At 33.7% G+C, this 72,089-nt stretch overlaps 3 protein-coding genes across 4 annotated transcripts; 2 read left to right on the top strand and 1 right to left on the bottom strand.

The window, feature by feature from the left end:
• Positions 1-19,911: 19,911 nt before the first annotated feature.
• Positions 19,912-22,692, top strand: LOC120138538 (alpha-dioxygenase 1-like). Its single transcript, XM_039154000.1, has 10 exons — positions 19,912-20,019; positions 20,197-20,460; positions 20,545-20,697; positions 20,775-20,908; positions 20,988-21,201; positions 21,273-21,418; positions 21,493-21,720; positions 21,807-22,009; positions 22,104-22,347; positions 22,426-22,692. Exons 1-10 carry the CDS (start codon positions 19,912-19,914, stop codon positions 22,655-22,657), a joined length of 1,926 nt encoding a protein of 641 aa, XP_039009931.1. The 3' UTR covers positions 22,658-22,692.
• A 19,048-nt stretch (positions 22,693-41,740) lies between these two features.
• Positions 41,741-44,605, top strand: LOC120138600. 2 transcript variants are annotated; one of them, XM_039154042.1, is made up of 2 exons: positions 41,741-42,558; positions 44,223-44,605. In XM_039154042.1, the coding sequence occupies exon 1, from the start codon at positions 41,998-42,000 to the stop codon at positions 42,547-42,549; it is 552 nt and encodes a 183-aa protein (XP_039009973.1). In that variant the 5' UTR covers positions 41,741-41,997; the 3' UTR covers positions 42,550-42,558; positions 44,223-44,605. The 2 variants fall into 2 exon arrangements, with proteins under 2 accessions (XP_039009973.1, XP_039009974.1); XM_039154043.1 differs by having other exon boundaries at positions 41,741-42,573.
• A 21-nt stretch (positions 44,606-44,626) lies between these two features.
• On the bottom strand, positions 44,627-46,661 carry LOC120138599 (protein ALTERED XYLOGLUCAN 4-like). Its single transcript, XM_039154041.1, has 3 exons — positions 46,316-46,661; positions 45,931-46,229; positions 44,627-45,471 (listed from the first exon to the last, which is right to left on the bottom strand). Exons 1-3 carry the CDS (start codon positions 46,539-46,541, stop codon positions 44,707-44,709), a joined length of 1,290 nt encoding a protein of 429 aa, XP_039009972.1. The 5' UTR covers positions 46,542-46,661; the 3' UTR covers positions 44,627-44,706.
• Between the last annotated feature and the right edge of the window lie 25,428 nt (positions 46,662-72,089).

Raw genomic sequence — 72,089 nt, 5'->3', positions numbered from 1 at the left:
ACCCATACTGCTTGGAAACCAGTAAATGAGCATATCCTAGAGAAATGTTCCACGAAGCACGCCATAATATACCACTGTCTCAGATATCATTGAAAATGACCATCCATTTCTCTTTACTGAAACCCTAGCCATTTTCAAGAAAGAAAATCCTTCAAAGGTGAAACCCCTAATAAGAAGACTCAACTGAGTGCCCTCTCGATGTGTTTGAAGTGACTAAGGATCCAGACTAGCAATAGTGGTGTACACCCTATGAAGCATCCTTCTCCTTTTCTTATTCAAGAATTCAAGGAATGGAACGTTTCTGCCAAAATAGTCGAAACATGATCCACATGTCTTTCCAATCTCTCGAACAAGTCAACCCCTAATATAAAACATTCCCCAAAACCTTCGGGAATATTACTAGCCCATAAATGTCGAAAGTAAACAAGTCAATCTTCTTTCTCCTATCTGGATGATAGTCAATTATTTCTCTTAGAGTGGTCCAGGTAATGTACTCGCTATCTCCTTTCTTCTTGATGCTTCTTACAACTAACTATTCACTCATTTCGGTCATCAAAAGTAATTTCTTCTTAAAAGAATGAGTATTTCGTGGCTTCGTGTACACCTTGTCTACTTGAAACCTCACCCACCGATTTAAGGAATAATACTCCTATATAGTAGGTGTTATGTCCACTCGACCAAAAGTAAAGCAACTGTAAGCGGGATTCTAGAACTGCACAAGAGCCCTAAATAAATTTCGATCAATCAGAACATATAATAGATACAAGATGTCACCAGAGTTGATAAAACAACTGCTTATCAGATTTTTCTCATTTCCCCTAAATTTCATTTAGCTCACTCAGGTCGTTTTGAGGACATTGTTAAACGTGTACCCAATCAGATTTGACACGTACCCATTCTGTAAGTTATCTTCATTTGTTAGCTGGGACTACTCAGACCATCTCAAAACATTTGCATTGTCTTCTACCTCTTTTAGAATCATTCGTTCCATATTACTAGCCTTCTATATGGACACCGAAAACGGATCAACACCATGGAATGAATAGTGCAATATAAAAATGAAAACAAAATAAATTAAAAGGAAAAGAGAAAATTAGTCAGTGATCATAAAGAAATTAATCGAATAATTTATAATTTATCGATAAAACCTACCCCACATGCTGGCTACCCAATCATGATTTAGTATATCCTACCCGAACATGATTTTTACCCATATGCTTTGTTTATAGAAAATCCTAACCTCATGACATCTAGTTCGCATGCTTATTCGAAAAATAAACCTAACCGCATGATCTCTAGTTCCCATACATTTTACACTACAAAAATTAAAAGGCTCAAAAAGGTTTTTCCTTGTATACTCTCCTCACGGGATTCTTAAGATATAGGTAAGGCTCTACCTGGGTTCTAAGTTCACTATATGTTGGGTTTGGCTCTAAAATAAGAGGTTCCTGAATTGTCCTTGTCGGTTCCCCCTTGGGCTACCAAACCCTCAATCCTAGCCCATCATAAACTTTTAGATCAAGTTCAATTCAAGGGGACACACCTCCTTATGTCCATACGAAGGTGAAAACCATCACAAGTACCATAAGGTGTGAGCTCCATGAGTGATTCACTATCATGTAATGTCAGGATTTGGGGAAGCTCAAATCGATAACCGAAAGGGTTTGCAAAGAGGGCAGAACGATTTTTGTGTTTATGGAATAAGGAGATTGAAAGATAAAGAATTGCACAGTGATTTATAGTGGTTCGACTTCTCAACCAAGTCTACATCCACTACCTTAGCTCCTCACCAAGGATTTTCCAATAAATTCACTGATTTGTTCTTTCTTTTTCAAGGACAAAGAGATAACCTTTACAACTCCCTAGTTTTTCAATGGCTAAACTAGAACTTTTCCCTAGCTTTTACAAGGGCTTAGATAGAACCTTTCCCCTTTACAAAATGATAAAAGTAAACAAACAAACCTCTCTAAGGTAGGTTTTTACAAGAATTAAGATCACTAGAACAATATTTACAAGAGACAATGAAAATAAGAGTGAAAAACTTCTTCTCTTGTGTTTGAATGCTTGGATAGTTGTTCTCTTATTTATTTAAGTGTACTCGGCTTGTATTTGTAGCTTGGAATGTGTTTAAAGTCATATATAGCCGTTAGGGATGTTTTAGAGCCGTTTGAGGATGAATTTTCTACAAAACAAGGTTGTCCATAATAGGGGGTGTCGGTACCCCTTCAAGGGGTACCGATACTACCTTTGTTAAATTCAAATTAAACTAGCCGTTGTAGCTAGGGGGTATGGATACCCCTGCAGGGGTATCAGTACCCAGGGTATGGATACCTATAGGGGTATCGGTGCCCTTTTTGCATTCGATGTTTGAGCAGTCATAGGGGTATTGATACCCAAGCAGGGGTATCGGTACCTAGAGTATGGATACCCTTTGAAGGGGAATCGGCACCCTTTTGCATTTTTGCTCAAATTCAAATTTAATAAACTTTGAATTATTTTTGAAACCTTTTGAAAACTTTGAATAAATTCAGTTCAAGTCCAAAACTATTTTTCCATAATTGTTATATCAAAACTTAATTCAACAATCTCCCCCTTTTTGATATAACAAAACATTTGAAAAATTATTTTTGGCAAAACTCCCCCTTAATAAAATGTTTAATGAAAAAGATATACATTGTTTACAAAAGTATACCAATTGTTAAAAAGATGTCAATTGTTACCAATTGTTGGAAAATATATGAAAAAGTTAAGCTCCCCCCTTTTTTTTTATTAAGAAACTGAATTTTTCAAACCAAACTTCTCCCCCTTTTTGTTATATCAAAAATAATTCAATCTTTGAAGTTCTAAAATAACATTGGAGAGTAAGTGATAAATTTGACATTTAAAATTTATTTGAAAAATCAAAGCCCCCCCTCAATAAGTGTATTCCAAACAAAAGTTAGCTCTAAAAACTTGACACTTGAACAAAATTGAATTTCAACAAAGAATAATAAACATGCTAGTAGCATATGAAATTCAATATATCCAAGTCTAAAATTCTTTATGCAATATCAATTGTTGAAAATAAGTGCATATCCATAAAGTTTTCTAAAAATGTTATGCATTTGAAAAAAAATTGATATCAATTGTTAGAGAAATATCATTTACTTTTTAAATCATATGCATAAACATTTAAATTTAGGTCAAAAATTTAAAATTTGTAAAATCAAAGTATTTAAAAAGTTGATATCAATTGTTAGAGAGATATCATTTGCATTTAAAACCAATTTTAACCAAAATTTCTTATGATGAACTAAAAATTATGAAAAATCATTTAAACTTTAAAATGTTCATTATAGCAATTGTTTTCAACATACATGAGATTAAAAACAATACATAATTATTTAAAATCAAAACTCATGCATGCTTAAACCAAAATGAGCAACCAAATAATCAAAATCAAAAGCATTAAGCTTAGAGGTTACACATTCCTTTTTCATGTGTGGCTAGAGCATCTTGATTTTCGTCATCTTCATCACCATTTCTCCCACACACCTACAAGAGACATTTAAGTAGATTTTGGTATCCAAATTTCTTTGGATCCTTGAACGTTAGTTTTAATGTCCCTTGTTCCCTTAGGAACCCATACTTGTCTAATTTTAAAACGTTTTCCTTTCTTCAAAGGACTAGTAAGTTTCTTGTGACCATGAAAATGACAATGTGAGGATTTTTTCATTTCTAAACATAATAGGTTGTTTTTAGAAATTAATTCTTTTTCTTTTGTTAAGCTTTCAAGCTTGACTTTTAAATCAAACTTTACTTTTTCTAAATCATTTATTTTGATTTTTGAAAGTTCTAAATCATTTTGCAAAATTTCATTTTTATTTTCAAAATCAACTCTAGCTTTCAAAATCGATTTATTTTCAATTTTGAGTTTTGAAATTAATTTCGTATATTTTGAATTCATGGTCTCAAATCCCAAATACAACCTATTATAAGCATCTTGTAACTCGACAAAAGTAAATGAATTAAATTCATTTGAGTTAGAAGATACCTCGAATTCTTCATGAGTGGCCATGAGGCATAGGTTGACTACTTCATCTTCATCATTGGAATAATCTTCATCACTCCAAGATGCAACAAATGCCTTCTTCTTGCTTGACCGCTTTTTCTTTAGAAGAGGACATTCATATTTGACATGTCCCTTTATTTGACAATTGAAGCACACCGGATGACTCTTCTTCTTCTTCTTCTTCGTTGATTCATGTTTCACTTCCTTGGAAATCATGAATCTCTTGAGTTCCTTCAAGAGCTTGACCATATCATCTTGTTGTTCATCATCGTCTTCATCCACCTCATCACTTGAATCTTGATAGCTTTCATTGGTGAACTTGAAGACAATGCTTACCTCCTTTTTTTCTTGTTTTTCTTCTCTTCACCTTCTTCCTTTTCCTTCAACATCATCTCATGAGTGAGAAGGGAACCAATTAGCTCGCCGAGAGTGAGAGACTTTAAGTCTCTAGCTTCGATAATGGTTGTCTTCTTCGATTGCCAATACTTTGAAAGAGAGTATATCATCTTCCTCACAAGCATCTCATTAGGGATTACTTCTCCAAATCCCCTAAGACAGTTGACGATCACGAAAAATCTATCCGTCATAGCTTTGATGTCTTCATCGGGTTTCATCTTGAAGTTCTCGTAGCTATGGTTGAGAAGACTTTTCTTTGATTCCCTCACTTCGTTGGTTCCTTCATGAGTGACTTGGAGCTTATCCCAAATCTCTTTGGCACTTGAACAAGATGAAATTCTTCCATATTTATTTGGGCCTAAAGCATAAAAGAGAATATGCATAGTCGTTGCAATATGCTGGAACTTTTTCTTTTCTTAATTACTGCAATCATTTCAATCATCTATCTCACCGGGTGGAGTGGAGTAACCATTCATGATTGAGTTCCAAGCTCCTAGATTGTAGGCTCGAATAAAGAATATCATTTTATTCTTCCAATGTGCATAATTTTGCTCCATTGAAGAAGGGTGGCTTGTTGACCGGTTATGAATCCATAATAGGTGAATCTTCATTGTAGTAATCACCGGAGGTTGAAGCCATCTTTTTGTCGATTACGTTGGAAATCGGTAGAGCTTCTTCAAGGATCGTCTCAATGTGGTTAAGCCTTCTAACGAGTTAAACTCTGATACCAATTGTTAGGATTTACAGAAGCTCGAATCGACAACTGAAAGAGCTTGTAAAAAGGGGTCGGAATGGTTTTTGTGTTTAGGGAGTAAGGAGATTGAAAGATAAAGAATTGCACATCGATTTATAGTGGTTTGACTTCTCAACCAAGTCTACATCCACTACCTTAGCTCCTCACCAAGGATTTTCCAACAAATTCACTAATTTGTTCTTTCTTTTTCAAGGACAAAGAGATAACCTTTACAAATCCCTAGTTTTTCAATAGCTAAACTATAACCTTTCCTAAGCTTTTACATGGGCTTAGCAAGAACCTTTCCCCTTTACAAAAGGATAAAAGAAGTAAAAAAATAAACCTTTCTAAGGTAGGTGTTTACAAGAATTAAGCTCACTAGAACAATATTTATAAGAGAAAATGAAAATAAGAATGAAAAACTTCTTCTCTTGTGTTTGAATGCTTGGATAGTTGTTCTCTTACCTCTTTAAGTGTCCTCAGCTTGTATTTATAGCTTGGAATGGGTTTGAAGTCATATCTAGCCATTGGGGATGTTTTGGAGCTATTTGGGGATAATTTGTTCTGCAAAACAAGGTTATCCATAACAGGGGGTATCGATACCCTTTCAAGGGGTATCGATACCCTTTCAAGGGGTATCGGTACTACCTTTGTTAAATTCAAATTAAACTAGCCGTTGATAGTCGTTGCAGCCAGGGGGTATCGGTACCCGGGGTATGGATACCCATAGGGGTATCGGTACCCTTTTTGTATTCGATGTTTGGGCAGTTATAGGGGTATTGATACCCAGGCAGGGGTATCGGTACCTAGTGTATGGATACCCTTTGAAAGGGTATCGGTACCCTTTTGCATTTTTGCTCAAATTCGAATTTAATGGACTTTGAATTATTTTTTAAAACTTTGAATAAATTTAATTCAAGTCCAAAAATATTTTTCCATAATTGTTATATCAAAACTTAGTTCAACATGTAAGAAGGTGAAAACCAAACGAAGGAGTAGTTTCTCACTCCCAGTTAAATAGGATGGAGCGGGGTTTTACCTCATGTTATGTAGATGCAGTTGTGCAGTGTGTGAGGAAAAGCGAAAACAAATCAAGCAAAACCAAATAGAAATCTTAAAATCTTGAACATTTATTTACTCTGAAAATACCAACAAACAAATCAGTACAACTATTTAGTGGTTGATCAAAACATAAAATTTATTTAACCCAAACAAGGGATAAAAAATTAAATTAAAACGAATTCAGAATTCTCATTACAAAGACAATTAATTAATCGACTAATGGCATTACTATCTAAAAAAGTCTCCATCGGAGTCGGTAAGTTGTCAAAACGATTTTTAAAAGTCTCATTTCAAATAATTTGATGATCGGTTAACAATAAAACGTGATTTGAGGAGTCGCCACCAAACTTTGATTAGGGTGTGATTGGGAACCCAAAAGTATTTTTCATTTTAATAAAAATATTAATTTTAATTAAAACAACAAATGTGCGGTCTGCATTGCCAAAAATTTGAGTTCGGAAGTTGGTTACGTGTGGGGAAGGATTAGCACCCCCACAACACCCTAAATTGGTACCTAGTTGATTAATTAGTTGTCTTTGCAATAAAACTTAAGAATTCAAGTCTAATTTAATTTAAGATCACATACTCATAATATTATATGAACTTTAGGACGAAACACGATAATATTTAATTATTTCTTATCGAGAAGAATCGATCTCTCATGCCTTAAAGCATTCGATTCTTACTCCAATCGAAATAAGGAAATATTATAATTACATCCTAAAGTTCATTATTAATTCAAAATAACAACACAAAATAATTTTAAGAAAGAAATCGATAATATCTAATTATTTCCAATCGAGAATAAATGACCTTTCATGCCTTAAAGAAGTCATTTATTACTACGATCGAAATGAAGAGATATCATTATTTCATCTTAAAATTCAATATTTATTCGAGAGAAAATGATAATATCTAATTATTTCCAATCGAAAATAAATGACCTCTCATGCCTTAAAGCAATCATTTATTACTCCAATCGAAATGAAGAGATGTCACTATTTCGTCTTAAAATTCAATATTGATTCGAGAGAAAACCATAATATTTAATTATTTCTAATCGAGAATAAATGATCTCTCATGCCTTTAACCAGTCGTTTATTACTCCAACCGAAATGAAAATATATTACTATTTTCAACATTAATTCGAGTGTTATTTATTTTGAAATCTCATTGAAAAATACATGCAAAAATAAAACAAATTAAAAGCATACATCAAGCAAGTACAATTAATTATTTATTTTACCAACATTTAATGAGAATAAGGATGTTAAATTATTTAACTACATCGAGACGATACCTTAGATTTGATCTAACAATATTTTCTCGGTGGACTTAATTAAAAGAACATGACCTTTTTATCAATTCCCAAATTTTAAAATAGATTCAATTTAATTTGTGTCAGTTAATGGGATAGACTTTCATTTTAAAACCATCGAAAGTAACTCTCTTATACATTAAGATAGTCACTTTAAGACAATATTAAAATGAACGAATATTACCCCTAGTCAAATTATTTTGATTCGAGTCATGAAATGCTTATGAGAGTATCATGCAAATTAATATAGAACAAAACTAATTAGTGACTAAAATAAAATAACATAAAAGCAACATGCAAAAATTAAAATAAAACAACATGTAAATAGGACTAAAATATAAACTAATAAATCATCATGTCAAAAATTAAAAGAAAATAAAATGCAAAAGTGACTAAAATGAACATTTTTAATAGTAAGAGCTAAAATTACAAAGGATAAAAATAAATAAAACATGGGGACCAAATTAGAATAAAATAAAATTGCATGGTTAAATTAAATTAAGTAAAAAAAACAAATCATAGGTCGAAATATAAAACATGTTGAAACTATAGGGACCATTTCATAATTATTCCTTTTTAAGAGCCTAAAACATGCTTTTAAAGAAAAATGGGTAAATTACTAAATCAGTCCAGAAGCATTTAAAAAAATTAAATCATCACTACACATAACCAAAATGTAAAAACACACCTAAATAAGGGGGACTAAAAGCAAATAACCCAAAAATACGTAGTATGCATAAGAAACGAGTAAATAGAAATTCCAATATTTACAGGTGACCAACATGAAAAAACATGCTAAACTATGGGGGACTAAACAACTAATAATCCAAAAAATACAAATCATGCTAAAAAATGGACAAATATCAAGTTTGATCATTAGAGATGACTAACATGCAAAAATACGGCTAAACTTGGAGGACCTAAGCATTATTTCCCCCTAAATTTTTCCTATATAACTCATTTTGTCTCTTTTTTTTCATTTCAAACTGAAAAATTAAAAAAAAACTCAAAAAACCTCTCCCCTCTATTCTTCCCTTTGATCGGTCCTTCTCCGGCCACCTTACCACGACTCTGGGCGTTGCCTGACCGTCGTCCTGGATGCCACACACGACGTTCAAAACACCTAAACCGATCCTAAAGTCTCTAAACTCTCCGATATATCTTCCTAGGCCTAGATCCAAGGTTAAAACCACCTAAAAGGACCCCTAAAGACCCCAAAAAATCTTAACCCTTCGATTTTCGTACTCTCCGACCTCCTCAAAGACGAACCGGCTCTCCGATTCGACTCCCCTATCTATGGTAATCGTGGATCTACCCTTCCTCTTCTCATTTGTGTTTCATGCGAGCCTTTCTATTTTATTTTATTACTTTGTGTTTCAAAACTGAAGAATACAAGAAAAAAATACCTTGAAGTTTCTGTTTTTTATTACTTCTGAAAACCAAAGGGAGAGAGCCCTTTTCTTTAAAACAATGTTTGTGTTTTATAACCCTTGATGATCTTTTTACATATTTCTCTTTCTTTCTTTTTAATAAAATGAAATCGTTATTGTTTACGTGTCTGGGGTTGCTTGTTGTAGAGCTTGGAGTGGCGTGTTGGAGCAGCAGGGATACTAGCACGTGGTTGGTGGAAATGATGGTTGCAGGGGACTGGTGTAGCAAGGTGATGGAAGATCTTATTTACTTGATATGGACCGTTGGATGGGTTCTAGATCGGATGATCCATGATGAATAGCGGCTGGAGCTAAGGGTAAAACCCTAACTGGTGATTAATTTGGGCAGTTGGATCTCTCCTAAATCCAACGGCTGTGATCGTGCGGTGTCAGGGGAAGAAAAGAGAGTTAGGGTTTTTTCTGGGCTTGGTTTTATTGGGCTCCAAGTTTGGGCCAGATGGCCCTTTGTAATTGAGCCCAATTTTGGTGCCCGTTGTATTTGTAATTTGAGCCTCCAATAATAATAAAATATAATAATTAATAATAATAGTAATAATAACGGTGCCGAAAACGAGTGTCGACACACCCAATGTAAATCAATATACATACACATAAGCATCATGATGTAATTCGATGTCACAAAGTCTCGGGAGCACACATCCCTCTAGCCTACTAACATCGATACTTTTGATGAGATCTGGGTCATTCTAGCATCAGAAACGTGTATATATTCCCCATCCCCACAAATGCCAAGTATCTTGGGAGAGGCCTAGGTCACCATAACAACAAGTATGCACACCCTACTAGCCTACTCCACTAGAGTATCTCCGATGAAGTCCAGGTCACACATCATTAGAACATACATCTAGCTAGCATACCTTATGTTCCACAACAGAACTCTTGAAAAATTTAGATAACCCACCAAACAAGATAGATGATCATCGTACACAACTAACTCGGGTGTCCTTATTGTTTTCTCGAGTATCAAACAAAGGCATAATTTTTATGGAAACTCTCGTCATAACAATTAGGCATAATAAGAAAATTATCTCAGCATTTGCACAAATGGTCACTTTGGCCCATATTATTTTTTAGAGCATTTTAGCCCCCAATGTTTTAATATTTGGTCAAAATACCCTTTGACGGAAGGAAACAGTTAGTTGACTAATGACTAACACATGTTGTTGATATGTCATTTCCACATGTGCTTTAATTGTTTATGTGGTACATGCCATGTCATCACTTTGGGTGATGCGGCACATGCCTGTCAGCTATTAAGCTCATTTGAAAATTCCACATAAGCAACATGGGTTGACCGTTAGTCAACTAACGGTTTCCTTCCAATAGGAGATATTTTGACCAAAAATTGAAATGTTATGGGCTAAAATGCTCAAAAAAGAATATGGGCTAAAGTGACCATTTGTACAAATATTAGAGGTAATTTTATCATTATGCTTAATAATTATTATGCTTATAAATAATATATTAATAAGTTCTCATTATTAAACCTTATTATACACTCAGAAGTGCTATAAAAGCCCTTTTTACTTGAGCCTTGCTCATTTGAGAAGTTCAGAATCTAACCCTCATTGTTGGTATTGATACTCAAACATGAGTATCAATATCAATACAAAACATAGGAGTATTGATACTCAGACATGAGTTTTGGTACGTGTTTTTGAACTATATTTTGATATAACAATTAAGGCAAATTGTTTTGGGCTTGAATTGAATTTATTCAAAGCTTTCAAAAATTTTCAAAAATAATTCAAAGTCCTTAAAGTTTGGAATTGAGCACAAAATATGTTTTTGTACAAGTAGTATCGATACTGTTCTTAATATCATGTATGAGTTCAACATGCAAGAGTTTTGATTTTAAATGATTATGCATTTTTTTAATCTCATGTATGTTGAAAAGTTCTTTATGATGAACATTTTAAATTTTTTAATGATTTTTCATAATTTTTAGTTCATCATAATGAATTTTGGTCAAAATTGATTTTCAATGCAAATGATAATATCTCTCTAACAATTGATATCAACTTTTCAAATGCTTTAATTTTACAAATTTTAAACTTTTGACCTTGATTTTTTCAAATGTTTATGCATATGATTTAAAATGTAAATGATATCTCTCTAACAATTGATATCAAAATTTTCAAATGCATAACATTCTTGGAAAGAAGCTTTATGCATATGCACTTAATTTCAACAATTGGTATTGCATAAAATATTTTAGACTTTGATATATTGAATTTCATGTGCTACTAACATTTTTTTACTCTTTGTTGAAATTCAATTTTGTTTAAGTGCCAAGTTTTTAAAGTCAATTTTTTTTTTGGAATGCACTTTTTGAGGGGGAGCTTTGATTTTTCAAATGATTTTAATGTAAAAATTACCACTTACTCTCCAAAGTTATTTTTAAACTTTAAAGTTGAATTCTTTTTTATCTAATAAAAAGGGGGAGAAGTATGGTTTGAAAAATTCAATCTCTTAATGAAAAAGGGGAGTTTTGCCAAAAACAAATTTTCAAATGTTTTGTAATATCAAAAAGGGGGAAATTGTTGAACTATATTTTGATATAACAATTAAGGAAAAATGTTTTTGGACTTGAATTGAATTTATTCAAAGCTTTCAAAGTTTTTCAAAAATAATTCAAAGTCCTTAAAGCTTAGAATTGAGCACAAAATACGTTTTTGTACAAGTAGTACCGATATTGTTCTTACAGTATCGATATGAACAAGTACCGATATTGTTCATATGGTACTGATACCAAAGGTAAGGGAAATATCGATACTCACTAGGTAGTATTGATACTACCAGCTTTGCTCAAATTCCAGAATGCAAAAATGGTATTGATACCCAAAGGGGTACCGATACTACTTTGTATAGTAGTATTGATACCATAGGCATAGTATCGATACCATCAGGCCCCAATGACTAGTAAAAACTAGTTGATTTAAATATAAACAAAGGTAGTACTGATACTCCCTTTACGAGTACCGATACCCCTTGGTCTGGGCAGTTTTATTTTATACAAAAATTGATCCCCCAACGGCTCCAAACCACTTCCAACGGCTAGAAACAGCCACAACAACATTCCAACACATAAATACAAGTTGAGGACACTTGAATAAGGTTAGAACACCTATCCAAGCAAACAAACACAAGAGAAGAGCTTTTCACTCTTTATTTCAATTCTCTTGTAAATATTTTGTTCTTGTGAGATAAATTCTTGTAAGCACCTTCCTTTTTAGAGGTTTTATTTGTTTACATTCTTTTTCCATGTAAAGGGTTTTTAGTTCTATCTTAGCCAATTTAAAAGATAGGGAGTTGTAAAGGTTATCTCTTTGTCCTTGAAAAAAAAAAGAAAAAATTAGTGAATTTGTTAGAAAATCCTTAGCGAGGAGCTAAGGTAGTGGATGTAGACTTTGTTGATAAGTCGAACCACTTTAAATCATTGTTCCATATTTTTCTATCTTTTTCTCTCCTTACTCCCAAATCAAATTATTGTCAATTAACTCCTTTTCACTTTTTCGGTTGTTCAATTGAGCCTCTTCGATCCTAACACGTATATATGTGTATCAATACACATACATGTGTATAAATATTAAGTCTAGGAGTATCGCTACTATCATTGAGTATCAGTATTAATCCTAGCTTCAATTATTCCAAAAATCATATAGGTATTGATACTCCCATTTGAGTATCAGTACCTACCTCTTGGTTATCAATACTCATGAAGTATCGATACCATAATTAGCTTCATTGTTATTTTAACAACTGTCAGTATCGATACTCCCACTCAAGTATTGGTACTCACATATTCAGTATCGATACCCACTTTGAGTATCACTAATCTTAGCCTCGATGTTTGAATAAAATATATCAATTTTGATACCACTTAATTGGTATCAAAATTTGATGAATAATATCGATACTCCTTGAACGTGGTATCGTCACTACCCTTTCGAACTACCAAGAATTTACCTAACATTCAACTAGTATTGATACTAGTTCATATGATATCGATACTCAACCCTAAAAATGCTTTGTTTTCCTAAAAATCACTTCCAAACTCGTCCTAAACACTTGTTTGAAGGTCTAAGATAATTATCAAAGCTTATTGAAGTAGTTTATGATCTTATACATTATTTTTTGCATATTTATAACGTCTAAATATTCCTATTTAATCCATAAGAACCAATACCACAAAAGATGCTTCAAACACCATAAAAGCATACAAACTACATTTCTATAGAACACGAGTAAGGAAGAGTTAGAAATGTGTTACCTTCAGCTCACAAACAACAAGAACTTATTTGTTAAACCTTCCACTACTTTATCCCTTGTTCTTTCTCTTTAAAGACTCTCCTACCTCTTTCATTAATTAAATACCATAAAAATGTTTCCAACATTAATATGGTGATTATTACTTGTAAAGCTACAAGATTTATATATAAAAATCAAAAGAAAACACCTAGAGGAAGATCTTGGAGCTTAAATCCTCTCAAACCTTCAACAATCTCAAGACCATCATTGAAGAAGTGGTGAGATTTTCTTGAAGTTCATGATCATGGATAATGAATCTTACCTTCTAACATCCTCAACCCGATCTGAAAGTTAAACTAGAATCGAAGATGTCATATTGGATCACCAAAGTGATCCATCAAATCATAAAACACGACGTACACAAGAAAATTTTAAAAAAACATACAAGATTTGAAATATAAAAACTACAAAAGAGGATCTCCTTATTTAAAAACTAAATAAATAAGCAAAATAATTTATTCATAACTGACTCGAATAAAATCTCAACCTCTACATGACCATCTGAGTCCTCATCATTGTACTCCACTACTCTCACTAAGACTCATTCAATAATATCAGTGTCTCATTACGATCCACGAAACTTGTAATCAACAAATGTAATTAATTCGAAGGATGAGCTAACAAGCTCAGTGAGTAGACATCTACTCTATTATATAATCTTGAGTTTCATAAAAATAAGCATGATATCCAATTATGAACTCACAGCCAATTATGAACTCATCTTTTTCCAATTACATAATATGAGTGTCTATTTATAGGCTTTCAGAAAAATCTAAAAGAAAACCCTAGTATCTTTTATATTAATATTAGATACATAAAACAGAAAATAAATCTTAAAATAATAATTTTTAATTACCCTAAATAAATAAAGGAAAGTCTAAAGTTGAATTTAATTATAAATAATAAATAAAATAATTAAAAATTTATAATAAATTAAAATTCTCGTGTTAGACCCTTATTCAATTTTTTAAACGTGTTGTCTTCTTTAAAATAAGTATATCTTGAGTTCTCGATGTCCCGTTGAAGTGTTTCAAAATATTTTGAAAAAGCTAACTAAAAGCCAATCTAGTTTCAAGAAGATATCATGCCTTGGAAATTCTAGGATCTCGTCCAAAAATTTGTTGCAAGTCAACTGATGTATCAAGCTTCCAAATCAGCGTCAATAAAAATGTTATGACCTTGAAAAGGGCATGCCAGATGAAAATTGGGTATAACAATATCAATGGCACCAATACTCAAAGATTATTCCATATTTCAAGCCTTGCTTAACCCTAATGGAGTATCAATATATTTTTGTAGTATTAATTCCCAATTTAAAGTATTGATACCAAGAATCTATAATTAGTTTTTTAAAAAATTCGAAGGTTATTTTGATATCATTATCTTATGTATGGTATCAATACCATAGCGCAATCTTTGATAAGTTAATGTTTAGATATCAGCGGACATGTATTGTCATTAGTATTAATCAGTTAATTTTCAAAAAGGTACTAAATTGTGTAATGTAAGAATGTATGTTTATCTGATTTAGTTTTGTTTTGACTCCTATTGAATTCTAATTAGTCAATGTGATATTGTTGGCTCAGTTTTTGTCTAGATCATATTAAGGGTGTTTCAATCATTTTATTTGAATCAAGACTCGATCAATACTAAATCTATTAATCTATTTGATCCATCAATTGACCCGACCTATTGATCAGTCAAACTCATTGACTAACCCTAGATAATTTTTATTCTATTAATTTTTATCCATACACACTTCCTTTAATTCTATTCTAACCCTAAATAATTTCTATTTTTTTGTCATTTAATCTCAAATTATCGGCCACGGGTGACAACTTTCTTAAAGTAGTCACTACATATGGTGACAACTTTCTAATACAAAAGAAATCTTCTACTTTAATACACTAAAAGATAACTTTAGATAAAATCTTAATTAGATATTGTCAACTTTGTAAAGTATTACATGTAGTTCGTTAAATATTTTTAAGGGTAAATTACATTATTGCTCACTAAGCTTTACTTTATCTCCTATTTCGCTCACTATACTTTTAATTTTTCCAATTTACTCATTGAACTTTTGAATTGCTCTCGTTTTGGTCACTACACATTATTTTATTATTATTTTGGTATGACATGACATTTTTATTATTATTAAAATATAAAAATAATTTAAAATAAATAATAAAATAATATTTTGACTTCTCCACCATTTACAACATCACCACCACCCCCGTCACCGTCGACCTTCGGAACTGACAACAGTTTGATCTCAAATTGTATTGAGAGACTTCCTTTGACACACTAAATATGAATATGGTGGTTGTTTCACCGAAAATTATCCCAAAACCTGTGAATCTCTACTGAAACATTTCGGTTTCCTCACTTTCGATCTCCTATTCATGGAATTCATAGCATGTTCAGACAAAATGAAGACCGGATTCAAACTCAGGAGGTTGAGACGAAGTGACCCATGAAATCTGGGATCGAACGACCACCATCTACGATGGTCAACGACAGTCGATATTTCAATTTTCTCACTTTTTATTAGATTCAGAGCATGTACCAACAAAATGTAAGTCAGATTAAGACTTAGGGGGTCAAGACAAAGCATCTGATGTAATCTAGGATCGAAGAACCACCATTACGACTGTCGACGAATAATGAATGTCTACCTTTTGTTTTTATTTTATATTTTAAATTATTTTTATATTAGATAATAATAATAAACGCTATTTTATGCCATAATAATAATAAAATAATTTAGAGTGACAAAAATAAGAGCAATTCGAAAGTTCAATGAGTAAATTAGAAAAATTAAAAATACAGTGAAAGAAATATGGGAGAGAGTAAAGTTGTGTAGTTTACCCTTTTTTAAAATCGAGCATGAGGGCTGTTGTAAGGAGGCTGGCGACTCCTAGGTACTGTGTTTAAATTCAAATAATATATATTGTTAATATCAAAAACAATAATACATATGGTTAATATATACTAAAAATGAATAAAAATATAATAATTTTAAAGGAAAATGTATAGTAACTTTTTTGGCTCTTCAACTATATTAGTTTAATCATCTTAATCCTCAAATTTTTAAAAATTTATTTTAATTTTGGAACTTTTATTTCCTTTATTAAATTAACCTGAATATAATAAAATAAAAATAACATCATCGTTCAATCAAAATAATAATAACATCATCAAAAAGATAATTGGTGTTTGTATTTTGATATAGACGAAATTATTATATTTTAACTTTTAATTTTTTATGATAAGATAAAAATGACAAAATAGCTAACATGGGTAGAAAATGACAAAAAAGATCTTATACCAAACAAAAAAAGAGTTAATTGTATCATACGTCTTCAAAGTATAACTCTCATTTTAAATTGGTCTTTAAACTTTTGAATATTATAATTTCATCCCTAAACTATGATTATCATTTTAAATTAGTCCTTAAACTTTTGAATATTCTAATTTCATCCCAAAAATATGACTCATTGTAAATTGGTCCCCAAAATTTTGAATCTTCCAATTTCATCCCCAAATTCATCCAAATATATAAACAATTTCAACCATATTTCACCCTAAATTTTATTTTTTTTCAAACATAAAATAATATAACTTGGCCTAACAATTTTATTAACAAAAGATGTGATTAGTATATACATATAATTAGGGATAAAATTAAAATGTTTAAAAGGTTTAGGGACAAAGTTAGTATGAAGATCATAGTTTGGGATAAAACTAAAATATTTAAAAATTTAAGAACTAATTTAAAATGATAACCATAATTTAAACATGAAATTGAAATATTTAAAAGTTTAGGGATTAATTTACACTATATGTCATAATTTAAAGACGTAGGATCCTTTAACTCAAAGAAAAATTATAGCGCCGGCGGTGAAAGGTTTGGATAAGAATTGTTAATTGTGGTGGTGTAATTTTGTAGATAACCTACCAAATACTATGACTTAGATGCGATAGCAATGAATGACGCGTTAATTATTTTTCCTTTTTTTTTCCAGAGGAAAACATATAAACCAAATTATAATATGTATACACAGTTGTACTATTTTGAATTTTATTTTCTAAAATGTCCTTCTTCTTTTTCTTTTTAAAAATTAATAAGTTTCCATAAAATTGTGTGGATTGAGTTTGACCAAAGAATCTTCCTTCAATGCTTTTCACATGTACTATTTTGAATATTATTTTCTAAAATGTCTTTTTTTTTACAATTTGCAAATTAATAAGTTTCCATAAAATTGTGTGCATTGAGCTTGGAATCTTCCTTCAATGCTTTTCACGTGTACTATTTTGAATATTATTTTCTAAAATATCTTCTTTTTTTTTGCAATTTGCAAATTAATAAATTTCCATAAAATTGTGTGTATTGAGTATCTGCTGTGGCGGTTAAAATACAGTTAAAAATTAGCGTGACTGATTAAATAGGTGATCAATTAAAAGTGCTACCGTAAATGTTATATATTTTCACTGAAAATGTTATTTGTGCTGATAATAATAATGGTAATAACCGGGAATATTATCGTCATATGTAAAATGCATCAAAAAATATTGACTTTAACATAACCGATTAATTACTGGAAACATTGTCAACCATAATAACATAACAAGTAGAGCTTATTTAATGTAATAGGTAGCGTCTGTTTAAAGTTGATAGGGCCTTAGAAATCTGACGATAAAAAAATAGGTTAATAACTTAATTTGTTATCAATATTATCAACATATTAAGTAGCGCCTAAAATATTACCAAAGTTTAAGTTGATGGTACCTTAGAAATCCGACGATAACAAAAAAAAAAGTTAATTACTTATTTTGTTATTAATACTATTAACATATTAGGTAGCGCCTAAAATATTAAAGTTGTGTTTAATGATATCGGTATGATTTAATATATTATGTATCTTTGGATGACAATTATTTTTAAAATAAATATCGATACTACTATATTTTGATGGTCGATACTTTAGCAAATATCAATATCATCTATGATGTTCGATATTTTATCATTTTAGAAACTTGTTAATTTGAAGAAGAAAAAAATTGAAATGTTAAGATTGAAAGTGACTTATTTACAAAATTTCATTAAAACATCTTTGTAAAAATATCGATACTTAGTGTATATGTAGTAGTACGTATTCAAAAATGTTATTAATACCATATATCGATACTTTAGAATTTAGATTTTTTATGACTGTTATCTAGACTTTAGCATTTGAAAAAAGTGATGAATGTTATAATATCGATAATTAATATATGATGTATCAATATTTTTAAAAAAGTTGATGAATTACACCCCTACATCAACCTACAAGTATCAATAATTTTGAATTTAAAAAAAAATTCAAACGGTTAAGTTGTATATATTTTACCATTTATATTATTAACTTTTAAACAAACTGGTAGATAGTTTAACGTAATAGATAATGCTTATTTAACGCAATAGGTAACACCTATTTTACATAATAGGTAGCGCCTATTTTATTTTATTGTTTACATTATTACTAACCTTTAAACAAACCGGTACCTAGTTTAATGTAATAGGTAGCGCTTATTCAACATAATAGGTAGCACCTATTTAAGATAATAGGTGTCGTCTGTTTTATTTTACCATTTATATTATTAGTAACCTTCAAATAAACCGGTATGTAGTTTAACATAATAAGCAACACCTATTTTATTTTAATCAATTATGTTTTAAATATAAGTATCGATACATACAGTATAGGTATAGATATTTTTTCAGTACAATAGTTGGACATAGCTTACTATCGAAACAATATCTATACTTTTAGAGTAAGTATGGATATAGAAGCTATGCAATTTATGTTTCAAATTTTTTTAATAATTTTTGATGTTTTCCACCTACAACATTAATTTAATAATTTCATTTACAAAAAAATTATTTGATTATTTAGATTTTTTTATAAAATATTATTTAAAATTTAAATTTAACAATTTTAACTAAAGATAATAATACATATATAATATCTATGTTTATTATTTTTAATTTAATAATAATATATACCATAACATAAAAATAAGTCATTAGACTCTTATAATTACTAAATTAATATCTTAAAACTCACTCAAAAGGTAATCCTAAATTAATATTTTCCATGGTGAAGTAAGTATGGATACTTATATATATATATATCGATACCTATCGATAATAATAGTTTACCGGTTACCAATTTTTTTAATATTTCTTCATGTTTTTTACCTACAATATTATGAGTCTATCAACATTTCCGGTAATGATTTACTGAATTTGTTAATTATCTTATTAAATTTCCGGTCACACAATTTCTTAGCTTTATATTACTCCGCCTTTCCTTAGACATTCCCTCTAAAATGTCTTTTTTTTCCCATTTGCAAATTAATAAGTTTCCATAAAATTGTGTGAACTGAGTTTGACCAAAGAATTTTCCTTCAATTCTTTTCACTTGTTATTCTCAAATTATACTTTTTCTTCTCAATTTCATCTATAAATATAGGCATATGCATGACCATTGTTCTTACAAAAAAATATATTTTCAAAAAAAAAAGCCTAGATTCTCTCAAAAAAATAATGGCATTCATGAAAACATTTTTCAATAACATATTACATCGTTTCATCCATAGAGATTTTCATGAAGTTGTCTCCTCCATGACGATAACTGATGCTTTTTTCTTCCTTGTAAATATATTATATTACAACCCTTATTGTTTCTTTCATATATATTTTGCTTAGATATTCAAATTATGATCATACGTGTATTTTTATTGCATCGTTTTTTATGTAAGTACGATTGATTATTTAGTTGTTTGATTTTAAATTTGAAATTACTGAACTTGTTCTTTTTTTGTTAATCAGATTGTGCATTCAGTGGATAAACTAGGGATATGGTCACGATTACCGGTTATTTTAGGATTATTGTATCTGGCTATTCGTCGACATCTTCACCAGCAGTACAATCTTATTAATGTTGGAAAATCACCGTCTGGAGTTCGGTTTAGTTCAGGGGATTATCCCTACAGAACAAGTGATGGAAGTTACAATGATCCCTTCAATGAGGGAGCTGGAAGCCAAGGAAGTTTCTTTGGCAGGAACATTATGCCTGTTGATCAAACAGATAAGGTATACACGTTAACTTTAAGCTCACAACTATATATATATATATATTGATTAAGATTTGAAAATTTAAATAATACTATTTTGTAGTTAATGAAGCCAGATCCAATGGTTGTGGCTACAAAACTGTTGGCACGAACACAGTACAAAGACACGGGAAAGCAGTTCAACATGATTGCAGCTTCTTGGATCCAGTTTATGATCCACGATTGGATCGATCACATGGAGAACACCAACCAGCAGGTTCAACCATAATTATACTTGGATTTGAACGTATATATATATATATAATTAACTTTGATTTTTGGACAAAGTTGCAGGTTGAGTTGATTGCACCTAAAGAAGTAGCAAACAAATGTCCTCTCAGTTCCTTCAAGTTTTATCCGACAAAGCAGTTTCCAACTGGTTTCTACGATATCCAAACCGGCACCAAGAACATCCGTACACCTTGGTGGTAAGAACATTTTCGATATCCTTAGCGGTAATAATTATTATGCATGCATGATTTCATAATTAAAGGGTGATTTTTGTAGGGATGGAAGTGTAATTTATGGCAGCAATAAGGAAAGATTACAAAAGGTGAGAACTTTTACAGATGGAAAGTTAAAGATTTCAGAAGATGGTTTACTGCAACACGATGAAGATGGGATCCCCATATCTGGAGATATTCGAAATAGCTGGGCTGGCGTCTCTGCATTGCAGGCTTTATTCATTAAAGAACACAATGCTGTTTGTGATGCTCTCAAGGTATTTTTTTAAATTCCATCTTTACATGATGAGAATTTTACTAAACATTATTATTTGAAATATAATTTTAGAAGGAACATCCGGATTTGAATGATGAAGAGTTGTTCCGACACGCGAGGCTTGTAACTTCTGCTGTGATTGCTAAGATCCATACCATTGATTGGACAGTGGAGCTTCTCAAAACTGATATGTTGCTTGCTGGAATGCGAGCTAACTGGTAATTCCTTTTTCATTCTAGTGACCTGTATTGTTGGGATTTGGCCTCTATATATAACTTTAACGCTGCCACAGGTATGGGTTATTGGGAAAGAAATTCAAGGACTCATTTGGGCACGTTGGGGATGCCTCATTGGGAGGTTTAGTTGGTCTAAGAAAGCCTGTTAATCATGGCGTTCCTTACTCTTTGACTGAGGAATTTACCAGCGTCTATCGGATGCACCAGCTTTTACCAGACTCCCTTCACCTAAGGAACACCAATGTCGCTCCAGGACCAAACAAAACTCCACCATTGCTTAAGGAGTAAGCTTTATAAGACATTGTTGTCTTCTAGAAAACAATGGCTCCATACTAAATATTTATCTCAAATCTCTATTCTGCAAATGCAGGGTTCCTATGCCTGATCTGATTGGTCATAAAGGAGAAAAAACTTTATCACAAATTGGTTTCACCAGGCAATTTGTTTCAATGGGCCATCAAGCTTGTGGTGGATTGGAGCTTTGGAACTATCCTGCATGGCTTCGAGACCTTATAACACATGATGTGGATGGCAAAGACAGGCCTGACCATGTGGATTTGGCAGCTCTTGAAAGTAAAAGACTTGTCTTGAACCGGAAATCTATGATCCATGAATTCACTAAACAAACACATGAAAATTTAATCAAATTTTGAAATCAATGATGCAGTTTACAGGGACAGGGAGAGGAAAGTTGCAAGGTACAATCAATTCCGTAGGGCTTTGCTATTGATACCAATCTCTAAATGGGAAGATTTGACTGAAGACAAGGAAGTCATTGAAGTTCTCAAGGAAGTTTATGGTGATGATGTTGAACAATTGGACATAATGGTGGGTCTCATGGCAGAGAAGAAGATCAAAGGTTTTGCCATAAGTGAGACAGCTTTCATCATCTTCCTACTGATGGCATCTAGGTATTTAAATTGTACTTATATCCCAATATTTTCTGGGAAAAGTTGAATATGATGAATTGGATGATATAAATATTGCAGGAGGCTGGAAGCAGATAGGTTCTTCACAAGCGAATTCAATGAGGAAATATACACAAAGAGGGGATTTGAATGGGTGAATACAACTGAAAGCTTGAAAGATGTGTTGAAACGTCATTACCCAGAAATTCCAAAGAAATGGATGAACTCAACCAGTGCTTTCTCGGTTTGGGACTCTCCTCCAAATGCTCCCAATCCTATCCCTCTATACCTTCGCCTTCCATCCTCGAATTAACTCGTCATCAGCACATGAGTTCAATTACTAATCGCAACCCGACTGATGTTTTACAGTCATGAATAATTGTTTTCTTTTCTACCTTATGTACTGGTAAACTATTCATCAATAAAAGTTTATTGGTTCAGCTAAACATTGACTATATTTCATCGTCTCTTAAATTTTGATTTTATTAATATTTGGTCATAAATGAGCCAATCTCAAATAAAAAAAGCTTTTTTATTCGCATTCCTTCACTATTTTTTTTATGATAAAGGAAAGCTCAAACGCCTAAACTATTCCTCTTTCAAAATCTCATGTAATTTCACAGGAGGTGTGTATATCTTGCGGCATCCAGCAACCTCGCCTTAAGCCAGTTTCGCCAATCTCTGCTTGTTGTTGGTATTTGGGTTTCTTTACCTTCATCCATTAATCTTTTATCATTTGTATTTAGTTTTCTCTTTTTTGCACATGAAGGTTGCTCTCCTCGATAGCTCGAGGTGGATAAGATGACGAGCACGAGATTTAAAGCTTATTTCACTTATGGTCTTTACTCAATGAGTATGGAGTTAAGAGTCTATGATATCCTCACGGTTAAGGATTATTTTTACGTGTTTTTGAAAGATTTACCAAGTTTGTCAACTGATCACGATGTGGAGTTTAACAACGAAGTGTATCATGATATTTATCTGGTGTTCATCATACCATACCACATGGAACCTAAAGAGCTCCGCATGAAACTTGAGTTTAAGGAGTTGAAGGTACAATCGCAAGAGTGTCAAGATAAAGGATTTATTTGCCCTAATATTTCGACTTAGGGAGCTTAAATGTTTTTTTATAAAAAAGAAAGATGGTATGATATGTCTATGTATCAGTTGTTGTCAACCGAATAAATTGATCTAGATTGCTTAAAATTGATGATCTATTTAATCAATTTTGTGGAGCAACTGTATTTTCTAAGATTGATTTGAGATCATGTTATTACTAGTTGAATGTGAAAGAGTTGAATGTTCTTAAGAGAATGTTCAAAACAGTATTATAAGTTTCTGGTAATTCCATTTGGGTTGACAAATGTTCCTACTATTTTTATGGATTTGATGAATAGAGTATTTCACCCGTATTTAGATTAGATGGTGGTTTTCATCGATGATATCCTTGTTTATTCTCGTTTCGAGGAAGATCATGACTCACACATTCGAGTCATTTCCGTTTATTTTACCGGAGAAGTATCTTTATACAAAATTTAACAAGTCTGAATATATCATTTGCAAGAAGTAATGTTTTTGAGATATATAATACTAGCGAACGGGATATGTGTCGATTCAAAGAAGATTTAAGTCATTTTTGGAGTGTAAGACTTCAAAAAGTGTTGTTGAGGTTCTTAGTATCCTTGTTTTAGCCAGATATTACCATAAATTTAAGGGCATTTCTAAAATTTTATCTACTCCGGGGTATTTTAATGATTTATCCATCCCAAGGGTACTTTAGTCATTTAAACATTTAAGAGTGGAACGAAGCAAATGTAGCAATTTATGGTATAGTTAATATGGTAAATAAAGTCCTTGGTGACTATGGTGCTTGTAAAATATAGATTGTTTGTTTTAGGCATTTACTTAATGATTCTATATTGCTTCGAACCTTGGACATGGAACATTTTCTAAATTTTGGATGGATTTTATGATGAGTTATTATGATTGTTGATTAGCATGAAGGTAGGTGAAGTATGTTGAGCATGTTAATTGAATAATTTAAGTGATTTCACGGATGATGCCATGATTAATTGAGTGTTGTCATGAAGTAATATTATTTTTTAACTTGTCAGTTGCAGCATGATTATGACAATTGCATGTTGGTATGCCTAGATTGGGTAAATTGATCATATATGTCAAATTCCGTCTTAGTATATACCATTATGTCCAAAATGACCAATAATGCAAAATCTTGAATTACAAGCATGTTAAGGTACATTTTTTATTGATGCAATGTACATATTGTTGGATAAATTATTAAATGAATTGATGCTATTTATAGTTAATTAATAATAAGTCATGTCACTAGATGAATGGACTTAATTGTTGGTTTAAAGTTGCATCTATTCAATCATATCTATTCAACAATTCTCTTCATGAAAAGATTAAATCCTTTCATGAAAAGGTTAAGCACTTTTCATCAAAAGAATAAGTCCTTTAATTGAAAGATTAGGTCCTTTCATCGAAAGGTCTTAACCCTTCAATTCATCTCATCCTCTATATATAGGCTACTTAAGGCACAATTCTAAGACACAACACAACATAAGTTACTAAGACAACTTTGAGACACATATCACAAAGTTGAATTATGATAACACTTAGAAAGTTCCTTCCAAATTCGTTCTTTCCGGTGATAAAGAAATGCAAGATTGTGTTCGACTGATCACTACGGCTGTGCTTACTGTTGTGATCATTTGTTGTTGTATCCTGGGAGACCGACGTCCAACGTTACTCAAAGCACCGAGGTGAGGACAAATCTGTCTTAAGGAAACTGTTCATACAGGCCTCAACAAAAATACTTCTTCGGTTTATCATACTCTACTCATCCGATTCCGTGTCTACATACGAGTAAACAAATCATGTTCCTTTATTTTAATTTTTAATTTATTTTTGCTTCGTTCGATTATGTAATAATATTTATTTATTATTATTATTTTATCTCAGATTAACCTTTTTTCTAACAATCTTAAGACATATTCTTTCATAATTTTTTTTAATCCAAGGGGAAATCGATTCTTTGAGTTTAATCCTAACTATGTACTAATGAAGCATCATTGGAAAACCACCAAATTGAGAAACCTGTGCCAAAGTAAAGTTCTCAATTGATTCCAAAAGTTGTTTGACGTGTTCAAAGCAAGTTGGACACAATATTGGGTTCTCACTAACCTTTATGTGTGATGAGACATTTCTATGTTGATTTGTCTGCAAGTTTTTGAAGTAGAATTACCATGTGATAAGCGTGATAAGGAAGACACAACGTTAATAAAGGAATTCAAATATGTAGCTTATGGAATCTTGACTTACGGGGCGCACTTTGAACCCACATGTTGGTTCAAATGACTACGATTAAGAAATTAATTGTTTTATTAAATTTCCACCATTCAACAGAAATTAGTTCTGTTTCGATAATTAATTTATTAAATTCTCGTCGTTCAATAGAAAGTGGTTTTATTTTGGGTTTTAATCCCATTGTCCAACAGAAATTGGTTTTGTTTCGGATTTTAGTTTTACTAAATCCTAACGTTTAACGAATTCAACAAAAATATTGTTGATTGTGAATTTATGTTTCGGGATTTTAATTTTACTAAATTCCCTCCGTCTAATAGAAATTACTCAATTGTTGGGTTTTAGTTTCGACTAAAATTCGTTGCGATAAATAAGGTACCGAACGAAATTATGATATGTCTGTGAACAAAAATCGGGCCTATAATTCTGTTTCAGGATTTTAATCCTGTTGTTCAACAAAATTTATTTGATTTACTGTTGATAACAGAAATCGTTTGGAGGTAACAACATTGTTACAAATTTTGTTTTAGAATTTTAATTTCTAATTAAAATTTGTTGTTTAACAGAAACAAATGGTAAAATAAATTGAATTAATTTTCAATTTATTGTTGGAATATTTATAAATTTTGGTTACGTGTTTTAAACGAAACAATGGTAACCCCACTGATTCACCTAACTCGTGATTTGAAATGTTGATTTATATTCAGACTTTTAATAAAATTCAACGATGTCAGTGGTTGTGAGCCACAACGAGAAACATGTGAAATTCATATATAAAATTTCAAGACATGGCTGAATATGGTCAAATATAGGATGATCATCCTATTCATAGAGAGGATGAGATAGACATTGTTGTCATTAAATCTTGAAAGCATTCTAAGTTTCAATGTCGGAATTACTTCTTGAATGGATTGTCAGATACACTATATGAAGTGTATAGTGTCCATAAGATTGCTAAAGAATTATGAATGACATTTGACCATGTTCTAAGTTGTCATATAACTGTGGAGGAAGTTATTTTATCAACAAATTACCCTTAAATAAGGTAACTTACAAGAAAATAGGAGACACCATATGAGTTATGGAAATGTAAAAAACTTTCCTACAACTACATCTACATCAAAGTGTGGGGGTGCCTTGTATAAGTATAATGGTAAGTCGAGACACATACGTCGTCGACATAATATCATTAAACAATTGATCTCAACTAGAGTTATCTATATTGAGTTTTTAAGATCGAAAGATAACATTGTGGATCCGCTAAACAATGAGTTGAATCGAGATCAAGTTGATAAACATCGAAAGGAATGTGACTAAAGGCCATTAATATTTAAGGCGCCATGTGAAGGAAAACCCAACTTAGTTGACTGGAGATCCCAAGATCTAAGTTCAATGGGACAACCTACTTGCATAGACATTGTGAGGTCACTGTGGGGGTTCTTATCCCCAAGTCTATTCCTATGATGAAAACAATGACTAAAAAGTGGAAAAGGTTAAGCAATGCTTTTAATGACACTATGTGTTTTGGTGAGCCGAACAACATAAGTCACCTATGTGAGAGTGAAGTGGAGCCGCTTCAAAGAGACTATTGAGGCATAGTTCTCTAAACTCTTGCAAAACCAGGAGATGTCCACGGCTATATGGACATAAACATGAGAACCAAATTATTGTCAGTGAAATATTTGTGTGAGGTATGTAATCGCTTACACAAACAGTAGGACAGTTCAAGGACATCACGTCTACTGGACAGCCAGTAAGGTAAACATATTTTCACAAGGGAAGGTTCAAAGGGAGACGCCTACCTATCCTATGCAAATATCGAACGTATAATCTATCACCATATCGAGCCAGTGTTTGAACCATCAAGTTCATTCATGTGGGGGATTGTTGGAAAAATTATTAAATGAATTGATGTTATTTACAGCTAATTAATAATAAGTCATGTCACTTGATGAATGGACTTAATTTTTGGTTTAAAGTTGCATCCATTCAATCATATCTATTCAACAATTCTCTTCATGAAAAGATGAAATCCTTTCATGAAAAGGTTAAGCACTTTTCATCAAAAGGATAAGTAATTTAATTGAAAGATTAAGTCCTTTCATCGAAAGGTCTTAACCCTTCAATTCATCTCATCCTCTATATATAGGCTACTTAAGGCACAATTCTAAGACACAACACAACACAAGTTACTAAGACAACTTTGAGACACAATTCACAAAGTTGAATTATGATAACACTTAGAAAGTTCCTTCCAAATTTGTTCTTTCTGGTGATAGAGAAAGGCAAGATTGTGTTCGACTGATCACTACGGTCGTGCTTACTGTTGTGATCATTTGTTGTTGTATCCTGGGAGACCGACGTCCAATGTTACTCAAAGCACCGAGGAGAGGACGAATCTGTCTTAAGGAAACTGTTCATACATGCCTCAACAAAAATCTTTCTTCGGTTTATCATACTCTACTCATCTGATTCTGTGTCTACATATGAGTAAACAAATCATGTTCCTCTATTTTAATTCTTTATTTATTTTGTTTCGTTCGATTATATAATAATATTTATTTATTATTATTATTTTATCTCAGATTAACCTTTTTTTTAACACATATTGTATGATAAAATGTTGTTCTTGATGTCTAAAGTATGCTCTTAAATGGTCATTGGAACAAGGTACCATTAAGAGTTGATTAAATGTCCTATGATGCATTTTTAAGTCTTAAAATGAAAGATCATATGTAAAGAATCGATCTCTAGTTTGAGGGGACCAGTCCAATGGCTACTATCAGAAAAAGATTCAATCCATTTGCATGAAGGATCGATCCCTTTATAAAAAAGATTGATCCCTTTTGTAAAATGATTGATTCTATATGAAAAAGGATTGATCCATTAGATTGGGCTCGCATGAAACTCTTCTAAAATTGCAATTTTAAGTCCTTGGATGATATTTTGGAACATGGCTTTATAAAATAAATTGTTTACAAAATTTTTACCTGATATTTGGACTTGAAATTGAGTATCAACACGATTTCAATTTGAGTTGAGTTTTCAAAAGTAATTTTATTAGTAGTTTTATTTCATTTTTAAACTGAAAAATTAGGAAAATCAAGTAAATCCTAAAATTTAACAACAAAATTCAATTTAGTCCCTAAAACTGGTTATGTGCTTAATTAAGGGTCTATTTGATGTACGATTATTCTGAAATTTGCACTGTTTTGAAATGATTTGAATTTTAGTTCAATTTTTTAGCATTTTTACATGTAATGTTTTAAAAAGACGAAAATACCCTTAAAGCATGTAACCCATTTTAAATGAAATTTTGTATAAATGAACTTTCGATCAGCATACTACGTTGGTGCATACTTTCTCTATGTGATATATGTTTTATTTGGTTGTACGCATGTATAAAATGAAAATTTTTAATAGTGTTCGTGTACTAGGTCACTTTAACAACTAATGTAACATTCTATATTTGGGTCAGATAATCTCGATCGAATATTGAGTGTTACACACTTAAAGAAATGGAAACTTAATCAATCTAATTTAATTCAAGTGGTAAATTTTTTTAATTTCATGCAATTTCACTCTATCATGTTGTTTTTGTGTGATTCTATGACTTTTAAACATGACTAAGTTTCATCATAACGATTTGATGCAACTAATATGGGGAAGTTGATATTGTACGAGTTGCATATTTATATTCTAATATGTTTGTATTTATGATTTTAATCTTAAATTTATAATTTTTTTTGATTTCGTGAAATCATGTTCTTTATGCTTTAATTGCCCAAATATGATTTTTTTAGAATAAGATGTTTTGTGTAGCATAAAAGTGTAATGATGCATGTTTAGGACTTCTAGAGCCTTTTGTGTTATAGACCTTCAATATGCGAATCAATGGACTAATTTGACCAATATTGAAAATTTACATAATTTGATGTTACAAGTCGAAGCATATCATATTTCTTTAAGTCATTAAAATTCATTTCATACAATTCAAATGACTTTGATTGTATTAAATTCGAATCAAATGTCTCATAAAAAGAAAATGTAACCTTAAGAAAAAGATCAATCTCTTACATTTTAAAAAAAAAGACCGATCCTTTGGTAAAAGATATCATTGTCTTTTCATGAATGGTCGACACCTTTCGGCTATTATTGACCGAGTGGGCTATTTTAAGGCTAAATCACGCGTATATCACTCTCCGATCTCCTTTTGTTGAAATAAAACTCTTAAAATCATGAAAAAAAAACATATCCTATTTGAAATTCATCCAAAATACTTCAATTAAAGATAATATTTAGGGTTTTTTAGCAGAATTCATCTACGTTTATTCCTAAAGTTGATTCAATCATTGTTTTTGGAGAATTAAGAACTTTTGGGTACGTATTCAAAAACTCTAAAATTTTCAATTCATGTTTTCTTTCAAAAATTGGTTTAATTAGATGGATATAAAGACTTATAAATTGTTAAATTGTTTATTTTTATGTATGGAGTACTACCCATCATCCAATTTTGTAAGAATCCTTTATTTTTATTGTACACCTACTAGGTGTTTGATAAAATTCATCAACCAAAATTTTCCCACATCGTTCAATCTGGCCATATCTTATTTTTAAGCTAAAATTTCATTTTTAATTCTTCTAAAAATCAACTTCAGTATCCCTAAACATCAATTTTCATCCTAAGCAAGTTTTATCCATCAAAAAATTCTTTTTTTCAAAAATGCTTGAACAAAAATCAATGGCCAGTAAGGGTAAAGGAGTTTTCGATGATCCCCTTCTTCCTTCCAATTCCTTGGACATGTATTTCGAAATTCCAATGCATCTGAATATTTTAGAACATATTTTGCTTCATGTTTAATCAAAGAACCAAGATTAATAGATTTTACATTTTTGTTAAAATTAGGATTTCCATACATTCCTAAACTTGAAGATATTTAATTAATGGATTTTCTAAAATTTAAAGGTCCTACTTTTCCCACTTTGGTTCAATTATTTTATTCAAATGTCCACATGTCTTCCTTTAAATCTTTGGATGACACAATTTATCGGGCCATTAAATCTTTTGCTATGGGTAGATCCTTAAATATCATCGAGGACCTTATCCATGATTCAAACAAAAATGATCATTTTTAGATGGAGATGCATGTAATAAAAAACCAAGCTACCTGGTTGAGTCTTTTCGATAAGTTCTATCACTTGATTATGTCTCACGTTCTTTGCCCGTGAGACATGAAGTACTCTATTGTTTGTGATCTTGACTATTGGTGGATGATTACATCATGATGGGTCCAAGCTATATTTGCCAAATACAATCTTCAATGACATTGTGAGTATCATCAAGGCAAAATTGCATCTGGATTTGGTATACGGTACAAACCTTAGTCACATTTTTAGGAATCTTGATGTTGATATCTCATATGAGCCCAGGGTTGACCCTATTATTAAGGCAATCATTAAATGCGCTTCCATGGAGAAATTGGAATACAGCGAACCACCTGAATTTTCCATGAATTGGGTTCGAGTTCGAGCAAAAGAAATAGAGCTAGAGCATGATGATGGTGACGATCATGGAGAGGACAAGTATATGGACGAGGCTCTATGTGGCCATGAGGATGAATGTGATCAACCTTAACATCTACAGCTTGATTCTTGCAATGCAACGATCTATCTTTACACCCACGTTGACACATATTTTGATGAGATCGAAGCTCGTCGGGCTTCCCTTATTGATGAGGTTTAAGTGATCCAACGTCAGCTTGACAGACTTAGCTTTCCATTTTTACCTTCATCATCATCTTAGTTCATGCATTATCATATCTGTGTTTAGACTTTTTTACATTTTATTTTGAACTCTTGGTTTATGTGTTTGGGATGATTCTTTATTTATTATTTAACGTTGGTACTTTGGATATAATATGAATATAATTTTAAGTACCTTTGATTATTATGACGTTTTTATGTTTATCTTATATTCTACACTTTAATTTATTTACTTTATTCTTTATTGTTATATTACACCAATAAATTGTTGAGTTATTTTTTATATAACGAAAGGAAAAGAAGTATAGATAAAAAATTATTTTTTAAAGTAAAGTTGGAAACTTAAATAATTGTCTTAAATTTGATATATGCACGACACTTCATAGGACAAAAGAAGATGGACAGAATCTTACACTTGGTCCAATCACACGGGTCAAGTCTAAACTTCTGAAAGAAAAGCTTCAAGTTGTGGTTCTAGCCTTCGTTAGCAAGGGACTTCATGCTTATATGAAGATTGAAGAATTCAATGAAGGAAATTTATTACTCATTCCTGCTACATCTACTTGGATCTCAACAACTCAAGTTGAAACAACTTCAGGATCAATTAATGACACAACCTGAGATAATCCTAAAAATATCTTTAAAATCCCTTAAAGGATAAATTTCTAAATATTACAAAATTTTAATATTTTATTGATTATTTGTAATATAATTTAAATGCATCATCTTTTAGAATTAGATTGATTATTTTATTAGGAATTAAGATTAAGTTAAAACATTATTCCTAGCTTATTATTATTTTATTAGGAATTAGGATATACTCGAAACATTATCTTTTATTCATTAGTCATGTTACAACAAGGACTTATCACTCTATATAAAGGAGGCTTCTCCCACCATTATAATCACATCTTTTCTTGAATATAATACAACAAGAGTTTGTTTTTGCAAGTGTTGATTTCCTTGTGCCTTCGAAGCATTCTTTATCATTAAGTTCTTTCAAATTCTTCGTGAAAGAGATCTTCACACTCCGGTTTGCCTTCTCATTGCGATTAGGAGGGCTGGTTAGAGCCGATTATCGAGTTTGCCTAGTCAAATGCGGTTAGGAGGGTTTGTGGGATATCTATCTATCAATCATCATCATCATTATCATCATCGAATCACCATTCTTGCCCATCACCAACAAAACCCTAACTTGGCTAAGTTATTCCTATCATCATCATCATATTATTATTATTATTATTATTATTATTATTATTATTATTATTCCTTATCTTTATTTTATCTTATTGTTTTAATTTTATTCTTCTTATTCAATTTCTAATAAACCCTAAAAACCTTAATTACCATTACCCCTCCATCATATCTTTCCCCTTCAATATTTGATCGAGTCTAAATCTTTCTAGGTTTGATTCTTTAAGAAAAGCAACGTTCATAACTCCGCTGCCATTACAAGTGGATTCACATAATGATGGCTTTGATGTAAATTGCTTGGTAATTAGGCAAAACCTAAGCATACAAGCAGTGGATGACTCGGATGTACAAAAAACAAACATCTTTCACACAAGATGTTAGATAAAAGATGAGACATACTCTTTGATCATCGATAATGGAAATTGTGTTAAAGTGATAAGTAGTTATGTGGTGGACACACTTAATTTGCCTTGTCAACGACATCCAAAGCCATATTGTTTACAATATCTCAAAGTGAATGATAAACTAAAAGTCACTAAGCAATGTCTTGTTAATTTGAAGATGGGCAAGTATTGTGATGATGTGTGGTCTGATGTTCTTCCGATGCAAGCATCTCACACTCTTCTAGGAAGACCATGGCTATGCAACAATGATGTTATCTACTATGGTAAAACGAACAAGTATTCTTTAAACATACATGGCAAACCTTACAGTCTTAGGCTGATGTTACCAAAAGATATTCTATTAGATCAAAATAGAATTTGTGAGGAGGTTGAGAATTTCAAAAAAGAGGCAAAAAAAAAAGAGGTCATAACTCATAAAAGCCAAAAAAATGACCTAAGGGACGTGAGAAGGTGAGTAAACATAGTTGTGAGAAAAAAAGAGTGTCATGAAACATTTATGTGAGAACAAAAGAATTGAGAGAGACCTTTTGTCAAAACAAGTTGTGTATCCTCATCCATTTCAAAAACTCAGTTTTTTCGATTTCTAATAATCTCACAAGTTTGCCTAGTGTATTTTTTTCGCTTTTGCAGGATTTTGTTGATGTTTTGATTGACCCTCCAGATTGTTTACCACCTACAAGAGGAATTGAACATCAAATTGACTTCATTTAGAGCTCATCGATTCCTAATCGTCCTGTTTATCATTGTAATCCTGAGGAAACAAAGGAGTTGGAATGACAAGTAGAGACATTGTTACAAAAAGGCTACATCCATGAAAGCCTTAGTCCTTGTGCAGTTCCAGTCATCTTAGTTCCAAAGAAAGATGGCACATTTCAAATGTGTGTAGATTGTTGTCCTATCAACAGAATAATAATCAAGTATAGGCACCCTATTCCATGCCTAGATGATATGTTAGATAAACTTCATGGAGCATGTATCTTCACAAAGATAGACTTGAAAAGCGGTTACCATCAAATATGAATGAAAGAAGGTGACGAATGGAAGACAACTTTCAAGATCAAGTTCGGATTATACGAATGACTCGTTATGCCTTTTGGATTCATAAACATCCCAAGCACATTCATGAGACTAACGAACCACATCTTAAAAAAGTTTATAGGTAAGTATGTTGTCATTTACTTTGATGATATTATTATCTACACATCCTCTCTCAATTCTTATGTCATTCATGTTTGATCAGTTCTTCGAAGAGAACTCTTATATGCTAACATAGACAAGTGCGTGTTTTTAGTGATAAGCTTATGTTTTTAGGCTTTATAATAAGTGCACAGGGAATCCATGTCGATGAAAAAAAGGTGAAAGCAATAAAAGAATGGCCCACGCCATCTTCTATAACTGATGTAAGATTATTTCATGGTTAGCAAGCTTCTATCATTGCTTTATCAAAGATTTTTTTACCATTACTTCACCTTTAACTCAAATCATAAAAAACGGTTAAATTCAAATGAGATTCACCACAAAAAGAAGCCTTTAAACTTTTAAAAGGTAAGTTATGTTCTGCATCTATCCTTCGTCCTCCCGATTTTTCTAACACCTTTGAACTAGAACGTGATGCTTCAGGTATAGATATAGGCGCAGTTCTCATGTAAGAAAAACAACCTATTGCTTACTTTAGTGAAAAGTTAAATGTTGCATAATTGAATTACTCCACCTATGAAAAAGAAATTCTAGCATTAGTTCATGCACTCGAAGTGTGGCAACACTATCTTCTTCCTAAAAAGTTTTTCATACATATGGATCATGAATCATTGAAGTGGTTAAACAGACAAGTTAAGTTAAACAAACGGAACATGCTCGATGCATTATCTCGAATGTACACATTCATTACTTAAATGCATGCTACTATTATAGGTTTTGAACATGTTAAAGAACTTTACTTTACCGACCCTGACTTTTCTGAGATTTACACCCACTATTTAACAGATGATTTTAACAAGTTTTATCTTGTTGATGGATTCATTTTTCAACTAAACAGGTTGTGTATCCCATAAGGCTCACTGAGAGAGTTCTTAGTTCATGAATCGCATTCAAGAGGATTAATGGGTCACTTCAGTGTTAACAAGACACTCGACATGGTCATAGAACATTTCTTTTGGCCTCACATGAGGAAAACCATGGAAAATGTATGTGTTTCATGCATCACGTGCAGACAAGCCAAATCTAAAGTAAATCCTAACGGTTTCTACACTCATTTTCCAATTTTCTCCTCGCCTTGGATTGATTTTTCGATGGACTTTATTCTTAGCTTACCTCGCACCACGAAAGGGCGAGATAGTTTTTTTGTAGTTGTGAAAAGGTTTTCAAAAATGGCATACTTCATTCCATATCATAAAACAGATGGGCCACACACATTGCTGATCTATTCTTCCGAGAGGTAGTATGACTTCATGGCATCCCTCGCACTATCTGATCGAGATACAAAATTCATAAGTCACTTTTGGAATGTATTATGAGGTAAGATAGGTACGGAACTTCTGTACTCCACCACTTGTCATCCTCAAACCTATGAACAAACCGAGGTAATAAACCATATTCTAGGTTCTTTACTTAGAGCTGTTATAGGTAAGAACACTTGTAACTGGGAATTTGTTGAATTTGCTTACAACATATCATTTCATTCCACTAAAGGTTATTCTTCATTTGAGATAGTTTATGGTTTTAATCCACTAACTACTTTGGATCTCATTTCTTTTCCTTTAGATCACATTACAAGCATCGATGGAGAAAAGAAAGTAGAGATGGTCAAGGATATTCGTGCCAAAGCTTAACAAAGGATGGAGAAAAAATAAGAAATAGTTGAAAACAGAGTTAACAAAGGTCAGCGCCATGTTGTATTTGAACCAGGTGACTAGGTTTGGATCCACATGAGAAAGGAAATGTTTTCAAAGCAAAGGAAATCTAATCTTGATCTGAGTGGTGATGGACCATTCAAAGTCCTTGAGTGAATCAATGACAATGCTTACCACATTGATCTTCCATGTGAGTATGACGTAAGTGCATCCTTTAATGTTTCTGATCTATCTCCTTTTGATATTTTAGATTCGTGGACAAATCCTTTTAAGGAGGGGAGATGAAACATGCATGACACTTCAGAGGACAAAATAAGATGAACTAACTCTTCCACTTGGTCCAATCACACGGTCCAAGTCTAAATTTTTGAAAGCAAGCTTCAAGTTATGGTTAAAGTCTTCGTTTGCAAGGGATTTCATGCTCACATGGAGATTGAAGAATTCAATGAAGGAAATTAATTACTCATTCCTACTACATTTACTTGGATCTCAACAACTCATATTGAAACAACTTCAAGATCAATTAATGATACAATCAGAGATAATCCTGAAAATATCTTTAAAATCCCTTAAAGGATCAATTTCTAAATATTACAATTTTTTAATATTTTATTGATTATTTGTAATATGATTTAAATGCATTATCTTTTAGAATTAGATTGATTATTTTATTAGGAATTAAGATTAAGTTAAAACATTATTCCTACTTTATTATTATTTTATTAGGAATTAGGATAGACTCAAAACATTATCTTTTATTCATTAGTCATGTTACAACAAGGACTTCTCACCCTATATAAAGGAGGTTTCTCCCACCATTGTAATCACATCTTTTCTTGAATATAATATAACAAGAGTTCGTTTTTGCAAGTGTTGATTGCCTTGTGCCTTCGAAGTATTCTTCATCTTTAAGTTCTTTCAAGTTCTTTGTGAGGGAGATATTCACACTCTGGTTTGCCTTCTCATTACGATTAGAAGGGCTGGTTAGAGCCGATTATCAAGTTTTCCTAGTCAATTACGGCTAGGAGGGTTTGTAGGATAATTATCTATCAATCATCATCATCATCGAATTACCATTCTTGTCCATCACCAACAAAACCCTAACTTGGCCAAGTTATTCCTATCATATTATTATTATTATTATTATTATTATTATTATTATTATTTTCTTTATCTTTATTTTATCTTTATTTTTTTTATTTTATTCTTCTTATTCAATTTCCAGCAAACCCTAAAAACCTTAATTACCACTACCCCTCCATCTCTTTCCCCTTCATTCTTTGATCCAGTCTAGATCTTTCTAGGTTTGATTCTTCAACGAAGAGCAATGTTCATAACTCCATTGCCATTCTTTATCAAAAAAATTTCAAATCATTTCACTAATTAAAAATTTATTTACTAAGGGGGTCATTTATCAAAAATAATTTTTTAAAAGAGTTTTGTTATATAAAAATGAGAGATTTTTAAATTTATATTTTGATATAATAAATAATTATAAAAATGATATTAAATTTAATCAAATTTGTCAAATACTTAAAAGTAATTCAAAGTCCAAACAAAAAATTAAAAATAAGTTTTAAATATGTTTCAAACTTAGCCAAATCTTTTTAAATTCATTCACGATCATTTTTAAATATCTTTCCTCGAAAGATAGATCTTTTAGATAGAATCGAGCAAAAATTGAAAGAAGGATCTCTCGTGACAAAAATGCTCTGTATCTTTATAGATAATGACTCTATCTTATCCCTAATGACTTAACGACTAGCACTCATATAGAAGATATGAAAATAAGCTCAAAGAATCTTTATAACATGAAGAAAGATTATTGAAAGCATATATCAAGATTAAGAAGTTTAGTTGATTATTTTTCATTGTATAACACTTGCGAACTTTATTGTCAATGTTGTTCAAATAATTTTTGGGTGAGTGTTTAATTTGTGTAAGTATACTTGCCTAATATTTTCTTTTGTTTACTAAAATTATAATTACTATGTACAAGATAATGTATACAAGATTTTGAGTATAAATCTTGAGAGAAATTACTAGGTTACATCTTATCTTTAAAGGTAAGTAAATCTAGTGGATTTGAGAAACCTTTAGTGTGAGTAGTTAAAGTGGTTGATGTATATATGGTTTAGAAGTTGAACCACTATAAATTATTTTGTAAATTTTTTTATCTTTTGAGTGCTTCCACCAAAAAACTTTAAAGAGTCAATTCACCCATTCACCCTACATCTTGATATATTTTGATTGATTAATCGAGCTAAAATATATAAATTTTAAATTATTTATTTATTTGATAAATGCATATTTATTTATTTTTTGGATATTTTTATGGGCTTAAGTGGATTCGAGAAACCTTTAGTATGAGTAGCTAAAGTGGTGGATGTAGATATGGTTTAGAAGTCAAACCAATATAAATTATTTTGAAATTTTTTTTATCTTTTGAGTGCTTCCAAAAACACTTTAAAGAGTCAATTTACCCATTCACCCTACATCTTGATATATTTTGATTGATCAATCGAGCTAACATATATAAATTTTAAGTTATTTATATATTTGATCCATACATATTTATTTATCTTTCGAATATTTTTATGGGCTTAATGGATAATTTTACTCTTGTAATCGGTCAAAATTAATAATATTATTCTATCCTTTTTAATTTTATTAATTTAGCCTTCAAACTTTGTAGTTTACATCAATGTTATCTATAATACCCCAAAATTTAATTAAAAGAGAATTGAGGATCAAATTATAATTTTTAAAAGTTTACAGCTCAGTTTTGGAACATGTGGAAGTTCAGGAACTTAACTCTGAATTTTACCATTTATTCTGGTCAGTGAAAAATAAACCCACGATCGAGCAAGCAAAACCCCAATTATCCCCAAATTATATACCAGTTCGTCTCCCACCCAATCGGCCTTATAATCTTCACCGTACGGCCACCGTTCGATCCTCTACTACCTTGTTCCACTCGTCATCGACCGGAGACTAAGATCCAAGCCCCGTTGAATCACGAATCAATGTCAATCGGTGCGAATCAGCGCTTAAAGCTCCGTTGAATCCCTAGTCTCGTCGCTCTATTTTTTCGCGAAATTCGGCTGCCTCACTTATCCCCTCACCGCCGCATCGTCGTAGTTTTCTCGGCAGACTGTCATTGGGTAAGTTCGATTCTATTTCCAGTTATTTGGTATGATTGATGGTTGTTTGTGGTGAAATTTTTGGTTGCAAATGATGTGTAGATCCTCTCGAAAGAATCGACCATCACCCCGAGGCCGTCGTTACTGCCACTCGCCTCTGCGTGCACGTGGGCTTCTTCCCTTGCCCTGGAAACCTTCTAGAACCGATCCAGTCGGTCTGGACCGGCCTGAATCTGCCAACCCGGTCTCAACATGGTCTATTTAACCCGACCAAGTCAACTCGAACTGAGTCAACTCGTCCAAGTCAACCCGTTGACTTTGACTTGTTGCCTTTAACTCGTTGACTTTGACCATGAATTTGACCAAAAAGTAAAAAATTTTGAAAAGTTATTTTTTATGTTTTTCAACATCTTGAGTCTAAATGCAAAGTCTGTTTTGCCAAATTCACACTTGGTAAGCCATTTTTCAATGTTTTATCTTCGGATTCAAATTGGTTTTTTTGATTAAGTTCATTTTCTAACGTAAATTCATTTGATATGTATCCGAAAAATTATTAGACGTTGGATTCAAGTTCGAGAGTGATCGAATAGAGTTTAAATGTTCAATTGGTAGAGCACAAAAATCAAGGTAATATTTTATTACCTCTTTGCATGTTTTATGAAACATGTTGATAATGGATAAATGCATGGATGTATATGATTGGTCTATTATGCATGTTTGGTTATGGATGGACTCAAACCAAATACGGTTTAATTGATAAATTGGTTAAGAATCGATTGAATTACATAAAAGAATTGAAAGACTGATAAGAAATGATTTCAAGTAAAGTGATTAGTCTGAAGAGAAAATAACCTCATAATCTCTAAATTCTATTTATCATCGCTAAAAGCTTTAAAACTGAAATTACCTGAGTATAAAATTACAAAATTGCCCTTATGAGGTAAAAATGGCTCGGACTGACCTGAGAGTGAAAGTACCTTAAGAATTTGTATTTTAATTCGATAAATCATTGTTTCATCTGTTAAATTCTCGATTTACTCGTATAGTCACTGATAAGCATATCCTAACATTTGAGAAGGTACAAGACCTATAATTGTTGATTTATCAACAAGCACTTAATGACTAAAATATTGGAAGTGCTATTCATGTTTGAATTATTCAGAAAAAATGAATTAAATGGAAACGTTGGATGGAAGGAAATGATTGGAATACTCTTGAATTGTAATTTGACCAAAATGCCCTTGCACTGCTAAAAGACCAAGATTACCCCTAAAAGCGAAAAAATAACGCTGAAACGGATATATCTGAACCAAATTACCAGAAAAAGGTACATATGTTTGGATTGATCATAATTACTGAAATATCCAGAGCTATGAAATAACAAAAATAACCTCCAATGTTCAAATGACAAAAATACCCTAAACTCTAAATGAACCAGAATACCTTGAAGTCTAAGATGATTGAATTAACCTCGATTGTTGAAGCGACCCATTTTTCTGACGATTTAAAATAAGTGGATATTGTTACAATCCATGAATAAATTAAACACCACCGAAATATTTGTTCAACGATGATTCAGAAGATGATAAGTTCGGCTAGTGATATCAGTATTAAAGTGTGAATATTCTTGAAGTGCATCGGTCACTGAAGTTATTTTCTCATTTTAAAAAGATATGTATCTTTTCACTTATTTTGGTTGTAATACACTAGACATCCTATTTCGATCTCATGAACTTGGTCCTCTGAATATTTCCTCTGAACTGAAATCTTCATGTCTTTTACTCGAAGAAATATCAGTGGAACCTCAGCTCATCCTGAAAACCTGTAGACGTCTGAATCAATAAGTAAAATTTGTATGCTTGTTTATTATCTGGATGTCCTTCACCATCACTTGGTAGTTCTGTATTACTAAGCTTCCCAAAGCTCACTCTTTTACTCTTCATTTCAGGTTAAAAAAATTGATCCAGTACCGCTATTGATTTCTGTAATGGGAGTTCCATTGGCTTGGGTTGAAAAGTACAGTACAAGTTTAATTAGGGGGCATGCATGCCACATTTTATTTTTATAATGAGTATGAACTTATATGATTTTAATTACGTTTGTAATATATGAATGATTTTCTGAACTAGTATTTTATTTATAACTTATTTATGATTTTACACGTTTTAACATGAATTTTAAATTGTCATTGGATTTTTATTGTGGGTCGCTCCGGTGGCACTAATGTGACACCTCAGATAGAATTGTGTCACCCGCATCGGCATGTGGGTGTTACACCGTTGGATCAACGAAACTTGTCATTGATTGTTACAGTACTCACATAGTGATCTACATGAGTGATGACATGATAAAAGAAATTAATTAATATTTTAACAAGTTCGATCACTTAATTGATTTTTAAACAAAAAATTATAATCAATAAATTATTAAAATATTAAAATATAAAAGAAATATTAAAATATTTATTCTATAATGTTAAGGGTAAAATACAAGTATATTAACTAAATTATAGGAGTTATTTTATTTTGGTCACTTAATTAAAAAGTTATAAATCACATCATTTAAATAATATTAATTAAATTATTAATTAATTTTTTAACTGTAATTAAATAATCTAATTAACATCATTTTTAGTTTGCTGATGAAATTTTTTGATCACCCTTATAATTTAGTGATTTTCAACAAAATCCCCCTTAATAGCTTTTTCTATATTAAATTTTAACTTTGAAATTGCCAAAGGAAATTATACTTCTCTCTTATTGTCTGGTTGTTTGAGAAAACCACAAAAATCCCCCATTTTTTCCTCCTTTGGCTTTCAGAGCACCAAAACCTGGGTATCTTTCATTTCCCGTGTTCTTTCGGGGGTTTTGAATCCTTTTCCCTTTCTTGATCATAAAGTTCAATTTTTCATCACCTGGGTACTCTTAGATCTCCATTCAAAATTTGGGTTTCTTTTTCCCCCCCAAATTTTCAATGTCACAAGGCTTTTCGATTGCGCTTTACTTCGACCCAGCACTTGAAAACCAATTGTTGAAAGCTTGGAATATTTTGGCTCGTCGGCAAATCAGCACTCAGTTAATTGAAATTGAGTCCAGACCTCACATTACCCTTTTCTCAAGCCCTTTTCTTGACCCTGCCAGGCTTGAATCTGTCGTAAAGTCATTTGTTTCAAAGCAAGAACCTTTAGCTCTATCTTTATCCTCCATTGGGACTTTCCCAAATGGAAAAAATCTTCTTTTTCTTGCACCAGCTCCAACAATACCCCTTCTACTGTTCCAGGCTCAGTTATGTGAGGCTATTAAAAAGGAAGGGATTGAAATTGGAGAAAAGTTCAAAGCTGACGCTTGGATTCCCTATTGTGCTGTAGCTCAAGAGGTGTCAAAAACAAGAATGGCGGAGGCATTCTGTGTATTGAGAGAGCTGAAATTACCTGTTTCTGGGTATGCAATGGATATTGGATTGGTGGAGTTTTCACCTGTTCGTGAACATTTCTCGTTTGGATTTGGAAATACAGTAGAGGCATGAAATCTGAAGGTCGTTAATGACAACGTTAGTTCTTGCTTTTTTGTTGCAATTTCAGAATCTGCTTACATATGTCGTTAATGTAGGTTTTATAATTTAATTATGAATGATTGATGCTCGATTGAAACCTTTTTTTTTCTTGTTCAGAGTATGTTATAGCATTAAATAATCAAGGTTCTCCATTGACTTAGGATAAAAAGGGATTGCCTTTAACTTCTTGTCAATCTTATATCCATTTCTTTATGTTTAGATGACTTGTGACTATTGTAAGGAATCTCGTCACTTTAATGAGTTTTTAGTTGTCTCTATTGCATAATCTCTTCTATATGAGTATCGCTTCTGACATTAATGAGTATATATTTAACCTTGATGTAACTATATTATGTACTGGATTTGGCGAAAATTTATTTGTATCTTGGCTTTTATTGGCGTGCTATCTTGGTTTAGATGTCTGAAAACATGTGGTTATATACATATATTCACCGCCAAACATTATAATTTGGATTTCAGAAGTTATAAAGAGCAGCATGGAATTTGATTGTGTTATTTACCATTTGATAATTGTGACAAAATGATGGTTTTACTGCTGCATGTGAATGCTAAAGTATCTAATCAGTCTTTAAAACAATCTTGTGTTCTACTTAGCATGTGTTCTTTATTTGTACTAGAATCATTATATGAGATTTTTGTTTATCGACATCTATGCTTTTTGCCTGGATCTATTGGTCTTTTGATTCTATATATTGGAAATGCTTAGTTAGATAATCGTATGTTGCATGATCTTTGCTTTTTGATGTGAAATCAAAACAAAAGACCATCTTAATTGGCTTTGGGTGCTTAAGAGTTTTCAGTTTTGATGTTTAACATTATGAATTGAGGATTTAACAAGATTGCATCTAATATATTGCTTTTAGCGTCTTAGGTTAGAATTTTAACCATTCATACATGTTAGGAGTTCATTTGTCTATGTCATCACTATGTCGTTTGTCCGCTATAGTGTACATATTGATAAATCCTTTTATTTGGCCAAGCAAAGAAGATAAACCCGAGCCAAAGATACACCTTTTCTTACAAGATTTATTGAATGATTTTGTAATCTTGTTCAGTATTAATTAGAAGTTTAGAGCTGAGTTTAACTTCTGATGTATAGCCATGATGATATGTCTCGTTGGCTACATACACGTTGTGGGATCCTGAACTTATGCATATCTCACCCAACAACTGCAGCTAACACGCTTTTAATGGAAATGTATTCGAATAGCGTGGAGTGACTTGCAGTGTGATACAATTTGCTATGGATAGATTGTCTGACTCTTAGATATTTTAGTTCCTTTCCTTCTTGAAAGTGTTCATGGATTAGAGAATCAAGTCTTTCACATTTTCTCTTAACCTGTCTCTCATTGCAAGATTTTGATGTTATTTTGTTTATGTTTTTGCATTCCATGATTTGAAGAAACTAATAATTGCGTGTTGTGTTTTTTTCTCATCGTTTCCCTTAATGTTTTTGTTAAATCGATTCTTTTCTGACATTGTCTTGGACCTGGACCATCTTGATAATCATTTTCAAGTTCCTTGGGAGTTTTGCATTGTTTTCTTACTTGGATTAATGCCCCACCCATACCATGTTTACACCCAAGTTGCAAGAGTTTTGTCATTATTGCTGTTATATTTTCCAGGTTCCGACTAGTAGGAGATATAACTACAAATCGGTTCGATTTGAGACTATATATTGGCGATACGGGAGCGAGATGTTGGGACTCGAATTTCAGACCTATTAAATGTCACCTTTCAAGGATGACTACATGAAGCAAGTGAAATAAGTTTTGGGTTCATAGTTGATGATGATACAATTTCTTGGTCAGTATTACAAATATTTTGGTCTCTAGACAATGGAGAAGCAGGGAAAAGCTCTTCGAATTTGGAATGTCTGGAATTGTCAAACTTCATGAAGTAGGAGAAACTCCACTTTTTGTTTGAAGTTGATAGTTTCAAAAGAGTTGAATATTGCTTCTGTTTCCATTACTTGACAGCTATTAAATTACAATGAAACTATATATTACTTTATTGAATTGAAATGAATAAAAAATGGAGATCAAATTATTAGATGTAAATATATCATGTATATGATCCCTAACTACTTTGGATGTAAAAGCCATTTCACTATGAAGCTTCTCTTATCAGTACCGCCATAAAAAAATCATTCCACACATCAATGGGACCTGGCAAGCACCAATGAACACAGTCATTATAACCCTTCATCCATTTATTTCCCCAGAACTCACCAGGGTGACCATCTGGTCTCATCATCATCGCTCTCGTTACGTCCAAAACCCCAAACCTTTTCCTGAGCTTACCACCTTTCTTCCTCGCCTTTTCAATCTCTTCCATTTGCAGGCTCCTCAGTTCCCATTCCGGGCCGCTCATGTTTATCTCTGATTCACTCAAAGGGCTTGTCCTGTTACATCTTCCCCCTGTGTTCCATCCCCCATCCTCAAAATGTGCTGGCGAAAATGTCCGGACTAAGGTGACCTTTGCTTTGCAGTTCTTGCAATTGTTGATGTGCGTCAATGCAGATCGAAGTGCCAACTTCAGGGCGAACCCAACACCGTAATCTGTCACGTTCGGGGAATTGCAGTATACACAGGCAACAACACCGGTGCTATTGTGTAGGTAAATCTGTCGAAAGAACCAATGTGCATCCGAGATTATGACATAGTCTAGAATAGGAAGCTCTTTGCTCCATCCTTCGTCGATTTTGTTGAGGTATATATTGAAAGTGCCAGATAATGAACCATTGATCATTCTTTCTTCATCGTGAACAAGGAATTTGGTCCAAAGGTTGATAAGAGTGAAATCATGATTAGGAAAATACCAAATCCGGTTTCTGTCTTCTGAATCTTTGTACTGATCTATGGGAGTTTCAACCTGCAAAAGATTTGCAGTTTGATTTTAAAATCATGAACTGTTGGTACTGAAATCCTAGTTCCAATGATCATAAACTCCATGTCAATATGAACAACTAAATTAATCTCATGGATTTTATAACAATAACTCTTGAAATCTGTAAATAATATTGTTCTTTACTAATTAGTTTTTTTCTTTGAAGGATTCTTTACTAATTGATTAAATTGCTGAATCAGTGACATTGTCTTTCAGAAAAAGGAAAAAAGAAAAGCATTTTGAGCCTTTTAACAAGGATGCTTCATCTTCCATAATTCTAACTTCAAATGCACTGAAAATTCTCTGAATGTCCAATTTGGTACTTTGTTTTCATACATTTAAAGGAATCAAACCTCAATCAGGGAAAACAATTTATGTTCCAGTGAAATTGTCAGCGTGAAAATTATGATGTTTTTAAAAGAACAGAGAAATAAATAAACGAACCTTTGAGAGGAGGCAAAGAAGAGATTCAACGTGGTTCCTAGCAACAGAGTCGCCAACGAATCCAAGTTTCTTCCCTTTAACAAATTCCAGGAATGTTTTGGGATCAAACCTTGGAAGAACACATTTATCAGGTTTCCATCTCCAATTCAGAAAATCTCTGTCGCTTCTCCCATGGCGGAAACAGTTCTTTGAATCCGGAATTGAGGTGCAACTAGAGTTTGTATATCGAGAACCATGGGGGTCCGGCACCCAATGGCCCTTGAACAAATCACACTTCTTCAAAATCCCATTATCATAACCTAAACAAAATCACCAAAAAAGCATAACAAAAATCAGAATCATACAGAATTCTACAGGATGAAAAACTGAAAAATTCTGGGTTTACCTCGAAAACTATTACTAGGATGAGGTTTGAACAAAGGAAGCTTTTGATCAAGGGCGTGTTTGGAGATGGGATTCAAATGGTTAATAGAATAAAAGATGAAGGGTACGAAAATGACAGTCACAAGAACAAAAGACATGAAAAATGGAGAAAGCCTCCCCTTGTTCAGGCATCTCTCTCGCAAAAAATAATGAAAAGATGATGATGAAGAAGAAGAAGAATACTTCATGTCTTTATTTCTTCATGTAAACACCAAATTAGAAGAAGACACAAAGGTCTTTTTTGATGATTTTATGAATTGTCTGTCTGAAGAAGAATGTTCTCTTTTTTTCTTTCTTTTTTATCAAAATAATGAAGATGAAGCAATGGAGATTCTGCATTAATTATAGAAACAAACTTCCCTAAGTAACAATATTATTATTATTATATTGTTGTTGTAAAGAAAATAGTATTAACTGTTTAATATTTATTAAATGATATATATTAATGCATTATTATTTTTAATATGTGCAAATGATATTACAAAAAAAATTATTAATATGGGAGGAGTACAATATAATATATATTCAAAGATAATTCTACTATATGACATTAAACACATATTTTTAATATTCATAGTACTCGTATCTAAAACCTCAATAAATACAAATAATTATTTTATTTTCCAGATCGCTTGGTCTGTACTATTACAAATATTGATACGGTAATAGCTGTAATGGTGTGATAGGAGGTCAAAATGAAATTGCCTTTTATGGGATGGGAAATTGGTAGCCATTGGATCATACACGTGGCATCATATTACAGAGTGCATGTGAATTTCGTTTTGTGGGTCTTCAATCTTTAACCCGTTTTCCCGGCGCCAATCCTTTGGAATATTTTCCACGTAAAATTAATAATGTGGATTTTAAAAAGGCATAATGCCAAAAATAGCCCTCAATGTTTATTAAATTAGTCATTTTGCCCCCTATTCTTTTCTTTGAGCATTCTTTGCCCCCAAAGTTCCCACTATAGATTAAAACCATTAGTTAACACACAATTAACGTTTCAATATAAGAGCCTTTTTTAACCTAAAATGAAACGTTGAGGGCTAAAATGTCCTAGAAAAAAAGAATAAGAGATAAAGTGATTATTCTGTCAAATATTACGGGCATTTTTGTCCTAAAATGAAATTTTGGGGGCCAAAACACTCCATAAAATAGAATAGGGATAAATGATCATTTTGGTAAATGTTGGGGGCTAATTTTGGTATTATGCCTTTTAAAAACTTATTGCCTAATTGTTTTTTAGTAATTTGAGGTGATTATAAGTTAGTGTTTGTTCGAAATTTTTTAATTTTTTAATATTGAATGTTCATGCACCCTTGCAAACATCATGTCCAAACCTGAGACTTCGAAAAATAACAACCATCTCTTTAACCGTTAATATACGCCTAATTGAATTTAGATACATTTAATTATATTTATATAATTGTAATATATTTAAGTAATAACCATAATATGTGTGTCATGTTGAATTTAGTGTAATTAGAGTCTTTTAGTTATACTTTTTAATTTTTGAGGTTTTATGAAATAATGATTTTATTCTTATTATTAATAATAGAATAATCCAAATTTTAAAAATATATTTTCGAAAATATGAATCATCTTATTACTCTTATTTTATAAATTCAAAATCTTCAATGACAATGAAAACTGTAAAAATTTTAAATTTATAACATTATTATAAAACAATAATATTAATTTATATATATATTTTTTAAAAAAATTTAAACTTTTTTCATGCATATCTTATTCTTTTCAACGCACATGGTAATTGTGAATATATCTAGTAAACATCAACAAATTTTTCAATTTTTTCTTAGGGGAATTTTATTTTCTTCCACTTTTGCTGCTCCTTAAATCAGCTACTAAAAATTCTATCACACCCTCATGAGTGAAAATAATAATTTAAATTAATAAAATTCACCAAAAATAATTATATTTTTAAATAATTAAATTAAATAATTAATTAATTTTTAACAATAATCATTTATTGATTAATAAAAATTACCAAAAATAATTATATTTTTAAATAATTAAATTAAATAAATAATTATTTTTAACGATAATCATTTATTGATATATAAAAGATAAATCACTGGTAGTATTTATTTGGAGAAATGCGGTATTTATTATTTATTATCTATTTATTTTAGGGTTTATTTCGGGGTTGGTTGGATTGTTTCTTGTTAAAAATTTAAGTGAAAAGAATGAAGGAAAATGCATATTGTACTGAGAATATTTAGGATTTATTTTGGATTTGGTTTAGGGAATTATTGATAGAATATTAATGTTTAAAGTGTTTTGTTTTGGATGTAATGAAAGATACATTATAACTTTCATGACTGTTATTATACAAATTTAATAGTTTTTTTTATCAGTTTTTATAGACTCAAATAGTCAAGCTCAACTCAAATATTGTGTAGCATAAGTCATCTATTTATCCATCCATCTATCTCGAAGGCTTATAATACTCATTACAGTGTAAAAATAATGAGTATACTCAATCCTAAGGCATGTCTTACCTGTCTAAAGATCTCAAAAAATTGGTCAATAAATCTATTTTACTTATGTAAAGTCTGATTTGGTGTGCATCATTTTTATATTTCATACATAAAATTTTAATTTCATATTCGGTTATCATTGATAATTTATATCATATTTATATAACATGCTTTCATATTCATATATGTCGCTAATGAATGCTAGATTTATTTCATACATGTTCATATCAATTTCATATAGGTTTTGTTCAAAACTTGTACATCAAAATAGAACACTCCATTCATGTTGAAATTTCATATTTGAAAACACAATGCATACACTTAATAAATTGAAATGACTGAAATTAAATGAATGAAGGATCTCATTTACACTTAGAACTTAATTTAGGCGATTAAATTAACCTTAAGCACTCTGTAGACACTTATTTTCGTCCGGGACTTCAAGGGTCTTTATTACATTATATAGTATATATGATAATATATATATATATATATATAGTAATTTCAAAAATATATAATATATATAGTTTTTGAAACATATATAATATAGTTTTTGAAAACATATAAATATATATTATATAGTTTTTAATACATACATATTATTAGTATTAATATTTTATTTTCCGTTTTCTTATCTTTTTTTAATTTCATTTAATTTAATTTTTTTTTATTTAGGTGCAATAAAAGAGTTCAAAAGTCCAGAGGAAAGGTCAAAATCCGGGAAACATAGTAACAAGCCCACCTGACCCAGTGGACCAACTGCCAATCCCAACAAGGAAGCCCATCTGCCTGACCCAGAAGAGGTTAGGGTTACATGAACCTTAAAGTAATAGGAGCACCGTAAGCTTGGCGAAGAAAACGGTACATGCTAAACCAAAAGTAAATCATGGCAAAATCGAGAACAACTATTTCCCGTACGTGAAGCAACAACCCGAATGAATCGACAAATAAGGAAACAACCCCGAGATACTCAGAAATAACCACCGGCGGGAGGGGCTATATAAACCCGAGAACTATCGAAGTGAAGAGTACATCGTCTGAGCAACCAAAGCAAAAACAAACAATCGAAACAACAAAAATGAAGCAGAAAAAGCATTCAAAATAACAAGAAAAATAGAAAAAAAAGATATATCAAGGATCCGGTTTTGGGACTGCACTAAGGAAAGCATGGTCGCGGAAAGCTAAAGGTCGCTGAATATCGTAAAGGCTCATCGGAAAAGGTAAACCCGAGACTTTCGTTACTAGATCTACGCCGGTAGGGATATGTTTTGGGTGTTTGGGCTTTAGTTTTTTTGGGGCGTTGAGAGGAAGCTTTGGGGGTAGGTTTGTAGTTTTTTGGCCACCGGTGGTGGTGGCCGGAGTGACAGTCGACGGTGGCCCGGGTAGCGAGGATGTGGCCGGCCATAGGCCGGTTGGGGGTTTGGGTTGAGAGAATTTTGTGTAAATAGGAGAGTGTTTTTTAAAAATGGGGGATGAAGTATTTGTTTTGGGAATTTTTGACTATTTATAGGGAGGACCGAAGGGTAATTAGTAATATTTTAAAGTATTTCTACAATCCCTATAATTCTGATGCATAATTTATTTTAAATTAATTCAATTTAATCCCCATTTATTTTTCTTATATTTTACAAATTGACCCCTAACTTTGTTTTATTTTACTTGCATCTGGGGACAGGTAAGAGAGTAAGACCAAAATTGATTTTTGGTTATTTTTTAAAGAGAAAATTGTAAGTTTATATTATAATTTATCCTTTCGATCATTGTTATTTACCTTTGATTATTATTTTTCAAATAAACAGTTGTACTGATGTTTTTAATGATTTCAGCTTTTTTAAAAAAAGCATTCATCTCAGGCTCTATTCCTGAGCTCCAAACCCCTTTTTAAGTGAGGGGGAAAATGACACCTTCGTGGGAATTTATTCTCCGTATAGGCCTAGCAAGTAACCTTCGGGATTCATATACCTTATGTCTTCGTGTGAATTTATTTTTCGTACAGACATAAGGGAAAGTGTCATCTCGAGTTTAACTCGGTTCACATGAGCCTGTGATATGCTTAGGTCTGAGGGTCTAGCAGGCCTAAGGGGGCACCCACAAGGAGAACTCGAGTACCTCTTTTAGAACCAAACGTGATGTTGCAAGGAATTAAGGCCAACCCCGAAACTTCATTTCAAAACCTATGATGTTTGATTTATCTCCTGCTTTATTTTTGTTCAAAGCATGTGAATTAAAAATGTATGCGGTTAGGATTTGTTCAAGAAAATAAAATGTGGGATAAAGATCATGTCCGGGTAGGAATAAAAAGCATATGGGGTAAATATCACGTGGGATAGGAATTTGTATTATTATTTTGATTATTATTCCTATTTTTCTAACTTATTTCTTTTCATTTTTGTTTTATTTCCATTTTTTTTTCATTTGCATCATTAAAAGAGGTGTTGATCCGCAAAGTGTTCGTTAAAAATTAAACAATTTGCATTAATGGAAAAAGGGGTTATAATGTAAGAGGTCAAAAATGCAGAAGTACAACTATTGTCAGAAAAGACAAAAAAGGAAAAAGGGGATAGTCTTGCATAACTATTTGTCAGACTTGGTTGGTTATGCTTCTATCAGCCTTAAAAAGAATGATACTCACGAATTTCAGAACATTTGAGACAGTTGTAAAACTGATAGAAAACAAAAGTTTTGCCAGTGATACGGTGATATCACACACTTGCTTTATGTCAAGATAGATGAACTCCCAATTCGAGCCCTGATGAATTTTGGAATATGGGATACATCTATTTTACATTCAATCAAGAAGACATGGTGCCCACAATTAAAGAGTACACTATCCTGTTACATTGCGAAGGAATCAGAATGAACCAGGTATTCATCAAATACATCAAGAGTTAGCCTTTAAAAAATGGGTTAGCAAAGGTTGCAGGTGTAATACCCCAAATGGTAGGTTAGTGACTATTTTAAAAGAATTTAAAATTTTGGGGGTTTAATTTAATAAATGTTAAAGTATAAAGAATGATTTGAGTAAGAACAATTAGTAAGAAAAAGATAATTGAAAGGGAATTTTGGTCCTTTGGAATGAAATAAAATTAAAACTTATTTTTTTAAAGAATAGGGATTTAAGAAAAAGGGGAAAGTTAAAAATTTAGCTAAGTTACTTACTCCTCTTCTTCTTCTTCCCGTGGGTTGTACTCTTGATAACTCCGTAAAAGGCCACATTTTGGGACCTTTTAACTTAAGTTATTGAATGTCTAAAGCCTTATTTAGGACCATATAGATGCATTTAGAAGCATTTAGTTGCATGTGGTGAAGATCGGTTTGCCGTGGCATTTTATTTTTACAGCGGTGCTGCTTTATGGGAAAGGTACTTGTCTAATGATGTGCAGGTATTGAAAGCAAGGTAAAGAGGAAAGAAAATGCCGTGACATAAGGAGATTGCTGAATTAAATAAAAATGCCAAGTTCTACTGGCATTTCGAAACCGCACAAGGTGAAAGAATATATTTTTCTAGCCAGCTGTCCCCGACTCTCTGTGCCCTCTGCTCGAGAAATCCACCTCGAAGATATGCCTGAAGGAATCGGTGCTGCAATTGTCGGTTCTGCTGACGACACCGTCTGACCCTGCAGATATTGTCTGTCCTTAGGTGTCTGCGACGGGATTATGCCGGTCCATCAGCCAGCTACCCAGGCTACATTATAGCCTGTTCTGCTCGGCTCCCAAGCACTTGAAAATGGTTTTTGGGGTTTTATAGGATAGTTAACACCAAATCCTAAGATTTGTTTTCCCCTATAAATAGAGGATGAAGCCACATTGAAGAAGACTTTGGTTCCACCCAGATTTGAGCTTAAAAGTTAAAGAGAGAAGGTCTCACTTTTCTCAGTCAATCCTACTTACCGTGGCATTTGAAAAGCCGAAGGGAGTGGCGTTCTAAGCATTCGACAGGAGCTAGTTTGCTAAGAGCAGTTCTTGGTGGCCGAGGAAGGCATTTGGCAATGCACGTTGAAGGCTTTTTCTCCTCCCCTTAGTTTTTGCTTTCATATTTTGTTATTGGGTTGTAAGGAACGAATGAAACTTGCTTTGTGCTTGTTTATTTCAAACCCCACCATGAACTAATCCTATTTGGTGGGAGTTCGCTTGGATGTTTAAGTTTTTATGCAATGAATGGTTGATTTTCTATGCTTTATTCTGTTTTGTTTGTGAAACTTAATGCCTTAAGGTTGTAGGAGCTACGAGAGTAGCATTTCCTTAGGAAAGCTTGAGGGTTCGAGAGAATGCCTTGGCAATTTATCCTTAGTGTTCGAGAGAAACTATGGAGGAAATACATAAACAACGGGTTCTAGAGAGTAACTAGGCCTAGTCCACCTTAGAGATAAGGATAGGACTTCATTCGACTAAAAGGAGTTATTCTTGAATGATAGGTTAGATGTTAGTGCTGCCGCAAAAAGGTATTGCCAAGACATATCCTGTCATCTGGACCAATAGGATCACTGCAGGGGTTTATGCCAACCGGTTTTGCCAGGGCATTTTTAATCTGTCAAGTCCCTTACTAGAGATAGCATAGGGCACCTCAGTAGACTCTGTCGGGTAGGATAAGCATAGAAGAAATACCATTAAGGGAAATATACTTAGATTTTCCTAGTGTCTCCTATCACTCATTCCCATATCAGCTTGTCATGTGAGAAAGCTAAAGTCCTATATATATATATATATATATATATATATATATATATATATATATATATATATATATATATATATCAAATCAAGTATTTGCATTTTATTTTGCCTTGACATTTCTATTTGTTCCCACGCATTACAATTTCATTTGCCACGACATATTCAATTATTACCACACTACCATCTTTTCATTTCCACATCAGTCATTCCATTTTGCCACATCACTAACTTTACTTAGGTGACAAAGTAAAGTGCCTTGACAAACCTATTTGATTTCCCTAATTCCCTGTGGAGACGATACTAAACTTATCACTTTATTACTTGTTCGATTGTGTATACTTGCACACATATCCACACTCATTTTATAGTACCCACCCATTAGAACCGATTGATCCTGAAATCGAGAGGCTTTTTAGACAAAGAAGACGCGCTCAACGTGTAAACATGTACTAACTCGAAAATCAAGGCTTTGGTTATGAGGAGGATCAGAATGTCGGGGAAAATTTAAATGCTGGGAATGCAGCCAGACCTCGTATCATTCGGGATCACTTAAACTCGATCTTAGATGATTTAAATCCTGGAATAGTGGCCCCAGAAATTCAGGCAGCCCACTTCGAGCTCAAACTTGTCATGTTCAATATGTTAAATTCAATAGGATAGTTTGGGGGCATGCCAAATGAAGATGCCAGGTAGTATATTCATAACTTCTTGGAGGTGTGCGATTCTTTTCGCCAACAAGGGGTGCATGAAGATGTTATGAAATTAAAGTTGTTTTCGTACTCCCTGCGTAACCGAGAATGGGCGTGGTTGAGTGGCGTTCCAGCGGGTTTAATGGAGTCGATACAAGGCATTGCTTCGCAAGTACTCAAACCATGGTTTTCAAGATTGGACACAAGTGGTGATGTTCTATAATGGAGTAAACGCACCCACGAGGATGATGCTAGATGGCTCGACAAATGGGACGTTACTTGACAAATCACCAACAGAGGCATTTGACATTATGGATAAGATTGCCACTAATGATTATCAGTTTCCATCCACAAGGCTTGGAGTTGGGCGAAAATCTCATGGAACTTTCGAGCTAGATTCTAAGGATAACGTGTCTGCCCAACTTGCTGCTATCACCAACATGTTGAAGAATTTGCAAAGGCCAAGTGAGGTGAGAGAAGTGAAGGCAGCTCATTCAGCATGTTTATTATGCCACGACAATCAAAATGAGAGTGACTGCGTAACAAATTAAGAATCCATCAACTTTGTAGGCAACTTTAATCGAGGTAACAATAACCCTTATTCTAACACATATAATCCTGGATGGCGTCAACATCCAAACTTTTCACGAGGAAATCAAGGGAACAACAATGCTCATCAACCAGCTCGGCAGCAGAATTTCAATGACTCCCAAGGTTATCAATCGAATATGCCATGGCATAATTCTAATAAGGGAGGGCCATCTTCATCAAACAAAAGTTCTTTGGAAGCCACAATGCAAGAGTTTATTGCAACCACAAAAACAATGTTGCAAGACCATGCAACCTCCATCAAAAATCAAGGAGACCTGCATCAAAGCCATAGTTCGTCACTAAGGGCGTTGGAAAGTCAAGTTGGTCAAATTGCCGTGACATTGCAAGAACGCAAACCATGAAATTTTCCAAGTGACACTGAAGTCACCAAACCTCATGGCAAGGAGAACTGCAGTGTGCTAACTCTCCGAAGTGGTACACAAATTAATGTTGAAGATAAGTTTGGAGGAAGACTAAAGGATGATTCACCCCCTATAACCAGGCAAGCTGATCAAGAAGTGCACGAAAAAGCACCAGTGGAAGAGGAAAAGGATGAGGAGTTGTCAAGTAAAGAAACTGAGGGGGCAAATAAAAATGCGAAGACAACTTCTATTCGTACCCCGTCAGTACAAGAAGCCAGACCCCCACCTCTGTTTCCACAAAGATTGAAGAAGCATAACGAAGATATCCAATTCAGAAAATTTGTTAACATTCTGAGTCAACTTCAAATCAATGTTCCTTTTCTAGAGGCTATGAAACAAATGCCGACATATGCCAAATTTCTCAAGGAAATTGTTACTAAGAAGAGAAAGGTTGAGCAGTATGAAACAATTGTCACGGCAAAAGAATTTTGCTCTTCCTTAAGTAAGCTGCCACTAAAGAGACATGATCCAGGTAGTTTTATCATCCCATGTTTGATAGGAGACAAATTTTTTGGGAAAGCATTATGTGACCTTGGCTCAAGTGTGAACTTGATGCCTAAGTCAATATTCATAAAGCTTGGGATAGGAAATGTGAGACCAACCTCGGTCATCTTGCAATTAGCCGATCGTTCGCACGTTCGACCAGAGGGGAGAATTGAAGATGACATCGTCCGGGTTGACAAGTTCGTTTTTCCTGTCGATTTTTTGATTATGGACTGTGAGGTCGACGCCACAGCACCCATCATCTTGGGGAGACCCTTCCTAGCTACTGGTCGTATTCTCATCGACTGTGAGAGGGGTGAGCTAACCATGCGAGTGGCCAATCAACATGTCACTGTAAATGTTTTCTGATCACTCAAGTACATGGATGATTCTGAAGAATGCTAGAGCATTTTTGAAGTAGATACAATAATTGCAAAAGAAGCAAATCAATTTTGCCATGACAATTTCATTCAACTAGATGATAATGAGAGGCTATTGAAAGACTTAAAGGCCGAAGAGCCTAATGATTTATCCAAGGAACAACAGGCTAGCTTTCTCAAGGCTAGCTCAGGTACGCGTTTTGAACCTTTGAATTTCGAGGAATTTGTTCCTCCCAAGCCCTCATTACAACATGCTCCTACCCTAAAACTTAAGAAATTGCCACAACATCTTAAATATGCTTATCTGGGTAGTGATGAAACTTTACCTGTGATTATTTCCTCTGCCCTCACTCTTATCCAAGAATCGAGTTTGTTAAGTGTTTTGTCACAGCATAAGAAAGCGTTAGGCTGGACGATGGCAGATCTCAAGGGAATAAGTCCAACAATCTGCATGGACAAAATCCTGCTGAAAGAATGCCATGGCAAATCCATAAAGCCACAGTGCAGACTAAATCCAATCATGAAGCAAGTTGTAATGAAAGAAATTCTTAAATGGCTTGACGCTGGAGTGATTTACCCCATTTCGGATAGTTCTTGGTTGAGTCGCATTCAATTTGTGCCTAAAAATGGAGGCACGACCATGGTGACAAGCGAGGACAATGAATAGATACCTACTCGTACGATCACCGACTGGCGAATTTGTATGGACTACCGCAAGCTTAACAAGGCCACCAAGAAGGATCACCTCCCTTTGTCATTCATCGATCAAATGCTGGATTGACTTACTGGCAAAGCATTTTATTATTTCTTGGACGATTATTTGGGGTATAACCAGATTGCCATCGCCCCAGAGGACCAATAGAAGACCATATTCACGTGCCTCTATGGCACATATGCTTTTCGAAGAATGCCTTTTGGACTCTGTAATGCCCCGACAACTTTTCAGCGCTGCATGCAAGCCATATTCTCTGACATGGTTGATGACTTTCTTGAAATTTTCATGGTTGATTTTTTGTTTCTGGTGACGACTTTCAAAAATGCCTTGGCAATTTGGAAAAGGTACTGAAGCGATGTGAGGAGGCTGATCTCGTGCTAAATTGGGAAAAATGCCACTTCATGGTAAGAGAATGCATTGTTCTAGGACATAAAATCTCATCAAAGGTCATTGAGGTAGATAAGGCCAAGATCGAGGTGATCGAGAAGCTTCCCCCACCAAATTCTGTCAAGGGCATTCGGAGTTTCCTTGGGCATGATGGGTTTTATAGACGATTCATCAAGGACTTCTCCACACTATCCAAGCCCTTATGCACCCTGGTGCAACAGAACCAACCATTCGTGTTCGATCAGAAATTTCATGGCGCATTCAAAGAGCTGAAGCAAAGACTTAACTCTGCAACGATCGTAGTTCCCCCAGATTGGACGGCCCCGTTTGAATTAATTTGCGATGTAATTGATTTTGCCCTGAGAGCTGTGCTTGGGCAACGTAGAGGTAAAATCTTTCATGTCATATATTTTGCCAGCCGTACCTTAAATGATGCACAATTAAATTACACAACCACTGAGAAAGAATTACTTGCCGTGGTATTTGCATTTGACAAGTTTAGATCATACTTGATAGGCACCAAAGTTATAGTTCACACTGATCATTCAGCTATAAAATACTTAGTGAACAAGAAAGATGCCAAGCCTAGACTGATTAGGTGGATATTACTCTTGTAAGAGTTCGACTTAGAGGTAATCGATAGGAAAGGTACTGAAAATCAGACTGCAGACCACTTATCTAGGCTAGAGAACATTTCATAATGCCATGACATTTTTGATATTAAAGAAGAATTCCCTGACGAGAAAATTTTATATGCCACGGTAATTCCGTGGTGCGCTGATCTTGTTAATTTTCTTGTTAGTGGTGTTTTTCCTTATGAACTAAACAACCAAGTCAAAAAGAGGTTTCTGCATGATACCAAGTTCTATTTTTGGGACGAGCCTTACTTGTTCAAGCAACGTGCTGATCAAATGATTTGACGGTGCGTCCCTGAAGAAGATCAAAGTGATATCTTACACCATTACCACAGAAAAACATGTGGAGGGCATTTTGGAGGTTTGAGGACTGGTGTAAAAGTCTTTTAATCGGGCTTCTATTGGCCATCGCTATTTAAAGATGCCCACGAATTTTGCAAAGCGTACGAAAGATGCCAGCGCACTGGAAACATTTCCAGAGGACACAGAATGCCACTGTAAAATATTCTGGAGATAAAACTTTTTTATGTTTGGGGTATTGATTTCATGGGACCATTCCCATCTTCCTTTCAAGACTTATACATTTTGCTTGCGGTGGACTATGTTTCAAAGTGGGTTGAAGCAATTGCTACGCCAATGAACGATTTAAGACGGTGCTTAAATTCCTTCACAAAAACATATTCACTTGATTTGGAGTCCCAAGAGCCATCATCATCGATGAGGGCACTCATTTTTACAACAAGCTGATTGATAAGGCATTACAAAAATATGGAGTACGATATAAGATTTCCACGACATATCACCCGCAGACAAATGGGCAAGCTGAAGTGTCCAATCGAGAAGTCAATCAAATCCTTGAGAAGGTGGTGAACCCTCGAAGGAAAGACTGGTCCCCCAAGCTCGATGAAGCATTATGGGCCTATAGGACGGCATTCAAAACACCTCTAGGAATGTCACCTTTCAAGATGGTATATGGAAAGCCTCCCACCTACCAGTTGAACTAGAACACAAGGCATACTGGGCAATCAAGAAGCTTAACTTCAACGAGCAACGAGCAACTTGTTGGGGAGAAACGATTTCTTAATCTAAATGAAATGGAGGAGTTTCGAACACAAACATATGAAAATACCAAGCTCTACAAGGAAAAAACCAAAAAGGGGAATGACAAAATGCTTTTGCCACGACATTTTCATGTGGGCCAGAAAATACTGCTTTTCAACTCAAGGCTCAAGCTCTTCCCTGACAAACTGAAGTCACGTTGGTCGGGACCATTCGAAATCCATTATGTTTACCCATACGATGCTGTTGATATCAAGAACATGGAAGATGGATCCATCTTTAAAGTCAATGGCTAGCGCCTACAGGCCTACCAGGGAATCCCACCTGCACATGACAAGTAGGCGCTGCTCTTGCACGACGTCGACACTGGTCCGGCATTTTAAGGATACCGTGGCATTTTAATTTTACTTCTGTACATAAATTATTCTTGTCTTGCAGTTATTTTAATATTTCTTTTTTTAATTAATTATTTTTATTGTATTGTTGCAAGGGTTAACCCACATGGAGAGCACGTGAGTTGTATGGAAGAAGCTTGGGAACAATTTGGGCGGCAAACTTGAATAGTAAAAGAAGGGAACTTTTTCACTTTTCACTTTTGCTTAAGATTAAAAAAAAAATCATTCTTCCTTTTTGTTTTCTTCCCGCCTAGACCCCACATTCTTATTTAATATTGCCCCACAAAAATCTTTCTTTTGTCTTATATTCTTTTCACTTTTACTTTCTTTTATCTATTTCTTTCCTCCATTTGACCGAACCTCCATAGCCTACCACGCCAAGTTTTTTCCAGTTCTTTTGTTTTGTCTTCTCACGATGGTTCGATCATGACCCCCACCACCACCCTCACCACCACGATTTGTAGATGATGCCACCCGCGAATGGTTCCAACTATCAAGAATCGGTGAGTCTTTTTTGAGTTAGGGTTTGTCTTCTCTGAGGAGAAGGATGCTGACTTAGGGAGCGAGGTGCTCGATGTGGTCACCACACATAAATGGAAAAAATTTGCCAAGCACCCCGCTGCCGACAACGCAACCATAGTGAAGGAGTTTTATTCAAACATCACCGGGCCAAATCAACATGCCGTGGTGGTTCGCAGAATTTCTATTCGTTTTACTTTTTCTGCCATTAATAGATACTTTAAACTGTAGGTTGTTGATGACCACCACACTAGTTTTGCACAAGAAGCTGACAACGAAACTTACCAAGGCATCCTGGAAGACCTTTGTCTTCCCGATACTCAATGGAACGGGCAAAAAATGAGCAGAAGAATCGTGGACCGGGAGAGACTACTTCCACAAGTGAAGTTGTGGAATCATTTCATGAAGCACAAACTCTTACCCACTTCCCACAACACCACCATGTCCTGCCAGCGGATGCTCTTGCTGCATTCAATCATATTTGGGCAAGCCATTGATGTAGGGAAAATTATCGTGGAATAGGCTCATTTGTGCCTGAAGCAACCTGCTAGTGCCCTGGTATCACCAAAGCAAAAATCCCTCTGTTGTTGGGTTACAAGGAAGCCAAAGGGAAGGAAAAAGAGGCAATCACATCTCGCGATACACCATTTCCACATGCCAGGGAAACTTCAACCGCCCTGGAGCAAGCAGTTCAGCGCACTCAAGAGCATGTCGGGCAGCTGTCCGGCAAACTGATGACATATTTTGCTTATGCCAAACGTCGAGATGAATTTCTCTCCAGCGCCTTGATGGAGTTTCTCCCGCACACAAACTTTACTATTCCTGTCTTGCCTGACATACTCGTGCCAATAAATGAGGATGCCGAGGCATCTCCAGAAGCACCCCACCCTACTTCAGCTACTGCTCAACACTAATCTAGTAAAGACAGTCACCAGCCCGCTGAAGTGGATGATCCAGTTGACCTTGATCCAGTCCATGTTGTGTCACCAGACGTAGAGTGAGAAGCCAACCTCCAACTCGCCAATGTCCTAGAACCACCATAATTCGTTGAACCCCTGGCGACTGAACATCCTCATATGTCGCAACCTGCCGCGTCTATGGAAGAAGCACACCCTGAAGTACCACAGTCCACTGAGTCAACCGTGGAGTCACAATCCGAGATGCCACGGAAAGCTCCTTTGCGTAGGAGCCGATGTCGCCTTAGGAAGGCATCTCAACACCAGAAGCCCCCACTCCCAACCGTTCCAGAAGGACCTAGCACTCCTCCAGCCGCACCTGCATCTGACTCCGAACATTCTAACCCCGCCAAGCTAATAAAGCACACTCGTCGCGTCACCGCTGCACTACCACACGCTTAAAGCCAAGGTACTTTGCATTGCATTGCATTTCATAGCATGTAGTTTCATTTTCCTTCATTTTAGTAAGCATTGAGGACAATGCTTCTCTCAAGTTTGGGGGAAGTAGGGTTCTCACATTTCTCGTATCATTGTATGATAGTAACAGTAAATTAAAAATGCCATGACATTAGTAATTGCCTGAATACTTTTCTGGAATTAGTTAAGGATGCCCAATGATGATGAATTTGATGGCTAGGATAGAATGTACATGACTGGTTAAGGATGACAGAACCAACCTTAGGGCTTATTTCTTTGAAATTCTTGAATACACGATTGTATGCTTTACATGCTTGAGGAATTTAGGAATTTTTTATAAGATAATTCTTAAAATGTCGTGGCATAAAATTTTGACTGTTGAAAGCCCCGTTTATTTGCTTAAAAAATATAATTTGAAGTTATGAATAAATGCCTAGGCATATCTGTAGAAGGACACTCTGCTATGCTATGGCATATGAGTGAATGAAAGATGTCATAGGATGACTCTATCTTACTAGCTCGGGGGTGAAAGGTATACTTCATTTCACCTAGAGTGTGGGATGATAGAGTGATAGGCTGACTCCCCCCGTAGCAGAACTAATAAAAGAAAAGAAAGGCAAGGTGGGAGCTGATTGAGACAATGTTATGGCAAATTAAGAAAGCTTGCGTAGAAAATTTTTAAGTTTGTTAAGCATGGACTGGATACAAACACGCGTACACCCACACAAAGGATCTTGTCATATGGGACAATACTAGATTTCTCAACCTAGTCTAACATGTTGAAGCCATATGTGCTGAGGGCTGAAATTTTATCCCATAAACTATTCTTCTTCTGAATTTGTCATGGTATTTTTGTTTTGCTTATTGCTATCCATTGCTTGAGGACAAACAATAGCTTAAGTTTGGGGGTGTGATAACTCCGTAAAAGACCATATTTTGGGACCTTTTAACTTAAGTTATTAAATATCTAAAGCCTCATTTAGGACCATATAGATGCATTTAGAAGCATTTAGTTGCATGTGGTGAAGATCGTTTTGCCGTGGTATTTTATTTTTACAGCGGTACTGCTTTATGGGAAAGGTACTTGTCTGATTATGTGCATGTATTGAAAGCAAGGTAAAGAGGAAAGAAAATGTCGTGACATAAGGAGATTGCTGAGTTAAATAAAAATGCCAAGTTTGACTGTCATTTCGAAAGTGCACAAGGTGAAAGAAGATATTTTTCCAGCCAACTGTCCCCGACTCTCCGTGCCCTTTGCCCGAGAAATCCACCTCGAAGATATGCCTGGAGGAATCGGCGCTGCAACCGCCGGCTCTGCTGATGAGACCGTCTGACCCTGCAGATCTTGTCTGTCCTTGGACGCCTGCGACGGGATTATACCGGTCCATCAGCCAGTTACCCAGGCAGCATCATAGCCTGTTCTGCTCGGCTCTCAAGTACTTAACCATGGTTTTTGGGGTTTCCTAGGATAGTTAACACCAAATCCTAAGTTTTGTTTTCCCCTATAAATAGAGGATGAAGCCGTATTAAAGAAGACTTTGGTTTCACCCAGATTTGAGCTTAAAAAGTTAGAGAGAGAAGGTCTCATTTTTCTCAGTCAATCCTACTTACCATGGTATTTCTCCTTGAAAAGACAAAGGGAGTGGCGTTCTAAGCATCCAAGAGGAGCTAGTTCGCTAGGAGCAGTTCTTGGTGGCCAAGGAAGGCATTTGGCAGTGCACGTTGAAGGCTTTTTCTCCTCCCCTTAGTTCTTTCTTTCATATTTTATTTTTGGGTTGTAAGGAACGAATGAAACTTGCTTTGTACATGTTTATTTCGAGAACCCCACCATGAACTAATCCTATTTGGTGGGAGTTTGCTTGGATGTTTAAGTTTTTATTGCAATGAATGGTTGATTTTCTATGCTTTATTCTGTTTTGTTTGTGAAACTTAATGCCTTAAGGTTGTAGGAGCTACGAGAGTAGCCTTTCCTTAGGAGAGCTTAAGGGTTCAAGAGAATGCCTTGGCAATTTATCCTTAGTGTTCGAGAGAAACTAGGTAGGAAATACATAAACAACGGGTTCTAGAGAGTAACTAGGCCTAGTCCACCTTAGATATAAGGATATGACTTCATTCGACTAAAATGAGTTTTTCTTGAACGATAGGTTAGATGTTAGTGCTGCCGCAAAAAGGTATTACCATGACATATCCTGTTATCTAGACCAATAGGATCACTGCAGGGGTTTACGCCAACCGGTTTTGTCAGAGAACTTTTAATCTGTCGAGTCCCTTACTAGAGATAGTATAGGGCACCTCAGTAGACTCTGTCGGGTAGGATAAGCATAGAAGAAATACCATTCAGGGAAATATACTTAGATTTTCCTAGTGACTCCTATTACTCATTCCCATATCATCTTGTCGTGTGAGAAAGCTTAAGTTATATATATATATCAAATCAAGTATTTGCATTTTATTTTTCCTTGACATTTCTATTTGTTCCCACGCATTACAATTTCATTTTCCACGACATATCCAATTACTACCACACCACCATCATTCCATTTCCACATCAGTCATTCCATTTTGCCACAGCATTATCATTTGTATATACCATCACTAACTTTACTTAGGTGACAAAGTAAAGTGCCTTGACAAACCTATTTGATTTCCCCAATTCCATGTGGAGACGATACTCAACTTATCACTTTATTACTTGTTCGATTGTGTATACTTGCACACATATCTGCACTCATTTTATAGTACCCACAAGAGCGGACAACTCTCATCCATAGCAAAAGGTAAACTTCATTCAACGTTCTTCCTTCTGATTCTGGTTTGCTATTTTAACATTAAGTGATATGTAAACCTAAAGAAGGGTTAAAGAATATTAAAACTAAGAGGTGGAAGCTTTATTTGAGATTTAGGAAAATGGGTTTTTGAATGATATATTGATATATTAGTTTTTATTAAGGTTTATTAGTATATTTGACTTGTCACAAGAGTGAATAAGAGATTAGAAGCATTGGATATGATTAAAAACATGTTACAAAAAGTGGTATGATTCTTGAGTTGAGATGTTCTTCAGAAATTTTAGAAGTTATAAGAGGCTAAATGAAGGAAATTTTGTTGGGTTAAGTAAAGAAGAGTTTAATAGTACTATTAGAGGTAAAAGTAAGAGATTTAAGGGAAAAGTTAGTAAAAATCGGGCTGAAAAATGGTAAATCTTGGTAGGGGTATTGGTACTGGAAGAACAACATCGATACTATAGGTTTAAATGGGTACAAATACGATGAACAATATCTGTACTAATACAATTAGTATCGATAATGATGGGGTATCGATACTGATGGGGTATCGATACTCAAAGGAAAGTATTGATACCATGGATTCCAGAATGCTAAAATGGTATCGATACTGAAAGGGAGTATTGATACCATAGTATAGTAGTATCGATACTGAGAGAAAGGTATTGATACCATTAATTACATAATATGGAAATGGGATCGATAGTAAAAGGGGGTATCGGTACCATAGTATTGAAGTATCGATACAATGGCAGGGGTACTGATACTAATAAGCCTGGAATTATAAGATAGGATGAAATTGTTATAGAAATTGAAATAATAGTACTTTTTAGTATTATTAAAGTATAAATGTTAGGGAATATACTGACATTTGGTATGGTATGTGTCTTTAATTGATGCATGTGTAGATCATAACCAAGCTCCTGAATTTAGCAAGAACAAGGGCAAAGAAAAAGTTAATGAGTTTCCAGACATCATTACATTTTATTAGCGAGGATTATCAGGTGAATACATTTATTGTATTTATTTGAGAGAAAGAAGTTTTGCAATGAGTTAAATTATAAGGTTTCAATTTAATGTATGTTTTACAGTATTTAATATATTTTTTATGCATATGAAAAAGCGTGAAAGGATGCCATAAATGAAATGCATAATGGTGCATTAGAGGCATGAAAGAAAGGATGTCATAAATGAAATGCATAACAGTGCATTAAAGGCATGAAAGGATTCCATAAATGAAATGCATAATGGTGTATTAAAGGCATGAAAGGATGCCATAAATGTAATGTATAATGGTGCATTAAAGGCATTAAAGGATGTGACAAATGAAAATAATGAATAATTACTAAAGAATAATGGGGAAAATGTACATAAAGAAAGGTAAACTGGACATACTAAGAATGTTTATGATGATAGTATGAAAGAAATATGGTTTAGATAATAGGGACTAATCTAATCCTTATGGATGATACAAATTATTTCAAAACTAAATAATCATGATATACTTATGTATACATTAATGTTTCTTTACAATATTATGTCTTACTAAGTAAATGATTAATGTGTGTTGATTTCACGCGTAGTTGAAGGCAAATATTAGTTGAGTAAGGAGTGCAGTAGTAGCAGTAGCTATCATCAATTAAGGTTGACTCATCGGTAAAAATAGGACAATCCAGTTTATTTTGAAAAACTTATTTGACATGTAATTAAAGTATGAAAAATGCTCTGAATTGTATTTAAGTAGAACTTCGTAACATATTCCAACTAATGTTTTGTTGTACATAGAACAAATGTCATGTCTTAAGAAATCTGAAAACAAAATTTTATGAGTTTTTCAAATGAGGAAATATTGAAAAAAAAATGATGTGACATATGTATCTCGTGTACGGCAAGAAAGGTATACTGAAGATGGGTGTTACAATAGGGGTTAATGAAAAGTGGGTAATTGAGTGGATTCAACACAAAGACAAAGAAGAAGGAATTGCTTGGACTCACATCAAACAATTAATGAGGAATCATCCTGATGAGTGGAAGATGATCAATTTTTTCACATTGGGTATCTACGACTTGATTATTTTCCGAAAAACTTTGGGATACATTGAGGCAGCTGTGGTGGGATTATTCAAACATCTGCCAAAGCGAGTGAAACCTGCACCAGCATTACTTGATGAAACTTTCCGCTCACTAAACCATTGTAGAAAGACTGGTGGATGACGTTTTATAGGATGCACATAGCTGCTTCAGGTTTGGATCCATAGTCTTTTTTGGAAAACTGATGGAATTTATTATTGTTGATTCAATACGGTATATTCACCATTGGAGGAATTCCTTACGAAAAATGGCGAGAATGCGTCCCTAAGGAAAAATAGACGAAGGTATTTATGCATCTCCAAGACAAAGACATCGTATTAAGAGCACCTTGGCTGACTCATAGTGACATTCTGTATCGGTGTGGAGATTAAGGAATAATAATGTTACTTAGGATGTGGGGAGGAGTCAGTTATTCTCCGCTTTTAGTACTTCGATAGTATGGAGCATATCAGTTTGTTCCAGTCACACATGAGATACCTAGATCCAAGTTCGCATATCATAAAGATAATTACAAGAAGAAAGTTAAAGATATAATTGAATCATAGAAGAAGATATTTCATACAGATGTTGTGGCTTCTGAAGACATGCTTATTCTAGACTATATGGAATGGAGGAAGTCGAGAAAAAATAACATTGTTCCCATACCAAATCACGAGGACACTCGGACCATTGAAGAACATCTTAAACCAATTCCATCTGAGCTGGAAATAGAAAAGAAGGAATTTAAAGCTGAAAAAGAGGAATAGAAAAAAGATTGAGAGAATTAGAAGCTGAAAATTTCCAATGGAAGCTAGACGTCGATACTCAAAAGGACCAAGCAGATAAATTAGAAAATGAATAGAAGAAAGTATTTTTTGAGTTAGAAGATTTGAGAAAAGGATATCAAGAATAGGTTTAGAAAAGTACCAGCTTGAAAAGATCTTCTGAGTATTGGAAAGATGAATTCGATAGCCTAAAAAGGAAATTTGAAGGACAAAACGATAGGGAAGCAATGAAAAATCAGTTAAGAGCTTCCCAAAGACAATTATAAAAAAGCCAGCACTAAAACAAGTGGTTAAAGACTAAGGTAACTGATCTGGAAAAGTCTCTTCAAAGGTAACATGAACAGGATGGCAAAACTATAGCTGAACTGGAGGTCATCGTGGATAAATTCAAGAAGCAGGCAATTGAACTCCAAATAGTTCCCTTTGACGGAGGGCACCAATGGCATTTCATTTGGGAACAGGCTCAGTAGAGGGTAAAAGCTAGAGATGAAGTCATTCAGGACTTCCTAGAGTAGGTACAGAAGGCAGCACGCCACTTGCATAGTTTGGCAAGAGAAGTCGGGGGTGGTTCGACAAGGTATTCAACCAGTAACAGAAGAAACAAGAAGACTTGTCAACCTATTAGAATCCATTTAGGGTCCAGAAGATCTAGTTAGAATATACCTTTGAATTGTTTTTGATCTCTTAGAAATAACACTTTTGTCTCAATAAAGACTATTTATGATAACATACACGTTTTGGATCAATGCCTCGAAAATTTCATGCATAATGTATTTTTTCATTTTTTTCATTTTCATTTCTTTACATTAAAATTAACTAATAGAAAATATCTCATAAAAAAGGAACATACACTGGACACACCTCATCAAGCAGCAGACACATCTCATCCTCACAATACCCATACAAAGAAAAAGAAGATGGAAGCAAAGATTGCTCAATTTAAGGAAAACATGTTGAGACTGCAAAAAGAGCTTGAGGAGAAAATAAGCCAGAATCAACAAAATACCTTGGATTCCATCACTGGGAACCAAGATTCATTGGTTGACCAGACTGTTGTCAGGTTGTTTGGCCTGAATCAAATGAATGCTCCTGGGCAGGGGCATCTGAAGGGGTGGTTGTACCACCTACTACAGAGTTGGTTATTTCACCTGGAATCTTGCCAGGACTTCAAGGGGATTTATCTGCTATAAAAGCACAAGCCTCTATAACCAACCTTAAAAAAATCTAGATGATTACAGTATTTTAGATTTTGATGAGGAATCCAAAATGAAGAAAATGGAGGAAAAAATCAAGTAGTTGGAAGATCAAATGAAGACAGTTAGAGGAGAGGATAGTTATATGAAGTTGATACTCTGGAACTAAGTTTGGTCTCATATTTGATTCTTCCTCGTAAGTTTAAAGTCTCAGATTTCAAGAAGTTTGGTGGGAATAGTTGCCTCTGAGTTTGCATCACCATGTTCTGTCAAAAGATTACAGGATATTTCAGGAATGGCTAGCTCTTGATTCACTGCTTCTAGGAGAGTCTGACAGGTTCAACCATCTGATGGTACAATCAACTGAATCGTTCTCACATCAGAACGTGGAAAGATCTTGTAAATGACACGAAACCAGATCGAGTTATGCTACAAACATGTAAATGACATGAAACCATATCGTGTTATGCTACAAACATGTAAATGACATGAAACCAGATCGTGTTATGCTACAAAGTATGGAGAAGAAGCACAATGAAAGTTTCAGGCAGTATGCACATCAATTGAGGGATTTAGCCGCGCAGGTTCATCTACCTCTGGATGAGAAAGAAACAAGGAAGCTCTTCGTACACACTTTGAAGGCTCCCTTGTTTGGGCATCTGGTTGCAATTACATATAGGAACTTTTCTGATTTGGTCATGGCTAGAGAGATAATGGAAACGACCATAAAGCAAGGAAAGATAGAAGGAAGTGAGTCAAGTAAAGTACCTCCCATAAAGAAGAGAGAATGAAAGATCAACAACATCAACACTTATAACACCAGAAAAAGTGTTACGATCTCTAAATTAAAACCAACTACAATTGTATCGTCAAGTACTTCTAGATAAGATTTGAGGGAACCAAGGAAAGAAAGAGAAAATGATCATTTCGATCTTATTCTCATGACATATAAGGAGCTTTATCAATATCTTTTTGACACACATGTGGTGTCACCTTATCCAGTGGAACCTCTAAAGCCTCATACCCTAGGTGGTATGATGAAAACGCACATTATGAGTATCATGGGGGTGTTCCGAGCATGCTATTAAGAACTACCTCGCTTTTAAGAGAATTGTTCATATAATGCGCAATAGGAACTTGATTCATTTTAACAATTTAGAATCACCCAATATTGCACAGAACCCTCTACCTAATCACCAAGAAAATGGGGTAAATGCAATCACTGAGGAGAAAGGCAAGAAGGTTAGTACTAGAGTTTCTGAAGTGAAGCCACCTCTGGTTTGGGTATGGAGGTAAATGATAAATGCGGGATTTCTTGCACCGCACCCTAGCACATCAGATTGCAAAGATGATAGTCATTGATGTTATCACAACAAGAACAAACATGATGTGCAAAAATATGTCGAACTTAGAGCCTTGATCCAGGTAATGATGAACAAAAGAGAGCTAGAATTCTACGAGGAAAGCAAGGACACTCCAGAAGAGGATGTTTGTGCATCTAGAGATGTATTTAAAAGGGTATACGGTGCAGGCTTTCCGTTGATAATTACCCTAAAGGAAAGGATAGTAGATAAGGCATCAGCAAAGGTAGTGATAGTAGCACCAAAATATTTCGTTTATAAAGACAACAAACAAGTGCCTTGGAAATATGAATGCCAAATGAGATATGTAAAAAAAGATATCAATGAAGTGGGGCATTCAATTGGGAAATGCTACTCCCAAGAATCTAACTTACCATAGAGAATGCTTGATCCATTCAAAGGGGATGAATCAGTAGTGAACGAGCCAATAAAAGAAGAAGAAGGGGTGGTATTCTTAAAGTTTCTAAAGCACAACGAATATAGCTTCATGGAATAACTACATAGCTAACTAGCTCCCATTTCAATACTGGCTTTACTACTAAGTTTGGAGGCACACAAGGAGGCACTATTAAGCGTCTTGAATTAGACATTTGTTCCAAAAGACGTATCAATCAATAAGTTGGACAGACTTGTTAATAATATCTAAGCTAATAATCTTATCTCATTTTCTGATAATGATATCTCATTCGGGGGAAGAGGTCAGGCCAAAGTATTACACATTATCACTCATTGTAAGGGGTATGCTTTACCGAGTGTACTAATCAACAATGGTTACGCACTTAATGTAATGCCTTTGGTCACCCTTAAAAGGCTACCAATGGATACCTCCCACATGAGAACATACCAAAGTATAGTTCGAGCATTTGATGGGACAAAAATAGAGGTTCTTGGCAAAATTAAAATATCATTAACCATTGGGCCTATCACTTATAACATAGAATTCTTGGTGATGGACATTATGCCTTCATATAATTGCCTTTTAGGAAGGCAATGGATTCATCAAGATGGGGCAGTACCATCAACACTACACTAAAAAGTCAAGTTTGTTATTAACGGGGATCTTGTAATCATCAATGCTGAAGAAGACATAGTAACAAGCGTAACCACCAATTCCCTTTACATTGATGTGAACGAGAAAGCCCTAGAGTGTTCATTTCGCTCACTAGAGTTTGTCAATGCAATATTCGTAGATGAAGGGAGTAAGATTTCCTAGCCTAGACTCTCTTAATGCACCAAGTTGGCAATCAAGCAGACTTTGGGGAAAGGTACAAGGTTATGAAGAAGGTTCGGGAGCTCTCTACAATTAAGAATCATCCATTTTTGTCTATTGCCAAACTGGATCAGTTTGGGCTTGGATATCAAGGCAGTCATCAGCAAAATAGGAATAAGATTCAGAGGTGCCAAGAAAAAAGAAATACAAGATTGACTGGGTAAGAAATTCAATAGGAACCAATGGTTTTTCCACCTCTTCACAATACATTTAGGTCTGGTGGTTATGTTTTGAAGAGAAACAATGTTGGCCTTACCTGATCTGGAGAAAGCTCTAAAAAACTTGAATATCAATGCCATAACAATGGATGACGCTGAGGTTGTTGATAGATCTAGAATCCGTCTATTACCATAGGGATTCGTGCTTAACAACTGGATTGGTGAAGAATTACATGTGGGTTTCAAATCTCTTTCACATGAATACTCAAAATTTCCCTATTCACTTATACCCGGGGTAATAGGTGATCTTTGTAAGGGTTGATGAACTATTTTATTTATTTTTCAATAAAAGATGCAATTTTCCTTTCTATAAAACATTTTTTCCTTTCATTTCTTCTTTCATATATACATAATATATTTGTTTCTAAGTTCTATGTGGGATATTTTTCCTCTCGTATATATATATATATTTCTTCTTTCCCTCTTTTCCTTTTAGGTATTTGGATACTAATGATATGAATAATAATGATTTTGACCAAGAGATCAATTTTGAGTAGCTCAAGTGTCTAGGGGAAATTGATGAATGTGACAATGAAGAATAGTGCAACTTAACTTTCGAGTTATTAAGAATGGTGGAAAAGGAAGAAAAGCAAATATTACCCCACAAAGAGAAAATTGAAGTTTTGAATTTAGGCACTAAAGAAAAAAAGGAAGTTCAAAATGGCACAACACTTTCGTCTAAAATAAGGCAAAGCTTGATAGACTTACTCCAGGAGTACAAGGACATGTTTGCATGGTCGTACCAAATCATACATGGACTAGACACGGATATGGTATTCTATAAACTACCAATCAAGCCTGAATGCAAACCCATATAGCAGAAACTAAGGAGGATGACGCCTGAAATGCTCCTTAAGATAAAAGAAGAAGTCCAGAATCATTTTGATGTTGGCTTTCTTCAATTAGCAAAGTATCTAGAGTGGGTGGCTAATATAGTATCAATGCCAAATAATGATAGAAAAGCATGCATGTGTGTTGACTATCGAGACCTCAATAAAGCAAGTCCTAAAGACAATTCCCTGTTGCCGCACATAGATACTTTGGTGGATAACATAGCAGGAAATTTATTTTTCTCATTCATGGATGGTTTCTCAGGATACGACTAAATTAAAATGCATCCAGATGATATGGAGAAAACCACATTTGTCACAATGTATGGAACATTTTGTTACAAGGTAACGCTGTTCTGATTAAATAATGTTAGGATAACATACCAAAGAGCCATGGTAACCT

This window comes from Hibiscus syriacus, unplaced genomic scaffold (genome assembly GCF_006381635.1).
Source record: "Hibiscus syriacus cultivar Baekdansim isolate YM2019G1 unplaced genomic scaffold, ASM638163v2 tig00110694_pilon, whole genome shotgun sequence".
NCBI classification, from domain to species: domain Eukaryota; kingdom Viridiplantae; phylum Streptophyta; class Magnoliopsida; order Malvales; family Malvaceae; genus Hibiscus; species Hibiscus syriacus.
Note: the sequence above shows the minus strand (reverse complement) of the source record. Positions and strands in the feature narration are given on the sequence as shown.

Excerpts from the sequence above, each read along its gene's own strand:
- LOC120138538 (XM_039154000.1), top strand. The coding sequence starts at position 19,912 with ATGGCATTCATGAAAACATTTTTCAATAACATATTACATCGTTTCATC. Across the intron at positions 20,461-20,544 it reads CTGTTGATCAAACAGATAAG|TTAATGAAGCCAGATCCAAT; the intron begins GTATACACGTTA and ends ACTATTTTGTAG. Across the intron at positions 22,010-22,103 it reads GGATTTGGCAGCTCTTGAAA|TTTACAGGGACAGGGAGAGG; the intron begins GTAAAAGACTTG and ends TCAATGATGCAG.
- LOC120138600 (XM_039154042.1), top strand. The coding sequence starts at position 41,998 with ATGTCACAAGGCTTTTCGATTGCGCTTTACTTCGACCCAGCACTTGAA.
- LOC120138599 (XM_039154041.1), bottom strand. The coding sequence starts at position 46,541 with ATGAAGTATTCTTCTTCTTCTTCATCATCATCTTTTCATTATTTTTTG. Across the intron at positions 46,230-46,315 it reads TCCTAGTAATAGTTTTCGAG|GTTATGATAATGGGATTTTG; the intron begins GTAAACCCAGAA and ends GATTTTGTTTAG. Across the intron at positions 45,472-45,930 it reads TTCTTTGCCTCCTCTCAAAG|GTTGAAACTCCCATAGATCA; the intron begins GTTCGTTTATTT and ends AATCTTTTGCAG.